The sequence below is a fragment of the Ascaphus truei genome, chromosome 2 (genome assembly GCF_040206685.1).
Source record: "Ascaphus truei isolate aAscTru1 chromosome 2, aAscTru1.hap1, whole genome shotgun sequence".
NCBI lineage: Eukaryota > Metazoa > Chordata > Amphibia > Anura > Ascaphidae > Ascaphus > Ascaphus truei.
This window is the reverse complement of record NC_134484.1, coordinates 262,684,886-262,756,974: the sequence shown is the minus strand read 5'-3', so window position 1 is coordinate 262,756,974 and position 72,089 is coordinate 262,684,886.

Below are 72,089 nucleotides of genomic sequence, written 5' to 3'. Positions count from 1 at the left end.
TGGACACGAGATGCAGGTGTTAAAAGTGGGCGTACTGTGTACTAATCTTGTCAAGTGACGTTGAGGCACATTAAATTAAAGTATAAATACACCATCCATTTTGTGTATTCAATGCACATTCAATACACACAGAATTGCTCTGTGTGTGCTCGCATTTTTTTTCTAACAGCAGCGATGCCAAAGAAAATGATTTCAAAAGATCTCAGCTTAAGAATACAGGATATGTACCAGAATGGACACCGCATTTTACAGATCCAACGCTGGTTACTTGCTTCGGGCTTCGTTTTAGCAAAAAGCACTGTTAGTTATCATGCGCATGGGAAGGCCAAAAACGTCAAAAGAAATCCGACCGTCACTACTAAGTACAGTACTACAGTACAGTAGTACTTCTTGTCCTCCATACTGTAACTCTAACAACGTCTTGTACTGTTCTGTATGCCTGTGTTTGCCTGTGTGTTCTGTATGCCTGTGGTAACTAATAATCCTGCATTTACTGTACACACACCCACAAAGCATCAACAGTACAGTACTGTATGTCACCAGCTTTTATGCCAGTGATTGAGTGGTACAGTAGGAGTGACTGTGTGTGTGACAGTGCAGTCTATTGGGATGCTTAATTTGAGGGAGGGATGCTTAATTTGCCTACTGTAACAAATTGTTCTGTTTTTCTTTACACTGTAGGGCGACAACACTTCTGGTGGACCAAATAAGTGAACAGAATGATGGGACGTGTGCCACAAGGGTAAAGATTGCGCTAGAGGCAATTCATAAAATAAAAGCATCTGTGACCAGCATCAGGCAGATGAGACAGAAATTGGGATGGAAATATGGGCGTGTTAAGTAAGTACTGTACACTACTGTATACCCCCCACTTCCCTCCCTCTCCAGACTTGTGATTTCTTGTTTATCCCTCTATTTTCATGTTAGGCTCCCTCCTAGCCTACTGTACAATCGGGTTGGCCAACTGTACTGTATGTAATATATACTGTATACTGTATTGTTTCTGTTACTGTTAGTTTTCTATACTGTACAGTAGATGTCTTTGTCTTATTTTTTTATTTTTTTGAGTGCTGGGAACCATCATACTGTATCTCCAGTATTTAGTACCTCTAACATTATTCCTTGTCATTAAAGAGCGTATCCTATGATAAGGGAAGCCAACAAAATAGAAAGAGTGGACCAGGCACGTGCATGTATCAAAAGTGGTGAGACTTTCCAGGATGTCATCTTTACTGACGAGACAACTGAAGCGCTTGAGAGATTTGCCCGTTTTGCATTCTACAAAAAAGGACGCCTATCTCTGAAGCCGCGTCCAAGCACCCAGTGAAGATGCATGTGTGGGGTGCCATGTCTAGACAAGGACCAGGATGCATCATTATCTTTGAGGGTAAAAAAATGCACAAATACACATGCTGTGCCTGTGGCCTTGCCTCATGGACTGGACAGCTGTACGTACAGTATTTTGCACCCTAATGTTACTGTACATTTTTCTTTTCTTGTTTCCAGGAATCATGAATAAAGCGTTCATCCAAGATCACATAATTACACATGTTGTCGAATACATTAGGAATGATTTCCCATCTGGTCACCGGTTCTTCCAGGACAATGATCCGAAACACACCGCGTCAACAGCTCACATTCTTGCCAGCGGTATCAACTGGGTTAAGACGCCAGCGGAGTAAGTTGGGTAACCATTTCTCATTGTTTTACACAGTTAGTAATTAACTTTTTATCTCCCCTCCTACTGTATTCCAGATCACCAGATTTTAATCCCATCGAGTTGAAGGATTATATCAGAAAAGTGTGGAACCCGTCAAAAAAGGATGAACTGGAAAAAGGGATACTGCATTTCTGGAACAACATACTCACCGTAGCCAGATGTAATAAATATATCGATCATATTGCGACTGTGTTGCCTATTGTTATACAATGTAATGGCCAGGCCTCGGGAAAGTAATAAGGCACAGGTAAGTATGATACAGGTAAGAATGGCCCTAAAAATAACCATGACTGCATTTATTGTTTCTTTTCATTTTCAGAACTGCAGCAGTGAAAAAAGGAAGGGGGGATGTGTAAGATAATAGTAAGGTGTTCATGTACAAACCAGCCTGTATCTTACACAAACCCCCTCTCCCACCCTCTCTCTGTAGTTACTGTATAGAAATTCGTTTTTGTCCCCCCAAAAAATGTGTGTTTAATTTTTTTTTAAATACTGTATTGTTATTGTTTAATCATTTATTTCAGTTAATCAGGCACAGGAAGGTATGACAGGTACTTTACAGCACTGTAAGTACTGTATGGCACTCAAACTAACCATGTCTGCATTTATTGTTTCTTTTCATTTTCAGAACTAACGCAATGAAAAAAGGAAGGGGGGGGGGGTGCGTAAGATAATAGCATGGTGTTCATATACAAACCAGCCTGTATCTTACAAAAAAAACCTCTCCCACCCTCTCTCAGTAGTTACTGTATAGAAATTCTTTTTTGCCCCCCAAAAATATTGTTTTTAAAATAATTTTTTGAAATACTGTATTTTCAGAGCTGCAGCCCCCTCTCTCCCCGATCTCCCCCCATTTTGCAATGCCATAACAAAGAGAAAGACAAGAGCTACTGTACTGTATTTTTGTACTGTATTAAGCATTAAAAATAAAATCTATTTTTAAACCGACCCCCTCTTGCAGACCTGAAATTCTTACGAACAGTTCAACAAACAAAGAATTGCACTTCACATTAGTTTGGGAAAAAATATATAGAAAAACAAAAACAGTTTTATAAAAAATATTATATTTTTATTGTTTAATCAATCATTTCTGTTAATAATGCTTTAAAATTCTATAGAAAAAAAATACTATTTTCCTGCATTAAGGATTATCCAACATATCTTCTGCCCAGCTCATGATAATTACGCTCTGTTGGAGGGCTCTGTTGTTGTGTTGTTGATAAGCTTTGAACTTCAAGTTGACTTGTTTTGTTACAGAACAATAGCAGTTTTAGAAGGGCTTGCTTTGCTATGCCTGTATCTCACACAACATGTTAATCTTATTACTAGTAGGGGGGAGTGTTGTGTTGAAGAAAAGGCAAGTTAGAAGGGCTTAGCTTATCACACTTGCACATGCGTGGCATGGTTTGTCAGAGGTGTTGATAAGAAGTTGAAATCCTTGAGTCTTGTGTGTGTGCGGGTTGGGGGAGGGGTGCGAGATGTATGAAGCATTACCTGTACTGTAGTTCAAAGACATATTCTCAACAGGTCATCATAATGTTTTGATCCCCACACCCCCAAATAAAAATCACAGTACTACAGTATGCCACCCACCTCAGAAAGAACGTACATGACTAGTGTGGAATTAAAAAGCTACAGTTCTGTTTGATTCTCATAATATCCATAATTGCTATGCAAGCCCATGTCAAGAAAAGAAAAATAAATACTGTAACAAAAAAACAACAACTTTTTTTCAGACTTGAACTTCTACTGGGAAGTCCTACAGTATACGCATGCGCAGGAATGTACTATAAGGCCACGCTCGGAAGATTCAAGCCAGAAAGCCATAGATTACAAATGAATGGTGTGGGAGAGGTGTACTCTAGATAAGAAGTTGAAATCCTTGAGCCTTGTGTGTGTGCGGGGGCGAGAGCGCTATATGATGGATTATCAGTTCAAAATAAATATTTTCAAAAGGTCATCATAATGTTTAATGCGCAGAAATGTGATACTGTGGCACGCCTATGCATTTCACGCTACTCTGCGTACTGTATACTGCACAGTACAGTACACACGCTGCTCTGTGTATAATACAGACATTGAATTGCTATTGGATTTTTATGACAACAACTCGCGATCGCCCACTTGAGTTTCTCGACGGTATTGCAAACAACGCTAAAATGTCCTTTTCTGATCTGGACAAAACGATATACAAGCCGCGTGTTTAAGTCAGCACGATTCAAATAAATTGCGCGCCATCACATGGGTATTCCGATCTACACACAGCGTTAAATGTTCGAATAACGGCCGTCCCATAAGTACATAATCGGTCCCTCTCTCTGTGCATCTTTAACAGATGATCATAATGTTTTGATTTAATTTTAATGACATAGTATTGAAGCAGGTGGTCTCTTGAGCTGAAAAACATTAATTTCAGCACCTGAGCCACCACACCCGCTCAGGATATAACTGCTTCACCTTAAAGAGCAATTACCAGTTCTATAACACAGGATATAACTGCTTCACCTTAAAGAGCAATTACCAGTTCTATAACACTGCCTGTTTCCAACCATTGTGCTCCCCCATCCTTTTTGTATTCAGCACCAGGGACCCCCTGCTTCCTGAAATATAGACTCTGGTATAAGGTGCTGGTATCTCCTGTATGTTTAAATGTTTTCCAGTTGCAGGAGATACCAGCACCAATCACCAGGGCCTGTAACTCGAAAGGCGGGGGGTCCCTAGGTCTGAAATGAAGGTGATTAAGCTCCGGAGACCCCCTTCTTCAATACTATGTAATTAAAACAATAATAAAAGTAGCTTCATTACCTTAGTGGCTATCTGCTAAGATCTCTGCAGTTTTCAAAGCCTCCCTCTGGCAATCAATGGCATATGTGCTGCCTTTCACTGCAGCATCAGCCTTGCGCTCCGTCATTGGAGAATGCTCACACACCTCCCTCCTGTGATTGTCTCTCTGCCCTTTATATACTGTTCCCTCACACTGCTTCCTTGCCGAACATAATCCAACCCTGGATGTCACTGTGTTCTGCTACAAGCCCCTGGCTTGTCCTGTTCCTGGTTCCGGTTCTTTGTTCCCGTTCCAGTGTTTCCTGAGACCTGCTGCTATTCTCCCTTCAGCAGTGGTCTGTTCCTTGTTCCTGTTCCTGGTTCCCATTCAGTGTTTCCTGAGACCTGCTGCTATTCTCCTTTCAGCAGAGCTCTGTTCCTGGTTCCTGTTCCTGGTTTCTGTCCAGTGTTTCCTGAGACCTGCTGCTATTCTCCTTTCAGCAGAAGTCTGTTCCTGGTTCCGGAGACCTGCTGCCTTTTCCCCTAGATGAGGTCTGCCTTCGGATCCTTGAAGCCTGCTGCGCTCTCTCCCACGCTGAGGCCTGTTTGGACTTCTGTGCTTATGCACTGGTTTGCCAGTGCTGCTCTGTGGTGGGCCTTCCGGTCTGCCATCTCCCTTTGCTGCCACTGGTACCATGGGCCGTTCCCGCTCACGCAGAGGTCACTCCCGTACTGTTGCTCCTGTGCTGAAGCGGAGCTCACCTGATTTCCCATTGCCAAAACCCTGCTTGAATTCTGACTACGCTGCCTTCTCCAAACCTGACCCATCTTTGTTTGACTATGAAATCCGCACTCCGGATCAGGCTATGCTGTCTAAGGTTGGTGGCTATGTAACCCCACCTCAGCCACGCGGACCGGTCCCGGTTTGTGGCGAGCATGTCTGTGACAGTGTGGAATGGAACTGGGACAGCTCACTTGTGCAATATTCTTTGATTTTGCAAAGGCTTTTGATACTGTTGATCATGCTATCCTGCTTAACAAACTCCAGTGCTCTGGAATAAGAAGCATATTTAAAACTGGTTTCATTCCTACCGATCAGGTAGACCCCAACATGTGTCTATCTCAGGCTCTAGTTCAGACGAGATGAGGTGGTGCAGCTGCCTTGTGGAAAGGAATCAGACTGGGACTGGATCCCAGGTATGTGCAAGAAGCTTTAGTGACACCTATCAGCCAACAGCTTCTTGCACTTACCTGTGATCCAATCCCGGTATGATTCCTTTCCGCAATGCTGCTGCACCACCTCATCTCGTCTGAACTTCTGCTACTCATCCTGGTAAGAGCACGCCGTTGCTGTCAGTGTCTACATCTTCGCCCAACAGTGAGTTATTTCTGGTATACTGTTCCCACCCATACAAGACTTGCCTCATGCCAGAGGCTATTGGGGGGACCTGACCACTGTTATACATTGTGGCTACGTGGGATATCTGATTACACTGGTTACACTGACAGCTATTGCGTATAAGGATATTACCATTATATGTCTACTCTGTTACTCTGAGAAGCACCACTAGGGGGTATGAGACTCCCTTTCTCTACTTTGTATCTCAGGCTCTAACTCGAACCCCTTGGTTATCACCTGGTGAGTCCCGCAAGGCTTTGTTCTGGGTGCCCTACTCTTATTGGTGTTCATCAAGGATCTTCCTACAGATTGTAAGGGAGCTTCAATACACATGTATGCAGATTACATTTTGAGACTTGAAAATTGGATTTCCCAAAACAAATTGTTTTTAAACACTGAAAAGACCGTAACAATGGTATTTGGGACCAAGGCTACATTTTTAAAGCTTCCAAAGATTGAGCTCCAGATCAGAACCAACGTTAATATCACCCTAACTCCTGTTACTATTTTTAAATACTTGGGCATATGGTTTTACACCCATTTAATATTTGGAAGGCACATTGATACCCTGATATCCAAAACCTATGCTGAACTAGGTGTACTTTATGGGAACAAATCCTTTTTAAGTTTGCTGGTCAGAAAGCGTATCGCACAGCAGATGCTAATGCCAATTATCGACTGTGGTGACATAGTATACGGCTAGGCACCCCAAACTTACCTTAGCAAACTTGATACCCTCTACAATTCAATATGCCATTTTGTTCTCCAAGACAACTACAACAAACATCACTGCAAAATGCTCAAAGAATTAGATTGGTCATCACTTGAGTCAAGGCGCAAAGTTCATCTCTCCTGCCTTGCCTTCAAATACTTTCTGAGCAAGCTTCCCATCTACCTGAACAAGCTCCTCGCCCCTACAACATACAGCACTTATCATCTGAGAGCTGACTCCAAAAGACTGTTCATTGTCCTAAGGTTCAGCAAAGTATCTGGCTGCTCCTACTTCTCTTACCGTACACCGCAAAACTGGAACAACCTACCGGAGACTCTCTCACAGCCACCACCAGTCTAAGTTCTTTCAAAACTAAAGCTGTCTCACATATGTAACTGTTACATACTGTACACCTATAATATAGATTATCTTTAACTGTGCATGCAATGTCTTGTATATAATGTATACCCTGTTCACTTATGTAACTATTTTTAACATGTATAATTTGTCATCATACAGTAACTCTATGCCCAGGACATACAGTACTTGAAAACGAGAGGTAACTCTCAATGTATTACTTCCTGGTAAAACATTTTCAAAATAAATAAATAAACTCTTCAACCTTTATTGTGTCTGTCAGCTACAATGTAAACAGATGCCCATTAGTCTGCTTTCAGCAATCTAAAACATTGACAGACTGACAACTTGATGATAAATGAAAGTCTTCTTATTTGTCCACTGCAAAAAAAAAAAATGATGGTAAAGCCCTGGATGACAGATTTCCTGAGAAAATTAATTCTGTAGTAAAGGTTCCATCCTCAGAGGTCACAAATGATATCTTGCTTCAGTCAGTCGGGAATGAAAATGGAAAACAATGTTGTTGCTAAAAGAATATATGTTTAAACTTAAAATATCCCTAAACGGTTCTAGAAAATTACACTATTTGCAATCTATATTGATTCCAATCTGAATAAAAGCAATAAGCTAACAGTAAATTTAAAATATTGTAGGTAATAAATATAAGATAAAGAAAATGTTGTTGCCTTAAAAGAAAAGTGTTTATTTCTGTTAACGCAAAACTTTACAATGTCAATTTTCTTGTTAAATGATTTAAAGTACAGTAGAAAACTATAGTTCAGGGGGAAATGTTACATTAACCTTCTGTATGTATTATTCTTCATATCTGCAAATATTTAAAAACATAAATAGTTATTTCAATCATCAAAGTACATTGCACATTTTACTAAGAATTCTGAAAACATGATTATTTACGTAACAAGCCCAGATGAACAGCATATTACTGGCCAATAATGCTATGGCTGGAGGGATTTAGGGTCAAAGGCAAAGCCAAGCATAGTTTAAAGCAGCAATTCCAAAAATGTTTAAATATTTGTACTCAAAATCAAGATCTCGGGGACCCAGTGGAACGTTAGAGCTAAATATAGTGCTGTTCATCTCCATTTCCGAGTTACATTAGACATTGTGGATGTACAGTAAGAGATGTATGCAAATGCAGACCGTTTAGGGTGAAATTAACTTGTGGCTTTATTGAGCCTTTCCCTTCTAAAAAGCACAGCAAACAAAAATATACGAAAACAACAAATGCCTATCCCTTTGTAAGTGCTAACTTACTTCCCCCAGTCCCTCTCTTACAAGACTGGGAGGCTAAGCCCCTTTCCAGCCTACCACCACAAAGTCTCAGTTGTACCTTAAAGAAGGGGGCCCTTCATGTCAGTGGTGTCCAGGTGTCTTGGTGTGCTTGAGGGCCCAGCCTCTGGCAGGTTCCTGGGTCCTCTGTGTCCAGGAAAAGAGGTCTGGTCCCCTTGTGTCTTGCTGTCAATACACAGTCCTCCGGTGAAATCAAGACCCTCTCCTCATATCAGCACCATTGTGTTGAGGAAAATCTTGTTCCTGTGTCTCACATGAGGCTTTTTACAGAGTTCTCATTTGTCCAGGTTGAGACTTACTAATTGAGTGGCTGCAATTAACTAGCTCCATGTTGGATTCAGAGGTTTGAGGCAGCTTTATCCAAACAGGGTTAAGTCCCTGTTACAGTGGACATTATTGTGTATCCTTTTTTCCACTCCTGTGGGGGATTGGGAATTCAAGGCAGCAATGGATGCAGGTCATAGGTAGGTAAGTTTAAATCACCTGCTTCAGAAAGGCATGCAGTCTCGTTTTGCTGTGTCTCTGGCACAACCTCAGAGTAAAACATTTAGTCCATCTACATGACAGTCCAGGAATGATCTGTGGAAATGAGATCGTCCGACCATTTTCTAGATTCCTGTCTCAATATGAAATCATAAAGGGAGGCAACCAATCAAAGAGTAGATGCTGCCTACAGGACCAATCAGAGCCTGGATGAGTATTAAAACATCAATAGGGTCATGGGCATCATGCTGTAAAATGGTGTTAAGTTTCAAGTGTGTAACGGACACCTATAATGTGTTAGCAGAACAAAGTGGAGTTTTTAGTTTCTTAACACACAGCATGCCGACTATTTATACCACCTTGTTAGCCATCTGGTGTAAGGAGTCAATTGCAAAATATTGCAACAGACAGAAGCGACAACCTCAATATTAACGAACAATTGGTTAAAGGAGGAAGAAGTGCAAAGGCGGCTTGATAAAATTATGGTTCATAAAGCACCAGGCCCCAATGGCAGGCAGTTATAACCAAACCGTTATATTGAATATTCAAGAACTCCATTTCCACTGTCTCATCATAAATAAATTGGAGTAAAGCAGACGTGGTGCCTATATTTATAAAGGAAGCTAGATCACATTCAGGGAATTAGAAACCTCTAAGCCTGACTTCAATAGTTAGAAAGCTATTTGAAGGTTTATTATACAGTAGTATAATATTCAGGAATTGCTAATGGATTACAAAATGAGTAGGAATAGTAAATATGAATTTATGAACGATAGTGAAGGTCATGCAAAACTAACTTTATTGGTTACTTTGAGGTGGTAACTTGTAATTTAGACCAGGGTAATGCAATTATTTGTTCTGCTTTGGTTTTGCAATGTAAGAGAAAAAAACGAATATGAGCACCAGGAAAGAAAAATATAAAGATGTTGGGTATTGGATGCATATATATGGCGGAGCTTCTGACGGGTTGTGGAGGTAAAGTACAAGGAGTGGTAGATAGAATGAAACACGTTATGGGGTATAGTAAGAACAAATGTGAGCAAACAGGGTACCTGTGTGGTTGAATATCGTGTACCTCCATTTGTTGCTCTTGTCCTGATCATGTGTCTCCAATTGATCCGGTGTGGAGTATCATTACTCACTAGATAGCTCCTGCCATACGTGAATCTGCATGGGTAGTCACTCGGCGGACTCACCTCAGTGTCTCCAAATATTGTCCAGTCGATCAGAATGAACGAAGAAATTGAATGGATCGATGGGACTGCCGCTCCAAAGGATAAACGTGGAAACTCATCAGCATAGAAAAATAAGATCAATTTATTGAACTACATAAAAAAGGAATAGAACAGAACATAAACCCATCCTCCTACGCATTTCACGCTCACTGTTGTGCATTTTCAAGGGGTAAAGAGTATACTCCTTGGAAAAGCGCCACAGTGGACGTGAAACAAGTGGGAGGAGGGGTTTTGGTTCTGTCCTTTTCCTTTTTTATGTAGTTTAATAAATTTATCTTATTTTTCTATGCTGGTGAGTTTCCACCTTTATCCTTTGGAGCGGCAGTCCCATCGATCTACTCACTTTCTTGATTTTGCAGTGGCTTTTCATACTGTTCCATATATGAGCTTAGTGTACAAAATAATGGAAATCGGTCTGGGTACAAAATTATGTACCTGGATTGAAAACTAGTTGAAAGATAGACAATAGAGACTTGTCATAAAGGGGACCTTTTCATCTTGGGCTACATTTATAAGTGGAGTTCCTTAAGGTTCGGTACAGGAGCCACTGCTTTTAAACTTACTTTCACTATAATCCCTACACTCATATATATTTGCAACTCCTCCCTTTGTTGTGGTATGTTTCCCACCTCCTTCATCATGAAGCAGCTATACCTGATGTAGCCAGGTCCCCCCTCGCGCACTCACCCCCTCCTTCCCCGTTGCCGTGCGTGGTTGTAGTTGCGGCCGGTTGCTAAGGAAGCGGTCGGGCCGGTTGCCGGGGACGCGAGCGGGCCGGTTGCCGGGGACGCGATCGGGCCGGTTGCCGAGGCCGCGATCACGTCGTTAGGGTCCCGGCGGCTAGCGGAGCAGGGCGTCGCCATTGACAGTCAGCTCACGCATGCGCAGGAGGCCAGCTAGCGCGAGAGGCCCCCAAACAGCTCGCGCACATGCAAGGCGGGAAGGACAGCCCCCAGGGTGCACAGGGACAGGGACACGTGACGCTAGAGAGCCAATCGGAAGGCCAGGTTCCCCTGCTCCCAGTTAGATACATTTCGCGGGGTTTTGAGTCACGCAGGCAGTCAGGATCCGGACCAGCTAGGGGTAAGAGGTGGATGCAGGGGTCAGTGACCCTCTGCATTAGGCCAGCAGCCCCCAGGCCCCCAGTTAGGTCCTGAGCCACTTAATAGCTTGTGGAGTATAGGGACAGGCCCTAGATAGGGACACTGACCCATTTATTGTTAGCTTAGTCAGGGACACAGTGCTACAGCTGTGCGGCCCTGCGAGGTGGGTTCTGGGCTCAGAACACCATCAAAGACCCTGGGACTAAGGTGATATTATCCGCGCTGGAATTCACCCAACGTGGTGTGGAGGACAACGTCGGATCGGGCGGATCTCCGGTGATATCGCGGTACCCGTGGCTGGAGCCCGGGCAGGTAACCTGCAACTCACGTGCACCAACCAGGCCTATCACCAGACATAGTGGCTGCGCAGTCACACATACACATGCACAGTGGTATTTGACTTTGGGGGTGCGAGACATTTGGGTGGGGGTTACTGGACACAGGGTGGGATCACTCTATGGGAGGTTAGCGTCCGCCGTGACACCAGAGGTGGTAGCGTCCGCCGTGACGCCTAGTGTGATTAGCGTCCGCTGTGACGCCAGAGGTGGTAGCGTCCGCCGTGACGCCCAGAGTGGTTAGCGTCCGCCGTGGCGCATGACGGTTGTGTTGATGTATGTAGATATAGTTGGTTATGCAGTAAAGCCAGTCCTGTTTTACATTCGTTCGCTTTGTGTGGTTGTTTCAAGTGAGGGCCTCCTCCCACTCCGTTGGGATCCCTCCCAGGTGGAGGCGTTGCACCTAGAGATGTATAAGATGTATGTACCCCAGGTTCCCCGTGGCGGAAGCTCAGCCCTCCTGTGAGCCAACAGGTAATGCACCACACCTGAGTAACCTTGCATGTTCCTACACCTCCACAGTATTATCTGCGAGTGGGTGGGGGAAAACCCGTTACATTTGGAGGCGCTGCTGAGATCAAGTACTGGGGTGCCCTGTTCAATTTTTTTTCTAAAATTGCCCGATTCATATTTTTATCATGTCCGTGCCGTCACCGCAGGATGTCCATGCCTGGGCCTTAGCGCACCAAGTATCCCCAAGACGTGCGGTTGCAGTGACCGGGGTAGCAATGGATACAGACTTATCTACAGTGCGCACGCAAGTAAGAAGTTGCCCGGGGTTGGCCACCGCCCGGGTGATAGACTATAAGCTGGATGTTGCTGGCCGGGGGATCACCTGTCTCCTGTTCCCCATGAGTGACATATGCTTCGAAACGCCCCCCCATGTATTAAACCTACCCGAGCCCTCCGCAGAGGACTGCCGCATGATCTACGCTGACTCTCAATTTCCTGAAGAAGCGTCCACTAGTACTGGATTACACCCCAGCCAACGAGTGACCAGTACGCCTGACCGGGTGGACCCCCCTAGGGTCTCTTTCACCCCAAGCGGATTAGGAGGTATCGCCAGCTGGGCAACGAGCCCGCTCATCCCACCCAACCCTGATCAACGGTCTGGCGGGACCTCAACCATGCCTAGCATAGGAACTGGGAGCAGTAGTCAGGCCCTTAGTGGGAATCTTGACGTGAACACGATAGCCTCCCAACTAGTAGAAGCTGTAACCATTTCGACGCAAACACAGAACTACCGGAAACTCAAGGCCTTCTCTGGGATTCTGCCGACGCCCACGGGAGAAGAGGGGATCGAGGCATGGAGGGACCATACGCTTCAAATCATAGAGGAGTGGTCGTGTTCCGAAGCCAGCAAGAGACAAAGACTGGTCGAGTGCCTTCGAGGCCCCGCCGCTCGGTTAGTGCGGGCGCACCGGAGCGTGGAAGGAGAAGTTACTGCCCAGGAACTAGTGGAAATGCTAATTAAATCCTTTGCCAGAAAAGACGACGAAGATGAGCTACTGGCTCAATTCAAAGCCCTCCGACAACGTGAAGGACAAGATTTATCTGCCTTCGTTTGTGACCTACAGCTGTCCCTGGGCACCCTCCTGGACAAGCATATCATTTCCGCGGCCGAAGCGGACCGATACCGGTTCAAACAGCTACTCAAGGGGTCGTTGCCTGACCACAACATAGCTATAATGATGCGGGCCGCCCCGGTCGCGGCAGTATCCCCTAAATACGGGGAACTAATGGATTACATAAGAGACCATGAAGTGCAGCGCCATTTCGATGAATCAAAGAAACCCAAAACTACCCCCAAGAATGACCCTGTGGTCCCCTCGGCCCCAAAGAGTAAGAAACCTTCCACACCAGAGGAGGAAGCGACCCCCAAGTCGTCTGTTCGGGAAAGTCATAGTTCATAGCGGTCCTCATCCACGTATAAGGGTCGTCCGGACCGCCGTGAGGTATCTTGCTACAACTGCGGGAAGAAGGGCCACATCTCGTACTATTGTCCGGAGAAGGAGGACCAACCGGAAGAAAAACCTCCGACAGAAGAAGCACAGCCCGATCGATGGTATGCCGCGCCCAGACCATCGAGCCTGATGTGAACACCCCTCAGGGAACCACGGATTCCCCTGCTGACGCTGGCCCCAGTGAGGACGCCTCACCCGGTGAAGCTTGCAGTCAAGTGGGCCCCGCGGCCATCGTGCCCGTGGTAATAGAAGGGATATACGCCTCGGCCCTATTGGACACCGGGTCACAAGTGACCATAATATATCGCAAGTTCTATGACCAGCACCTTCAACACTGCCCTCTGAGGCCGGTCGAACATATGAAGGTTAGGGGATTGAGTAATGAAGACTACCCCATCGATGGGATTGCAAGGGTCCAGCTGGACATACTCCAACTGAACACCGGCAAGAAGCACCCTATGCAGGTAGCGGCCATGGTATGCCCAGAGCCCCACGACCATTGCAAATACCCCATCATCTTGGGAACCAATGCGGACATAGTGCAAGCTATAATCCGAGCTTACTTGAAAGAGACCAACGAGCTGCCGCTGGCCGATTCGCTCCTAGACCCCGTCTTACGAGAGGAGTGCCATCGGGTATATGCCTTGGAGCGTCATGGGGACCTCTACAATCGTCAACGTGGACTGACGACCATTTCACCAGGGGGAGTGAAGCGCCTGGCCGTCTGGTGCTGTTATCCGGATCGGGAAGAGACCGATCATCTGTTCTCTCTGGAAAGTGACCCTGAGGAAGAGATCCAGAGAGGATATAGGGTAATACCAGAAGTAAGAGAGTGGACGACCCGAATTCCTCTCCGAACCCATGTGTATGTTCACAACATCTCTCCATTTCCAATGGACATCGATGTAGGACAAAGTCTGGGCAGTATATTTCCCGTCAGCCCGGTAGAAACAGCGCCTCAGGTGAACGCCGCTGCCGTAGGTGAGCAGTTAGTCGACCTGGACTTCAACTTCGGAGACTCGACTCTGCCAACTGAGTGGAAGGGTCGACTGACGGCCAAGCTGAGGAAAAGAAGAACAGTATTTTCTACCCGTGAGATGGATGTGGGCCGCAGTCGCAGCGCCCAACACACTATTAGGCTGAGTGATGCCACTCCGTTCCGTGAACGTTCTCGTCGTATCGCCCCCAGGGATGTGGACGACGTAAGGATGTCCTGGAGGAGATGAAGACCGCTGGAATACTGACGGAGTCGCGGAGTCCTTATGCCTCACCCATAGTGGTAGTAAGGAAGAAGAATGGATCTGTAAGATTGTGCGTCGATTATCGAACGCTGAATAATCGTACGGTACCTGACCAATACAATCTCCCTCGTATTGAAGAGATCCTGAATGCTCTGAACGGGAGCCGATGGTTTAGTGTGCTCGATTTGCGATCTGGGTACTACCAGGTGCCCATGAGTGAAGAGGATCAGGAAAAGACTGCCTTCGTCTGTCCCCTGGGCTTCTACCAGTTTACGCGTATGCCCCAAGGTATATGTGGAGCCCCGGCTACCTTCCAGCGGCTGATGGAAAGGACAATAGGGGATATGAACCCTCGGGAGTGTCTGGTTTACCTGGACGACATCATTGTCTTTGGGAGGACCTTAGAAGAACACGAGGAGAGGCTACTGAAGGTGATAGATCGTCTTGGCCAAGAAGGATTGAAGCTATCACTCGACAAGTGTAGGTTTTGTCACACCTCGGTGACCTACGTGGGACACATCGTGTCTGCCCAGGGGATTGCTACTGATCCAGCCAAGGTAGAAGCTGTGGTGAACTGGCCGCGTCCCGATAATGTCACGGAACTGCCGTCCTTCCTCGGGTTCTGTGGGTATTACCGTCGGTTCGTGGAAGGGTACTCTAGTCGAGCTAAAACCCTGAACAATTTGCTGAAGATATACCCTGAAGATACTGGGAGAAAGGCCACTTCGGCCCGTCAACCGTTTGGCGATAAGTGGACGCCTGAGTGTGAACGGGCCTTCCTGAACTTGAAGAAAAGTCTGACTGAAGCACCAGTGCTTGCCTATGCTGACCCAGAACAACCATATGTCCTGCATGTGGATGCCAGTCTCAATGGACTGGGTGCTGTCCTGCATCAGAAGCACCCTGAAGGTCTTCGGCCTGTAGCCTACGTCAGCCGCAGTCTGACACCCAGTGAGCAGAAATATCCGGTACACAAGTTAGAGTTCCTGGCTCTTAAATGGGCGATCACGGAGAAACTTCACGATTATCTCTATGGTGTTACGTTTGAGGTAAGGACCAATAACAATCCCCTCACGTACATAAATTACTTCCGCCAAATTGGATGACGCCGGACATCGATGGCTGGCGACACTATGCAACTACCGGTTCTCCATGAAGTACAAGCCAGGGCCTCTGAACATTGGGGCCGATGCTCTATCACGACGACCAGGATTGAGTGCTACCCCTGATGATGATGAATGGGAAGAGATCCCTGGACCTGGGATGCGAGCAATGTGTAGTATAGCGGCCATCATCAATGATCAAGTCGCATTCTCTGAACTAAGATTTGCCGATTCGTTAGGGTGCCAGTCGCAGGCGATCCCTGCTGCCTACTGCGACCCCGCAGGGATGAACATAACACAGGACAAAGTCATAAGATGGAAAGACTTAGTGGACTATCAATTAAGAGATCCAGTAATCAGCATCATCCGACAAGCCGTTCAGCGAAAGAACCCCGCTCTATTGAAGAGTGCTCCCCGAGATCTGGTCGCGTTACTCATGCGTGAGGTGGACAAGTTCGAGATAGATAATTGTTTGCTCTATAGGGTAGTCCAATATCATAACCACCCTGATTGGCGACAACTAGTTCTACCCCAAAACTTGAGATATATGGTGTTGAAGTCTCTACACGACGAACACGGGCATCTCGGTGTAGAGAAAACTTTTGGACTAGTCCGAGACCGGTTTTTCTGGCCCAAGATGCGGGAAGCGGTGGAACAACACTGCCGCCGTTGTTCCCGGTGCGTTCAACGCAAGACGTTGCCTACCCGAGCAGCTCCCATGGCCCATCTTAAGAGTTCTGGCCCAATGGACCTGGTGTGTATGGACTTCCTGTGTATCGAACCGGATAGTCGAGGAATCGGTAATGTGCTGGTCATCACGGACCATTACACCCGCTATGCACAGGCTTTCCCCACAAAAGACCAGAAGGCTATCACGGTCGCGAAAGTTCTATGGGAAAAGTTCTTCGTTCATTACGGTCTTCCAAACCGACTTCACTCCGACCAAGGGCGAGATTTTGAGAGTACTCTGATCCGAGAATTACTTAAAATGCTGAACATCGCCAAATCCCGGACGACTCCGTACCACCCCGAAGGAGACGCTTTGCCTGAACGATTCAACCGGACCCTGTTGGACATGCTTGGAACTCTGAAGGGAATGCAGAAAGCAGAATGGAGTAGTCACGTAGAAACGTTGGTACACGCGTACAACTGTACTCGCCATGAGTCCACTGGGTTCTCCCCGTACTTCCTCATGTTTGGGCGGGAGGCAAGACTCCCAGTAGATGTGCGTCTTCGAGTATCGACGGATGGGATACCCAATACCACTCATTTCAAGTACGTGCAAAGGTTAAAGGACAGTCTGCAACAAGCTTACCAACAGGCTGAGAAGTCTACAGCCAAACTGAATGCTGGTAACAAGAGACGATATGACAATAAAGTCAAGTATCGAGAGTTACGTCCTGGGGATGCAGTGTTACTTCGTAATTTGGGAATCCCCGGAAAACATAAACTGGCGGACCGGTGGAGAGATGGCGTATATGAGGTAGAGTCACAGATGCCCGGCCTCCCGGTCTATCGCATCAGAGACACCGATGGCAGGGTAAAGGTTTGGCATCGTAATCACCTTCTCCCCATTCCCCAAGTGGGAGACGAAGAAGAGGAACTACAGGCCACACCGCTCAACGGTGAGTTCGATCTTTCAGAGGTGGGTCAAGAGACTGTAACTAATGAGAATCACTCTGAAACTCCGGAAGACCCTATGGAAGGACCCTCTCAAAGGGACCATCCCGCAGAAGGGGCATCTCCCGAAGGAGCTACGGGTAAAGGGCCCCGTAGGCCAATGCCTACTAAGGTGGCACCAACAGGCCAGCCTTTGGATCCACAGAGCCCAAGCTTTGTGCCTAACAGAGACTGTACAGAGACAATTCTCCCCTCAAGGGAAGAGGCCGAGCCTCAGGACTATGTGTACTACTCCCCTGAGGGAGTCGCAGAAGAGCAACTCCGTCGGAGCCAACGAATCCGGTACCCTCCCACTCGGGTCACCTACGATCAAATGGGGGCACCCCATTATGAGACTCAGCAGTGTTCTCGGAGTAAGATACAGTCTGTGATTGTGATGCTCAACGAATTATGCAATCTCGTTTAGAGTTACTGCACCGACACACTTTATTCGAGCAAATACCCGGTATGTACCTGGCAGATACCTGGAATGCGCCACTCCTAACCTCTGACAAGCCCCGTTGCATTTGCCTTCCCAGCCTGGGTTCATGCCTGGCTGATGGGCGGCTGATCTGTTAAATGATAATGATTAGGATTTAATAGGCTGCAATGCTTCGCGTGTCTACCAGATGGCATAAATTCATGAATTGTAATGCAGTTTATATATATATACTGTGCAGTATTGCAGCCAGCGGGAATAAAATGCTTCAATCCCTGCTTGGAAAATAACTCAATGTACTCGGGCAGAAAACAGTCACAAACCTCAATACACCCGGGTATACCCGAATTCGTGGGACTAGCCAAGCTCGAATAAAGTGTGTCGCCAGTGTACCTGTGTTAAGTAATATAGTTACTGCATTTTCATTATATAATTTCTGTACGGTTTGAGTTATTTATCCCAAGCGAGGTCGTTGGGGTTTTTCACCAGGGGGAGGATGTAGCCAGGTCCCCCCTCGCGCACTCACCCCCTCCTTCCCCGTTTCCGCGCGTGGTTGTAGTTGCGGCCGGTTGCTAGGGAAGCGGTCGGGCCGGTTGCCGGGGACGCGAGCGGGCCGGTTGCCGGGGACGCGATCGGGCCGGTTGCCGAGGCCGCGATCACGTCGTTAGGGTCCCGGCGGCTAGCGGAGCAGGGCGCCGCCATTGACAGTCAGCTCGCGCATGCGCAGGAGGCCAGCTAGTGCGAGAGGCCCCCAAACAGCTCGCGCACACGCAAGGCGGGAAGGACAGCCCCCAGGGTGCACAGGGACAGGGACACGTGACGCTAGGGAGCCAATCGGAAGGCCAGGTTCCCCTGCTCCCAGTTAGATACATTTCGCGGGGTTTTGAGTCACGCAGGCAGTCAGGATCCGGACCAGCTAGGGGTAAGAGGTGGATGCAGGGGTCAGTGACCCTCTGCATTAGGACAGCAGCCCCCAGGCCCCCAGTTAGGTCCTGAGCCACTTAATAGCTTGTGGAGTATAGGGACAGGCCCTAGATAGGGACACTGACCCATTTATTGGTAGCTTAGTCAGGGACACAGTGCTATAGCCGTGCGGCCCTGCGAGGTGGGTTCTGGGCTCAGAACACCATCAAAGACCTTGGGACTAAGGTGATATTATCCGCGCTGGAATTCACCCAACGCGGTGTGGAGGACAACGTCGGATTGGGCGGATCTCCGGTGATATCGCGGTACCCGTGGCTGGAGCCCGGGCAGGTAACCTGCAACTCACGTGCACCAACCAGGCCTATCACCAGACATAGTGGCTGCGCAGTCACACATACACATGCACAGTGGTATTTGACTTTGGGGGTGCGAGACATTTGGGTGGGGGTTACTGGACACAGGGTGGGATCACTCTATGGGAGGTTAGCGTCCGCCGTGACGCCAGAGGTGGTAGCGTCCGCCGTGACGCCTTGTGTGATTAGCGTCCGCCGTGACGCCAGAGGTGGTAGCGTCCGCCGTGACGCCCAGAGTGGTTAGCGTCCGCCGTGGCGCATGACGGTTGTGTTGATGTATGTAGATATAGTTGGTTATGCAGTAAAGCCAGTCCTGTTTTACATTCGTTCGCTTTGTGTGGTTGTTTCCTGTGAGGGCCTCCTCCCACTCCGTTGGGATCCCTCCCAGGTGGAGGTGTTGCACCTAGAGATGTATAAGATGTATGTACCCCAGGTTCCCCGTGGCGGAAGCTCAGCCCTCCTGTGAGCCAACAGGTAATGCACCACACCTGAGTAACCTTGCATGTTCCTACACCTCCACAGTATTATCTGCGAGTGGGTGGGGTAAAAACCCGTTACACTTTAATAAAATAAAGCAATCTTAACCCTACCTGTCTCTCTAACTATCGCCCTGTCTCACTCCTGCCTTTTACCTTTACATTCCTTGAATGCCTTGTACTATCCAGATTGCTCCATTTTCTTACCTCCTATTCTATCCAAGATCCTCTAAATCTGGCATCTTTACTGCACTCTCCACAAAAACAGCATAGGAAAGAAAATTCCCAGGTTTTGGTTCCAATGTAATCTTACAGTAGACTCCTCTGAGTCATCATCAATACAAATATGCACATGTGCCAATTACATGTAATACATTCTAGTAAATTAGTTGTGCCTCTACATAGGAAAACATGTAAACTCATGCAGATTCTTGAATTAATTTGGCATTATGATCTAATTAAACACCCTATCTGTGACATGTGCTTTTTGCACTGAACATGTTTCCTTTTGAACTCTGCAACATAATTTTGTGAATGATAGTCAATTATTCTATTGAGCAGTAATTGGGGTTAGGAGTAGTAATTCCAGTCATATTTTTGGTTTAACAACATAAAAAAGTTATAATATAGTGGACATATCTTCCAAGATCTAGTCTCCTAATTGTAGGATGCTTAGGCTGAGTCCCCGCTGGTGCTGAGCTCGCTATGTGCTTGGCGCACTTACCTTCTTCAATGTGGATCAGCACATCCCCTGTCCCGCTTTGCTCGCGTGCTCATGCGCGTGCACACACGCTCTTCCAAGCGTTGTGCTTGTGGGAAGTGAGAGGGCGTGTTTTACTGTCACACACACAACACAAACACTGAATTCAGCAGAGATAAATTGAAAGGAGGAGGAGGGGGGCAAACAGACTGAGAGCGGGGGCAAACGGACTGAGAGTGGGGGCAAACGGACAGAGGGAAATAGAGGGGTAGAGAGAGAGAGCAATAGGGGGAGATGAGATGAGGGGAGGAGGGGAGAGATATATAGAGATATATATATATATAGAGAGAGAGATGTACACAGAAACACCGACAGCCCCTGTACAGCCAATGACACACCTCCTCCCATAACAGCCACTCCCCCTGCTCTTGCTCTAAAAATGTTGCAGGACAGCGATCACTCATGTTTGGTGAGATGGTGACATCACCGCTCTCCAAGCATGAGCGAGCTCAGCGGCAGCGGGGCCGCAGTCTTATAAATCTTGAAATAAGTTACAATTTTCCATGGTTATTTTTTATTATTAACAACAAGGGACTAAAGATAAGCCTTTATTATATAAAATCATTATCGGTACCATGCTGCAATACAAAGAAGATATCTGCAGCAAACCTTCTGACTTTCAGTGTGGAATTCAGAAAAAAACACAGGCACTAATGTGTAGCAGTGGTACCGCTTCATAAAGTAAAACACAGGCAATAATGTGTAGCAGTGGTACCGCTTCATAAAGTAAAATACAGGCACTAATGTGTAGCAGTGGTACCGCTTCATAAAGTAAAATACAGGCACTAATGTGTAGCAGTGGTACCGCTTCATAAAGTAAAATACAGGCACTAATGTGTAGCAGTGGTACCGCTCCATAAAGTAAAACACCTCAGGTTTACACTTTATCAGAAGCTTCTTCCTTAAATCTCAGTTTTCTGGAGATGGTCGCTTATTCGCATAAAGAAATGAATTTCAAACAAATTTGAAGAGTGGAATACAGCTATAAGAAGTAATGATGGGGGAGTTTGAAAAACATTAAATACAATGTTATTGTATATAAAGTAGTTTTAAAAGCTGCTGTGTCTCACACATATGTCACGCCTGACCAGTTTCTGTATTAACTGTGCCATTCGCAAAGGCAAAGAGGAAGTAACTCCATTATATATTTATAGAACAAAGTTAATTACATAATTAGAAACTACAGATATGTTCAGTAACAAATGTCAGTTAATAGTAGAAAAAAGGAAAAAACTGATTGTTGGCTAAATTGAACTGGTGTTGGTAAAGGAGTTGGCATTCATATAGCACAATCTGACCTCCCTGTACAATCTGCTTGAATACTAGTGAATCATTGCCACTTGGTTTAACACGGTTATATTACACCATTGTTGGTTAAAGTGGTTCACATGCACACACAGTACAGTAGCTCCTTCTAACTCTCTCTACTACCTGCTATTATGCTTAGCCAATTCTAACCAGTTAGTTTAACACTGTTACATTACACCAGTGTGGGCTAAGGGGTTTGCATACTGATAGCACCATCAAACCTCTTTCTAATCTCTTCTATTACTGTATAGTAGCCAATAATTGACAGTTGGTTTAAGACAGTCTGACCTCTTTCAACTCACTGCTAGTCGAGTAGCCAATAATTGCTAGTTGGCTTAACATGGTTACATTACAAATGTTTGTTATAGTGTTCTTTTTTATACAGTACAGATTGCACCATCTGATTTCCCTCTGCTCTCTGCTACAGTAGTATACTAGAAAATCATTGTCATTTGATTTAACACTTCCTTACATAAGTACTCTTTACTAGTACTGTATACTATATAATCATTGCTAGATAATTTAACACTGTTACATTACAGCATTGTTTTTTAAAGTGGTTGGCATACAGATTGCACCATCTGAACTCTCTCTACTGGCTGTTAGTATACTAGCTAATACTTTCCAGATGGTTTAAGAATCTGACCTATTTCTACTCTCTGCTAATATAATAGATCACCATTGCCCATTGGTTTAATAATGTTACATTAGATCGTTGTGGGGTAAAGGTGTTTGGCATACAGATAGCCAGTATACTTGCCTATGAGTGCCAGTGGGTTTAAAGCTGCTACACTACATTGTTAGGAATATTAGTTTGTTTAAAACTGCACTTGGTTTGTATACAAATCTTACCTCTCTTTACTCTCTGCTAGTATAGAAGCCAATCAGTGCCAGTTGGTTTAACTTAACATAACACTGTGTCAGTAACATACCTGTACAGTAGTTATTGGTTAAGTTTACATTTGCAGCATTCAAGCTACATTTGATTTCTTTTTTTTTTTTTAAACATTTCTACAGTAAAATGTTGTGTATTTGTTGATAGTTGGAAGCTTATGTCGCACAGCCTGTCCAAGTGCAAAAAATATATATCAATAGTGGCGCTCTAATTCTAAATAAAAACACATGTTAACACTGTAAAAACATTCAAAACCAATTATTATATAAATGTGGTGATACAAACGAGTTCTTTGGATGCTGCTGTGACCCAGTGCAGGATTGCTCTCTCAATCCCAGGTGAGTATGAAGGAGTGATGATCATTGGGAAGCGCAAACATGTGGAAACAAAAAATATATCTAATGGTGCAATATTGTTATATAACAGGTAAGGTGTCTTCTCAAGGTCTAAGGAAAATATACTCACAAAAGTGTGGGTGAATCAGTGTTCGTAATGGTATCTTTAAGTTGTGCCTCTTCAGTTATGAGGAATCAACTTCAGCAATGGTGTACAGATGAGTTCCTTAAATGGTTAAACACAGAGAACCAAACATAGTGCGATCTGGATAAAGCTGTATTACAGTGGTAAGTATGTTACAATAAACTCACATGATGTATGATGTTTTTAGGCATTTAGATACACAATCGATCTCGCCTCCGGTTTCTTTCAACTTTCTGTTTCCCCTCTACTCGCCGTGCGTCTCACAGCTGCGTTCCAGCAGATGCGGATGTGACGTCAGCCAGGCTTGGGGGTTCCGGTTGGCGAAGTAGCTGTGGATCACCTTCACTCTACGCGTTTCACCTTTCTCGGTTTCTTCAGGAGTGCTGATGACATTGTTCTTAGTAATTATATACCTTAAGCTATCCATTGATAGGTTAAAAAGCTAATTGTGTCTTAAAGTGATACCAATAAGGGTATATTCAAAAAGTGACTAGAATAGTGTATATATTATCTCCACATAGGATATCTTTGGAGTTAATATTATACTTGCTATAATGACTGATATATAAACATGTTAACTCCACATTATATATATATCTATATGGAGTTATATAATAGATACTATAAATGACTGATTAGTATGCACACATATTACCTCCATATCAAAACATATATGGAGTTTAAAAAATATAATATAAAGATGTTAATTTAAAAATAGAACTTAGCAAACAATAAAAACATTGTTAGTTTAAAAGTAATTATTTGAACTATAACAAAGTCAATTTAAAATAAGATAAAATGATACAAATTATTCTAAACATATGTTATAAACAATTTATCTGAATGAATATATTATAACCATTTTAAAGACAGTATTATGAGATCTATTGGAGATCTATAGGGAGACAAACGTTTATAGTTAGATACACATTATAAAAATGGTTTTATGTCAAAATCTAAGTTAAGACCCAAAGGGGAAATCGTTTGGAGTTCATACATCCAATACGATTCCCTCTTTATTAAGGCAGAATTTCTGTTTCCCCTCTCCAATGTGGCATTATTTGTTCAATAGCTTTAAAGGTAAGACCTTGGGGGTTGGAGTTGTGAACTAATAAAAAGTGATTTGAAACACTCTGTGTGGTTAATTTCTTTTTAATGTTTCCAATATGCTCTAATATACGGACTTTGAGGGGACGTATAGTTTTTCCTACGTATTCATACCCACAGCTGCACTCCAAGGGATATACTACAAAATTAGATCTGCAGTTGAGGTGTTGTTTGATTTGATAGGATTTATGGGTAGTATGAGAAGTAAATCTATCTCCTATGCTTGAACTAAATTGACACGCTGTACAAATTTTACAATTAAAAAAGCCCTTAGGGAGATTAAGCCAGGTAGAATGAGTTATTTGTTTTTTCTTTAGTGCACTGGGAGCCAATCTGTTTTTAATATTGGGGGCTTTTTTGAATATCATCTGGGCTCTATCTGGTAGGTGTGACCCTAGAATAGGATTGTTTTTTAATATAGACCAGTGGGCATTGAGAATTTTGCCAATTTTTTTTAGCATCTTTATTGTACTGTGTAATAAATGGCACTTTTAGGGCTGTATTGGGAACTCTCTTGAGTGAGGGGGTTAGCAAAGATTCTCTTGGCTCTAAATTAATCCTATCTAATGCTTGTTCAATATTTTTTGTTTTATAGTTTCTATCTGTAAATTTCTTAGTTAAGATGGTGGACTGCTCTGTAAAAACAAGATTATCAGTACAGTTGCGTTTTATTCTACGATATTAACCGTAAGGGATGTTTTCTATCCATTTATCAAGATGGCAACTGGACTGTAATATGAAGTTGTTTGCATCCACATCTTTGAAATAATTTTTTGTTTTAATAGAATTATCCTCTATATAGATAGTTAAATCTAAGAAATTTACAGTAGACTTACTTATATTGGACTTAATTTTAAATTTAGGTCATTATTATCCAAATATAAAAGAAACAGATTCAGATCATCCAATGTGCCCTTCCAAACAAAAATAATATCATCGATGAATCTCCGCCATGAGACCAAGTTCGCGTCCAGACCTTCCCTTGACCATATGTATTGATTTTCCCACATGGCCATGAGTAAATTCGCGTAACTGGGCACGAATTTGGTCCCCTTGGCGGTCCCACACAGTTGCAGGTAGAACACCTCATCAAACCAGAAGAAATTTTTCTGTAATATATATTGTATACACTTTACAAGGAATTCAATTTGTTCTATATGAAAATTGCCACTTTTTTCCAAAAAGGTTTTTACGGCTCTACATCCATCAGAATGTTTAATTGATGTATATAGAGCCGTCACATCTGTAGTGACTAATATATAACCTTCTTGTCATTGTATATCCTGTAATAATAATATTACATCATTTGTGTCTTTCAGATAGGATTTTTGCTCTTTTACTATTTCCTGCAGATAACTATCTATAAATTCTGATAGGTTTGATGTTAATGACCCTATGCCGGATATTATCGGTCTTCCAGGAGGATTTTGTAAATTCTTATGTATCTTTGGTTGGAAATAAAAGATAGGAAATATGGTATCTCCCAAGATTCTATTGGCTTCATTCATATAATAACAGTGATCCATAATTACCACTCCTCCTCCCTTATCTGCCGGTTTTATTACAATGCTCTGATCTGATGAAAGTTCTTCTAGTGCATGTTTTTCCTCTTTAGTTAAGTTTGAATGATATTTGTTCTTGGCATTTGTTAGAGATTCTAAATCCTTCATGATTAATTGAAAAAAGACTTCTAAGTGATTACCCTTTGCAAATGTGGGAAAAAAATGTGACTTTGGTTTAAACCTTGAATGTACAAATGTGGATGATTCTGATTGAGCTATATTCGAATTATCTGTGGAACTGGTTGATGGACCGTTCCAGTTTCTTGTTTCTGCCTCTTTATTAATAAAGAATATTTTTAGAGTAAGTGTTCTTAAAAAATTGTGTGCATCTATATATAGATTAAATTTATTTGGTCCAATAGTAGGAGCAAAAGTTAGTCCCTTACTGATAACTTTTGTTTCATCCTCAGTAAGAATTTTTTTGCTTACATTGAAAATGTTGTTGGCTTTTAAAACATTTTTCTTGTTTTTCCCTTTTCTGCTCCCTCGTCTCCCTCTGACATGCATCTTTTTTGTCTTTGTTTTAATGATACTGTTTGATTTGATAAGGGGTGAAATGGATTCCTGGTTTCCCATGAATTCATACACCCCTTGGGATCTAAAAAAGAAGAAGAGGATTCCTTTTCTGACTTTTCAATTTTTTCAAATTTTGAATTCTCTTTAGTGGATTTCCCTAAAATATCGCTAAGTTCTATATGTTTCGTTTTTTCTTTTGCTTTTCCTCCTGTAGGGAGGGTTTTTGTTTCTACCTTTTTAGTTAGAATCTGTGGTAGAAAACCTGCATGAAGTTTTGGATATTTATCCGTAAATTTCCCTCTATAAGAGGTATCCATGTGAGAAGTAGTTATCGAGCTGTTTTCAGGAGGATTTGGGTCTGTATTTGCCTTTGATTTATTTTTGGAACCTTAATTCCACGTTCTTTCTATACCCTTGGCATAATCATCCTGATCTCTCCTAAATTTTTGTAGCTTAATAGCAATTACATCTTTTTTAAAAGTATCTATGTTTTTTTTGCATTTTAGCATCTCTTTCATTGTAATCCTTAATGTTTTCTAAGGAGACTAAGTCAGTTCTTAAATCTTCTATTTCTTTAATCTAAAACAGTTAAGTTAATTAGATTCACGTTATGGCCCACATTGGCTCTGAGCCTGTCACAGTCCTGGAGGGCACGGCCACAGCTTTCGCGCCACTACCTCCAACAGGGTAGGGTTCTCTCTTTGGCGCCAATCCCGGCCAACTGTCTGCAACTTTTGCATTTGCAGAATTCTCTGCACTCGGCCCACGCGGTCTCCCAGGGAAGCGGGAGCCGCCATCTTGGTTTGCCCGGCCGTTTACAATCACAATTGAGGTAGATCTTTGCATTGGAATCGCCGTCTGTCAGTTAGATTCTTCAATTCCACCACTCACAATCACAATGTCCTCAATACTGTCCTCCAGGGTAGCACCCGCGGTCCTAGGCAGGACCAAAATGGCGTGGCCACAGCTTTGGCACCACTCCACAGCATGCTTGCAAAAGTCCCTTCTGCCGCTTGCTCTTCAGTGGAACGCACGCCACGTGCGCTCCCTCCATCTGCCTCTGTCCGCCATCTTGAACCTTTCGCGCTGCGCGGATCCTCCATTCTTGCGGTCGCCATAGGTGTATTGTATTTGTGATTATTGTACATGGAGCTCCTCTCTGCGGGGCAGCTGCCATACCGGTACAATAAAGATTGCCCGATGCACCACCTTGTGTACCTAATATAGATCTGACTCGTGTTTGCACTACCTCAGGCTAGGCTCACTCTCTCTGTGTATGCTGTGTCTCCTTCCTCTTAGTCTGTGCTCCCTTCAGAAAGTGGTCTGGAATGGACTAGAGTACTCTGGCTCTTCCATGCAGTACTTGGGCGTCTACCTCTCTTGGTCAGCCTAGCGCAGACCTTCTCCAGGATTCCTGACCACGTTAACAGGCTATCCCTTTAGGCATCCTACCAACTAGCACTACCTCAAGGTGACTAGGACAGCTATAGCCCGGCTCCAGACCCCCAACGCCTTTCAGCCCCCTAGGTCGTCCCTGCGAACTGACAAACTCATCAGCCCCCTGACTACCCCTAGGTCCGTCCTAACACAGCACAAAGTGACAGCATACACTCTCCCTGTTTCCAAGTGTGCCTAGCAAAAGCCTGTCCTGTTGACAGGTCTCTCAGCAGCGCCTCCAAATGTAATAGATATTCTGGACCCTTCTGACCAACCCAATCTCACATTGGCCCCTGTGGTCTAACCAGCTCCCATTACATGGTCGTGTCTGGTGGTGCACCTGTTGGCAACAGGACTCCTGAGTCTCCCGCATGATGGTGTATGGGGATTGTCAACCCAGACAGGCAGCTGAGGTAGTGTGCTTGAGTTCTACCTACATACAGTGCAGTGCCTCCACCTCATCAGGATCTCTGCATCCGCAAGGATATGGTTCTGATGAGAACTCCTTCTTGGTGATGCCTTCCACTGGAGAGTAACTTCACACTCACACAGTGGGGTTGACTTTGAACAGGGCATCTTTATTGTTGCTTCGTGGTATGGGCAAGCTGCCCCTCACTGCTAGCAGCTTAGCCGCTCATCTCTCTGCTGCACTCCATCTGGAAGGTTCCTCCTTCTCCTAATGGAGTTGCTTTCCACCTCTCCCCTCAGGGAGATTCACCAGCTTGTCTCTCTTGAGCTGCCCAGACTCACAGCTATTGCATCAGCCTCTGCAACACTGTTGCAGACCTCCACATGACTCTCCTGAACAGAGTCAAAACATCAACTGAACTGAACTCCTAACTTTAGGCAGTGCTGTGTCTTATATCACCTCCAGAAAACAGACACCCTCTGTGTCACTAAGGGTGGACACAAAGCATGTTGTCACTTCCTTTAGGACATATGACACCTCACCAGGGTTTGAGGGCAAACCTCCATGATTGTTGCTGGCAATCCTGCATACTTACCAGGTTTACTGCCAGCATGAGAAAGAGATATGTACACCAATTTTACACATGGCTACATATTGAACAAGCATTAGATAGGATTAATTTAGAGTCTAGAGAATCTTTGCTAACCCCCTCACTCAAGAGAGTTCCCAATACAGCCCTAAAAGTGCCATTTATTACACAGTACAATAAAGATGCTAAAAAAATTGGCAAAATTCTCAATGCCCACTGGTCTATATTAAAAAACGATCCTATTCTAGGGTCACATCTACCAGATAGAGCCCAGATGATATTCAAAAAAGCCCCCAATATTAAAAACAAATTGGCTCCCAGTGCACTAAAGAAAAAACAAATAACTCATTCTACCTGGCTTAATCTCCCTAAGGGCTTTTTTAATTGTAAAATTTGTACAGCGTGTCAATTTAGTTCAAGCATAGGAGATAATTTTACTTCTCATACTACCCATAAATCCTATCAAATCAAACAACACCTCAACTGCAGATCCAATTTTGTAGTATATCTCTTGGAGTGCAGCTGTGGGTATGAATACGTAGGAAAAACTATACGTCCCCTCAAAGTCCGTATATTAGAGCATATTGGAAACATTAAAAAGAAATTAACCACACAGAGTGTTTCAAATCACTTTTTATTAGTTCACAACTCCAACCCCCAAGGTCTTACCTTTAAAGCTATTGAACAAATAATGCCACATTGGAGAGGGGGAAACAGAAATTCTGCCTTAATAAAGAGGGAATCGTATTGGATGTATGAACACCAAACGATTTCCCCTTTGGGTCTTAACTTAGATTTTGACATAAAACCGTTTTTATAATGTGTATCTAACTATAAACTTTTGTCTCCCTATAGATCTCCAATAGATCTCATAATACTGTCTTTAAAATGGTTATAATATATTCATCCAGATAAATTGTTTATAACATATGTTTAGAATAATTTGTATCATTTTATCTTATTTTAAATTGACTTTGTTATAGTTCAAATAATTACTTTTAAACTAACAATGTTTTTATTGTTTGCTAAATTCTATTTTTAAATTAATATCTTTATATTATATTTTTTGAACTCCATATATGTTTTGATATGGAGGTAATATGTGTGCATACTAATCAGTCATTTATAGTATCTATTTTATAACTCCATATATATATACAGTATAATGTGGAGTTAACATGTTTATATATCAGTCATTATAGCAAGTATAATATTAACTCCAAAGATATCCTATGTGGAGATAATATATACACTATTCTAGTCACTTTTTGAATATACCCTTATTGGTATCACTTTAAGACACTAATTAGCTTTTTAACCTATCAATGGATAGCTTAGGGTATATAATTACTAAGAACAATGTCATCAGTACTCCTGAAGAAACCGAGAAATGTGAAACGCGTAGAGTGAAGGTGATCCACAGCCACTTCGCCAACCGGAACCCCCAAGCCTGGCTGACGTCACATCCGCATCTGCTGGAACGCAGCTGTGAGACGCACGGCGAGTAGAGGGGAAAAAGAAAGTTGAAAGAAACCAGAGGCGAGATCGATTGTGTATCTAAATGCTTAAAAACATCATACATCATGTGAGTGTATTGTAATATACTTACCACTGTAATACAGCTTTATCCAGATCGCACTATGTTTGGTTCTCTGTGTTTAACCATTTAAGGGACTCATCTGTACACCATTGCTGAAGTTGATTCCTCATAACTGAAGAGGCACAACTTAAAGATACCATTACGAACACTGATTCATCCTCACTTTTGTGAGTATATTATCCTTAGACCTTGAGAAGACACCTTACCTGTTATTTAACAATATTGCACCATTAGATATATTTTTTGTTTCCACATGTTTGTGCTTCCCATTGATCATCACAGCCTATCCAAGACAGATTCAGACCCTCTCTGTATACCTTCTTGTTCAACTACAATTCCTTTTGACATGGATGATACTCCTAGCATCGGCGGACTGCAGCAGCCGACAACTAAGTCACCTGTGGATGTGGTCAAGGCCGGGCACTCTATAGGGCTTATTCACAAAACTTCGATAAGTTCAGTGCATTGCCAAGCGAGTTTGCACTTTCTTACCGCACTATAAATAAATGTGTGTCAAAATGGTATTCGCTAAGAAAAATCACCATTTTTTTTAAAGGTCGGTAAAAAAATGCCACATTGCACTTCTTTTTTATTTATTTTTTTCCAAGACTTATCTCACAGCTTGTGTTTGCTTAAACTGCAGCCTGGAAAAGCTGCATGGAGAGGGCTGCATCTCCGTTCACGGCTTTTACAGGCTATCGTGCAGTTTTAATGTAAATTTTAATAACAGTGTATTGTAGAAGGGGGTCTCCAGAGCCAAATAGCATTAATTTCAAGTCCAGGGACCCACTGCTTTGGGAGTTACAGACCTCGGTATAGGGTGGTGGTATCTCCTGTGCGTTGAAATGTCCTGGTCACTGGTAGCCTTAGATTAAAAAAATGTAGAGGACTACTGGCACCCCATAACGGGGCCTGTAACTCGGGAAGAACGGGGTCCATGGTGCTGAAATTAACTTGGTTCAGCTCAGGAGACCCCCTGCTACAATACACTGTTATTAAAATTTACATTAAAACTGCACGATCGCCTGTAAAAGCTGTGCATGGAGATGCAGCCCTCTCCGTGCACAGCTTTTCCAGGCTGCAGTTTAAGCAAACACAAGCTGCAGTTTAAGCAAACACAAGCTCTGTTATTAAAGTTTGCATTAAAAACACTTGATTTCCTTAGCGCCTAGCCGCTAAGGAAATGAAGGGGTTAAGCCACAGTACATGGTTCATTGGGGTAGAGGGGGTGGGTGAATGGGAGTTCTTGGCCCAGGGTGGGTGGTTAGGCCTACCGCGAAGATTGTGGGAGCAGTTAACCCCTTCATTACCAACCGCTTCCCACTCGGTATGCCTGACCACCACCATTGGCCAAGTACCCATTCACTCACCCCCTATGCCCTCAATAAACATTAAAATACAACAACCCTACTACCTATCCCCTCTACCCACCCAAAAAACCCGCCCCCCAACCCCTACAGTAGTATAATGGGCAAAATTCCTATAATCCAGATTTGGATTAAATGTACAACATTAGCCAGCAAGCATAAGGTAAATTAAAGTTATTCTTACCCCTGCCAGGATGAAGGCTGCCTCATCCTCATCACCGTCCACCTTGTTCTCCGTGGGCAGCAACATTACAATAAAAAACAAACTACTTGCCATTAACTCCTTAATCACCATAGTAACCGCTTTAGTAATTAAGGGATTAACCCCCTCCCCCACTACCCACCCAGGAGGCCTAACTACTCTCCCCGGGCAGCTACCCCTACTCTTCACCCCCTCTTCCCATTGATTGTCACAGTGGTAAACCATGCCCATAATATGGGCATGGATTGGCACGATGACAATGAATGGGCAACCTATAAAAAACACATAACAAAAAATACAATACATTACAATGAAGTAAAATTAAACATTTGCCTAAAAAAGCATTGCTTGTCACTGTGATTATCTATACCCTGAAAGGGGCATAGATAAACCCATTAGCAAACAATGGACAACCTAAAAGATGATGTGGTATCTCATATATTTCAATGTAACCCACCACTTCTTCCGACAAAAAAATCAGATGAACGTTTATTAACGGTTTAGAGATATATAACAAACACTTTGTAAAATAATACGATCTTCTTCAATCTTGTTACAAAAATGCAATCTTCTTCAACCGGCTATCATCTCACTGTTTCTCACATTCACGGGGACAGTAAGTCTTGCTACATCTGTATACATATGTGATATGGTACAGAACCTGTGAAATAATCATCAGATTCCTTAGGACTGCAAACAGGGAATAGAGGCTGAACTGACTCTTTTATTCTGTATGTTTGCATACGTTTGATGAAATCAACAAACTTTTGTGGTGAAATGGCTAGAAACACCGGGGCTAAATCCTTTGCAAAACTTTTGTGAATATCTGAAAAATTTGTGAAAACCTCTAAAGAGAACAAAATAACTGTAAATACAAATATACTGTGGGATGAGTTGTTCTGTCATCTATATTTAACAAAGGTGGAAAATGGTGGGAAACTTTATATTTGAAACCTCATCTACTACTGTATGTAACGTGAATATCTTGAAAAGGTTGCTATAGATATTAGTAGATTTTAACTATTCAACATGACTCAGTTGACCCTCATTCATCTTTATTTATTATATTCCTGTTTTCATATTTAGTTCATTGCTCTGTACATTTGACATCTGTCACTTCTAAGAAAATTCATATATAGCATTATCTTTTCAGTTTCTATTGCATTGACTTGAATGGCTTTTTCATTCCCTCACACATTCTATTTCTATTACAGTATCTTTAGGTTGTTCAAATCACTTATGATTACATTCTCATCAACGTCAAACAGGTATCTTTTAACTTGGATGCACTCAAATCCCACTGATTCATTTTCTGCTCAGAGCTCTTCCTTTATTGCTTTTTATCTAAAGTGAAAATGCTATATTCTCTCATATTCAGAGTAAAGTAGAAGAGAAAATTCACAGTTACTGAAACATGCTTATGGAATGGTGAGATATTTTTTAGGCTTATGTATTAAACTTTGCAGTATCTAATAGTGAGGGAGAGATGGTGGTGAGGGGATACTATAGGTCACACAAAGAGAGAATGGATTAATGTACATTTTGCACAACTTTGAGTCAAATATTTATTAAGCAATGCTATTCCACAAGACACCTTTCATCGCTGGTAGACACCTCACAGCACATACAATTGAATGGGACATAAGTGATGATATTTATTATTACTAAACAGTACTATAGTACATTATTCCAAAAAAACTTTTTCGACTGCTAGAATGCTCCTTATAGCCAGTTGACTTGAATGAGCTGTAAGGTATCTCCCAGAACCAGAAGATGTCTTGTGACAGAAGACTGCTGAACAAATCGGGCCCTTGTGGCCCATTCATGTCATTCATGTATATTTTCTGGTAGTGGAAATACAGTGGCGGCCGATCTGAGTCTAAGTCGGCTAGATCCGCGGCTTTCAGATTATCCCGGCTAGGTGCGTTTTTTTGTCGTTTTAGCCCGGAGTGAATTGCGTTATTTATAGTGCTCGTGATATTAGCATTTTATTCTCGCTGTCTGCAATACTGCAATGCCGTGTAAAAACTCAGGGGGGCGTTTGCGAGCTGTTGTCTTGGAAGTCTAAAACCTTCGCGGTTCAACCTACATCAGTACACAGTCTGTGTGTGTGCGTGCAGTAATTGCAAATTTGCATATTTAAAGTATACATGCATTTGCAGTGCTGTGCTGCTGTACAGTATGTCTCATTTCAAAATTGTTGAAACGCATAGGCGTGTACTGTACTGTAACAGTGTCACATTTCTGCATATACAGCGCTCTCCCCTCGCTCAGTATAATTAACTGCACTGCAGGGTATTTCAACTTCTTATCTTTTGTGCAATGCAGTACATCTCTCCCACACCATTCCTTTGAACGTGTGTCTGGTTTCAATCACATTCCTGCTTAACAGCAGGAATTTACTGTGCATGCGCCTGTAACTTCGCCCACCACTGCTTGCTTGCCTGAGTGAGTGACCAAAAAAAAATTTTTAATTGTTTTTTTTTTTTTTTTAAATATCTTTTTTTTATTCAGGTGTATACATTTACAAGTCATACAATTAGGTACATGTATTGGTTTTTCCCATCGCGTTACATCCGTATACATACATATTTATTTGTTCAAATCTATACACATATATCTCTCTATATTTATGTACTGCATAACAATGATAAATAGAAGCTGCATGAGTTCTGTTTCATTTGCAGCTATGGACTCTTGCAATGGGCTCTTGACAAGTATTACCTGATTTTTCCATTTTCTTTCTAACTTGGGCTTCTAACGGCCCTTGGCCCTCCTTCAAAACTAGGAGCGCTTAATAAACTCATCGCCAACAGGCGGTAGTTTTAAATGGATCTTCTCTATCTATTTTGTTTAGTAGGATCTGTTTGGTTTCTGTTTTTTGGATTTTAGATTTTAATATGTTTGTTTTTTATTTGTTTCTTTGAGGTGTGGGGGGGAAGGTAGGCTAATTTATGTGAATGTTTTTCTTGTTCTGGTATCTCCTGGAATTTGGTCTGGTCCTTTTTTGGGAAGGATATTATGATTAATTCCCATTTATTTCGGAATTTAATTCCTGAGGTATTCTCTTTTTGGTTTTCGTTTATTTTGTCGATAGTTATGAGCTTAATTAGTAGGGATTTAATTAATTCCATGTTTGGGGCTTCTGGTTCCAGTCATTTCATCATGATCGCCTTTCTAGCAGTTAGGAGGATCATTTCTGTTGGAAGGAGTGCTTTGTTATTTCTATTTATCCTAATTTGCCATGGTTCCGTGTTAGCGAATAGCATGGGTAGCGGATGTTTTTCCCATTCCACGTTTGTCACCGCCTTGATAAATTTTAATATTTGATCCCAAAACCTCGAGATTTTTTTGCATTCCCAGAAGCAATGTTTGAGATTAGCCCTCTCTTGTCTACATTTGGGGCATTTAGTAGTATCTACGTCTATATTTTTCACCTGTCTCATGAAAGGTATATATGCTCGGTGCATGATTTTGAATTGCATCTCTCTCCAGCTTTCAGAGACTATTAATTTACGGGTTCTGGTGTATCCCACCACCAGATCTTCCATGTTCTGCACTTCCTCAAAGTCTTGTTGCAAGGCTTTTCCATTTTTGTTGTTGTTTTTTTCCATTTATTGTCTCTGATTAATTTATATATTTCTTCTAAGGAGTGCTTGGGGGTTTTGTCCTGTAAAAAGTGGCTGTCGAAGGCGTTATATTTTAGAATATGTTTTTTATAGTCGTGTAGGCTTCTGCCATAATTTATCAGTTGGATATATGGATATATTTGATTTTCAGGGAGATCATATTTCATTGCCACTTCTTGATAAGACATGAAATCTTGTTTTTCCTCGTTAATGATATGGCCTAGGCATTTAATCCCCTTTTTATCCCACATATGGAAATTTTTGTTATCTTTCCCTGGTGGGAACTTATTGTTTCATAGGATAGGTAGGAATTTAGAGGACGAGTGAGATAAATTGAATTTTTTCCTAGTTGCTCTCCATGTCATGACTGTGTCTCTGATTAGTACATTTGACCTGATTTCCTGGGGTAATTTGTTCCACTCTATATGGAGGATCTCGGGTAGCGAATATTATCTCCCACGTCTTAGAATACACGCCAGGTTATATTCTCTAATATTTGGGATATTTGTTCCCCCCATTTCCTTTGTCATCGTAGCCTTGTTTAGGGCTATTCTAGTTCTCTTCTCATTCCATATAAATTTATTTATCCCTTTGTTTAATTCTTTGATGTCTTTATGTTTAAGTAGCAGGGGCAGGGTCTGTAATGGGTATAATAGTCTTGCGAAAGATATCATTTTAATAACGCATATTCTTCCGAAGAGGGATAGTGGGAAGACTATCCATGACCTTAGTTCTTCTAAGATTTTTTTAATTACTGGTTTGATGTTATTTTCATATAATTTTGTCAGATCTGCTTCTAATTTTATCCCTAGATATTTTATTGGGGTCGTTGTTATTTTAATCGGTATTTTAGCTGTATCTCTGGTTCCTATTGGTTTATTGATGTATAGGAGTTCAGTTTTGGAGACATTGATTTTGAAGCCCGCAAATGATCCGAATGTTGATAAGGCCTCAAGTATTTTTCCTACCGATTCTTCTGGGTTTGCCAGGAACAGGAGGATGTCATCGGCAAATATTGCTTGTCTCAGGTCTATTTTGCCCATCCTTATACCCTTGAACTGAGTCATCTGTCTCAAATAATGTCCTAGCTGTTCTATTGCTAAGTTAAATAGCAGCGGGGACAGTGGGCATCCCTGTCTCGTCCCTCTGTGGAGCGAGAAGGGCTCGGAAATGCAGCCAGCGGCTATTATCTTGGCTGTTGGTTTGTTATATAGAGTATTTATGACAGAGGTGATATTCCCACTGAAACCAAATTTGTCTAGCATAAAGTGTACGTGGTCCCAGAGTACGTTGTCAAACGCCTTTTCGGCGTCTATAGCGACCACAGCCGCATTTTTTATCTTGTGTTTCTGTGCCCAGAGAATGGCTGAAATGACTTTTCGGATGTTTTTTACTCCAGATCTTCCCTTTATAAAACCCGATTGGTCTGGGTGAATAATAGTTGGAAGTATTTTAGCTAATCTATCTTCTATTATTTTTGTAAATACTGCACCGACACACTTTATTCGAGCAAATACCCAGTATGTACCTGGCAGATACCTGGAATGCGCCGCTCCTCACCTCTGACAAGCCCCGTTGCGTTTGCCTTCCCAGCCTGGGTTCATGCCTGGCTGACGGGCGGCTGATCTGTTAAATGATAATGATTAGGATTTAATAGGCTGCAATGCTTCGCGTGTCTACCAGATGGCATAAATTCATGAATTGTAATGCAGTATATATATATATACTGTGCAGTATTGCAGCCAGCGGGAATAAAATGCTTCAATCCCTGCTTGGAAAATACCTCAATGCACTCGGGCAGAAAACAGTCACAAACCTCAATACACCCGGGTATACCCGAATTCGTGGGACTAGCCGAGCTCGAATAAAGTGTGTCGCCAGTGTATCTTGATGTCTTGGTTTATCAAGGAGATTGGCCTATATGACTCTGGCAGGAGAGGGTCTTTCCCGGGCTTGTGAATGATTTTTATATGGGCCATTTCGCTTGAGGGTAGGGCGCCCTTCCCTTCTAGGAGTAACTGGAACGTGTTTTTCAGTGGGGCGTTTATGTCTTCTTTGAGTATTTTGTAATATTCTCCTGACAGACCGTCTGGTCCAGGAGCCTTAAAAGTCTTTAAATTACTTATAGTGTCTGTAAGTTCTATGGATGTTATAGGGGCGTTGATATTCGCTAGTTGGTCTGCGTTGATTTTTGGGATTTTAAGTTTTTCAAAGAACCTTGTTCTCTTTGCTACACTGATAGTTCCTTTTTCGTATAGTTTTTCATAGTATTTTTTAAAGATAAAGGTTATGTTTTCTGGGTCTGTGGTTATTGCTCCATTTAAATCTTTTATTTTCGTAATAGGTTTTATGTTTTTATATCCTCTCATGAAGTTTCCCAGGAGTCTACCTGATTTGTTCCTGTGATTGAAGGATGTGGTCTCTCTAGCTGTATTTTTCCTAATTTCTTGTTTTTCTAACCAGAGTTCACAAGCTGCTTTTCTCTGCCAGTAGTTTTCTCTGTTATTTTGGGTGTCTTTTATCTTGAGCGTTTTGTAAGCTTGCCCTATTTCCTTGCTTGCCTGGTTAAAGCCTTTATTGGCTTCCCTCTTGAATCTGCTGACATATGAGATGATTTGGCCCCTCATGACTGCTTTTGAGGTTTCCCAGAAAAGTACTGGATCGGTCTTGTGGGCTTTATTATCAATTTCGAATTCTCTCCACTTATTTCGCAGGAATTCTCTGAATTTTTTACTCTGTGCTAGATAGTTTGGGAATCTCCAAGTGTTTGGGCTTCTCATATCTATGTTCATTTCAATTTCGATGAATATGGGGGCATGATCTGAGATTACTATTTCTCCAATGTCTACTTTTGATATCTTATTTATTAGCCCTTCGCTAGTTAGGAAACTATCAATTCTGGAGAAGGTCGCGTGGACACTAGAGTAGAAGGAGTATTCTTTTTCCGTGGGGTTAAAGGTCCTCCATCAACAAGGCCTAGGGTGCTTTTTATTTGCGACATGTTTTTTGTTTGTATATTTGAGGGTGGAGTTCCCTTTTTAGACCTAGATCTGTCCATAAATACATCTTGGACCGCATTCCAGTCTCCTCCCTGTATTTGTGTTAGGTTTCGGAAAAATAATGGATTATGATCGTTGGGGCCGTATATATTGCCTAGGATATATTCTCTTTCGGTCGTTTTAATTTTTGCTATTATCAGTCTGCCTTCTTCGTCTGTCTCTGTCGAAATAATCTCTTTTGGGATATTTTTTTTAATTAGAATGGCGACCCCTGCTTTTTTATGGGTTGCCGGAGAGAATACACATTGTCCCACCCAGTCTCTTTGTAGTTTTGTAGATTCCTTAATGTCTAAGTGTGTTTCTTGCAAAAATGCAATATCTACTTTCTTCTTTTTCAAATAATTCAGTATTTTTTTACGCTTGATGGGGTTGTTTAGTCCCTTGACATTCCAGGAAGCTATTTTTACTGGCATTAATGTATTGTTTCTTGTGTTATCCCAAGTGTTATTTTTTTATTCCATCTGTTAACGTCACCCCATTTGTTTTTATATCTAATTTTTGGTTTTGGGCTTTCCCTATTCTGTTTGGGTACTATAGAGTTTCTCATCTTATAGGAGAGATCCTTAACTTGGAACTTAACATTAACATTTCTGAACTTTGTCAACTTAATCATGTATTGTACTTCACTTTTATCCAGAGAGGATGTTCACACTCCTTCCTCTTGTGTGGCCTCTTATTTTTGTTCATGCTACCGTGCTCCTTAGGAGGCTTAATGACCTTTTTAATTAACATGTTAGACAAAGGGGTTATAAGTATGTTTTTTTTTTTTTTTCCTTTTATACCCATTTTGGAGTGTTGGTATTTGCTTGGGGGTTTCTTTGTGGGGGGGGGGGGGGGTTGGGACAGGAGGTAAAATATAGGGAGGGGGGATGATGGGTGGCAAAAGCGATGGGGGAGTAGGGGAAGAAGGGGAGGGGGTGGGGGAAGAGAGAAGGGGGGGTGAGGTAGGTGTATCGCTAATGTATATGTGTCATTGGGATGGGAAGGGGGAGGGGTGGTGGGGAGGGGAGGTATTGCTGGGTAGGGGGGGGTGATGGGGGTTGTGAAATGGGTAGGGTGGGGGGGTATTTGGGTTGTTATAGATAGAAGTTATCTTCTAGCTCCCTTGGGAACTATTGTGTTCATCTGTATTTCTAAAGCTGTGTCTTGGTTGTAGAGACTTTGGTGCCTTTTCTTTTCTGCTTTCACTTATTCGGAGTGCTATGTTAATGATATTTGTATTATTGGGAGCAATAGGGGGGGTAGGGTGGGGGGGGGAGACAGGAGTAAGGAGATGTTGGCGTATAGTCTCATCTGTCACTGTTTCGTTGGACGTTGTGATCTTCAGCTGGGCCCCCCACGAACAGCTCAGCTTTTTGATAAGAAGTGAAGAATTTTATACCCTCTTCCGTGAAAATCTTTAGCGTGGCCGGGTAAGTGAGAGCGAATTTTCTTTTTTGGTTGTACAGGGTGGTACATACTTTCCCGAACTCTCTTCTTTTCTGGGAGACTAGCATAGAGAAGTCTTGGAATATCATCAGCCGGTTCCCTTCATAGTCTAGTTGTTGTAAGTCCTTGAAGGCTCTAATGACGTTTACTTTGTCGTTGTAGTTCAGAAATTTAGCAATTATGGGTCTTGGTCTGGAGTTTTGGTTCTTCCTTATTTGGCCCATTCTGTGCACTCTCTCGACTTTTAGGCTGTGGTCTTTGCCCGTGAGCTTAAGTTTGTCTGGCAGCCATTTTTCACAGAAGTGAAGGAGATCATTTTGCTTGAGTGATTCAGGGACTCCGATAATCCGCAGATTATTCCTTCTGGAGCGATTTTCGAGATCATCCATTTTTTCCTCGAGTATTCTGTTCTTTTTTTGTAATTCTTCCAAGTTTTTTGTTAAAGAGCCCAGGGTTTCTTCCGTGGCGCTCACTCTGTTTTCTACTTCCTCCACTCTGCCTGCGTGTACTGCGAGATCGCTTCTAAGATCTTTAATGCCTTGCCTAATTTCCGCAGAATTTGCCTCCAATTTAGGTAAAAGTTCTTTCACCACAATCTTGGCTATTGTATTGTAGTCTATTTTTAGAGATTGGGTCTGAGTGGTTGGAGCGTCGCATTCTTTCTCCCTTAGATCAGGTCCCTGATGCTCGTGGCTGTCGGCCATTTTCTGACTCTCTTTCTTTTTCTCCCTCTTGTCAGTTTTTGGGGTTTTTGTAGTCATCTCTTTCGATTTGGATAAATATTTCTCCATATATTATAGTCCGTTTTTTGTCACTGTTCTGGTGGTGAATTTTTGTAGGTAAAATTCCGATTTTCTTAGCAGTTATTTTGTACTTCTCCTCGGGAGCAAACGGAGCTACTCAGGATACTCACTGCTCTGGCGCCATACCGGAAGTCCTAAAATTGTTTTTTTTATTGTAATTTTTTTTTTTTTTTTTTCTCCACAAGCCTGGAAAAACCATCTTACTGTATTACGATATTCAATCTGTGCTGTAGCTTTTGACTGCGACCCTGTGCATTTGACTGCACATGGTTGATTTGTGTGCTTCTTACATACTGTATTTGGCGGTGTATTATTATGATGAACTGCCTTTTGAAATTAAAGTATGTCTTTAGCTTTGAATTTCATGCAGCTGTACATATAGCCCCCTCCCCCACAAACGCTAGCTCAAGGATTTGAAATTCCACAGAGTCGTTAATTTTCTGAATCTTGCCATTGTGTTCTTAATCCGTCCAAAGCCGAGCTACAATGCCTCAGTGTGCCTGCGTGTATTCCTTTTTGAGATGGGAGCTGCTTACTGCGCATGAGTCACCCAACCCCCCCCCTCTCCACAGAGTCGTTAATTTACTGAATCTTGCCATTGTGTTCTGAATCCGTCCATAGTCGAGCTACAAAGCCTCAGTGCGCCTGCGTGTAACAATCTTTGAGATGGGAGTTTTGAGGCTTTGTTTACGGCAATGCTTTGTAAAATCCCTTCTCGAATTTGATTAGCTCAGAGCATCACCTCTCTATGCGCCTGTGTGTAATCCTCTTTCGGATGGGAGCTAGTTTATTCCTGCTCATGCGCCTGTAACTTTTAACTGTTATTTTATCCACAAGCCTGCACAAACAATCTTGATATTACGATATTAAATCTGTGCGTTTGCTTGCACATGGTTGATTTGTGTGCTTTTTATGTACTGTATTTGGGGGGTGTAGGGATCAAATTACAGTATTATGATGAACTGCCTTTTGAAATTACTGTACTCTACAGTACAGTATGTTATTTCTTTGAACTGCTGCACGACTAATCCTTCATCCCTCCCCCTCGCACACACAAACTCTTATCGACAGACACCTCCACAGAGTCATTAATTTTCTGAAGTTAGTTAGTCATTGTGTTTTTAATCCGTCCCTAGCTGAGCGTCAATCATCTCACTGCGCCTGCGTGTACTCTAATCCTTTTAGAGATGGGAGCTTGCTGCTTACTGCGCATGAGTCACCAAACCCCCTCTCTCCACAGAGTCGTTAATTTTCTGAAGTTAGTTAGTCATTGTGTTTTTAATCCGTCCATAGCCGAGCTACAAAGCCTCAGTGCGCCTGCGTCTAATGCTTTTTGAGATGGGAGCTGCTTACTGCGCATGAGTCACCCAACCCCTCCCCTCTCCACAGAGTCATTAATTTACTGAATCCTGCCATTGTGTTCTGAATCCGTCCATAGCCGAGCTACAAAGCCTCAGTGCGCCTGCATGTAATTCTCTTTGAGATGGGAATTTTGAGGCTTTGTTTACGGCAATGCTTTGGAAAATCCCTTCTCGAATTTGATTTGCACAGAGCATCACCTCTCTATGCGCCTGTGTGTAATCCTCTTTCGAATGGGAGCTAGTTTATTCCTGATCATGCGCCTGTAACTTTTAACTGTTATTTTATCCACAAGCCTGCACAAACAATCTTGATATTACGATATTAAATCTGTGCGTTTGCCTGCACATGGTTGATTTGTGTGCTTTTTATGTACTGTATTTGGGGGGTGTAGGGATCAAATTACAGTAATATGATGAACTGCCTTTTGAAATTATTGTACTCTACAGTACAGTATGTTATTTCTTTGAACTGCTGCACGACTAATCCTTCATCCCTCTCCCACGGACATACAAACTCTTATCGACAGACACCTCCACAGAGTCATTAATTTTCTGAAGTTAGTTAGTCATTGTGTTTTTTATCCGTCCCTAGCCGGGCGTCAATCGCCTCACTGCGGCTCCGTGTACTCTAATCCTTTTAGAGATGGGAGCTTGCTGCTTACTGCACATGAGTCACCCAACCCCCTCTCTCCACAGAGTCATTAATTTTCTGAATATTGCCATTGTGTAATCCTCTTTGAGATGGGAGCTAGCTGATTACTGCACATGACTCACCCCCCCCCCAACCCTTTGAGGCTTAGTTTACGGTAACGCTTTGGAAAATCCCTTCTCGATTTTGAAATGTAAATCTGATTTGCACAGCATTGTGAGAATTGAGAGTTAAAAAAACAATTAACTGATTCATGTTGTTTTGTCATTCATTCTTATTCATTGGTGTACTGAAGGGGTGGGGGGGGGTGTTGTGGTTGCTGTCAATTATTATGATTAGCAGGAATGTGAATAAATATTCATTTTATTTTATCAGGAACCAAAAAATACAAATATAAAAATAATCATGAATAATACATAATGCTGTCTTTATTAAGTTCTTCTGGCAGATTGAAATTGGATAAACATTTAGAAAACATTTGTAATACATGGGGAAACATGAATAATGCACATTTATAAGAATATTATTTAATAATATATACTGTAATGTATAATATATATATAGTAATATTATTTTTTCCGTCTTTATCTTGTTCCTCAATCTGTGTACAGTACAGTAGTTCATTGAGAGAGGAGAGGTTTTGTGTACATCATTACTGCTGTTTATATACTGTACATTTGACTGTACAAGCAGATTAGACTGGACACAACACCCCACCTCTCCCCAGGCCACCCTTTTTCCTGAAACGACACGAAAACAAAAAATTAGTGCAGTTATGTGCGTACTGTATTATGGCATTGTGTGATGTGTAGTACTACTGTACATGGCTGGTGCTGCTTTCTCTGGAAAAAAAAATTGAGCAGTTAGTAGGCAGTTACTGTAGTACTGTCAAACTAGTCTACTGTATACTGGAACTACTGTATACTCTGACTACTATTAAATACTATGTACTATAACCTGATGGCTGGTGCTGCTCTCTCTGTAAAGAAAAAACTGTAACTACTGTATACTCTGACTATTGGGAAAGAAAAAATATGTGCCATACTTACCTGTATCATACTGTACTTACAATACTACAGCACAGTACTACTTTCCTATGCTTGCCCATTACGCGCGATCACAATGGGCAACACAGTGGCAATATGGTCTATATATTTATTGCAGCGTTCCACGGTGAGTACATCGTTCCAAAAATTCATTATGCCTTTCAACAACTCGTCCTTTCCGGAGGGTTTCGCCACTTTCCGGACATGGTCCTTCAGCTGATGCCAGACCATTTCGATCGGATTGAAGTCTGGCGATCTGTCATTGGAAAAAAAGGACAATTAGTTTAAGAGATAGAGTACACAGTAAAAACAATGGGTGAAAAAAATGAGACACGGTCTACTGCACTTACTCCGCTGGCGTCTTCACCCAGTTGATACCACGCTCAAGGATATGTGCTGTTGACGCGTTGTGCTTGGGATCGTTGTCCTGGTAGAAGCGGTGACCATTGGGGAACTCACGTGTATTGCACTATCTCAGGGACAATGTTGTCTTGGAAGAAAGCTTTATTCATGATTCCTATAGCAAGAAAAGAAAAGTGCTGAAAAAACTGCACAATAGTACAGTACAGTGCATACAGTAAGGCTACACTAGTAAAGTACAGTGCATAAGGCTACATTATATTTCATATATTTTACCTTCAAAGATGACAATGCATCCTGGTCCACGCCTAGAGATGGCACCCCACACATGCAGCTTCACAGGGTGTTTTGGCCGCGGCTTCAAAGATATGCGGCCTTTTTTGTGGAACGCAAAGCTTGCAAATCTCTCCAGCGACACAGTAGACTCGTCAGTGAAGATGCAATCCTGGAAAGTTTCACCACTGTCGATCCATGCCTGGGCCTGGACCACTCTTTTGATTTTGTTTGCGTCCCTTATCATGGGGTACGCTCTGTAATGACAATAAATAAATAATTTTAGCGGTACAGTACAGTTTCCTAAACAACACTTTTACCTCCTGTACGTCCAGTACTAACCTCACACGTCCATATTTCCATCCAATGCTGCGTCTCATCTTCTTTATGCTGGTCTCGGATACAGTGAGATTGTGATTTTCCTGCAGAGTGTATTTGACCCTTAATGCACTCTTCTCATCATTCTCCTCACTTATTTTGTCCACCAGAAGAGTTGTCTCCCTACAATGTAAAGAAAAACATTCCAGTAAGTAAAAATATTAGAGACAGTAGATCAACAGGATACAATATATTGTTCTATTAATATGCAGCAATATAAAACTGTTGTAATATAAATATAAATATACAAAATATATATACTGTTGTAATATAAATATAAATATACAAAATATATATACTGTTGTAATATAAATATGAATATACAAAATATATATACTGTTGTAATATAAATATAAATATACAAAATATATATACTGTTGTAATATAAATATAAATATACAAAATATATACTGTTGTAATATAAATATAAATATACAAAATATATATACTGTTGTAATATAATATAAATATACAATATATATATACTGTTGTAATATAAATATAAATATACAAAATATATATACTATTGTAATATAAATATGAATATCCAAAATATATATACTGTTGTAATATAAATATAAATATACAAAATATATATACTGTTGTAATATAAATATAAATATACAAAATATATATACTGTTGTAATATAAATCTACAGAAATAACAAAAATATTAGATACAGTACTGTAAATGTACAGTACATTTTTGGATCTAATTTTTTTTTAAAGTGTTTTAAATATACTTACGTGTTAGTTACCATTGGTGCCCTTTTGTGTTCTCTGTTTTTTTCCATGTGCATGATAGCTCACAGTGGTTGCTGGCACAACGAGGCCAGAAGTAGCTAACCAGCGTTGGATAGCAGCAATTCGGTGTCCGCTCATGTACATCTCCTTAATTCGCATGCTGAGATCCTAGGAAATCTTTTTAACAGGCATTGCTGCGAGTAGAAAGAAATACAAACACAAGAATGTATATTCGATGTTTAGTCGATGTGTATTCAATGTGCAATGAATCCACAAAATGGATGGTGTATTTATACGGTAATGACTCACATTAGAGTACGCACACTTTCAACACCTGCACCTGGTCGCCATGCATAAAAGGTTACACACTTTGCCTAGCCCACCACTCGATGATCTGTATCTGAACTTGCCCTTGTCCAGATACTGCATTGTGCCACCTGCTTCCATGGAGCAACCCTGATTCTACGGACGCAGGAACCCACTCGCCTCTGCCGTGCCTGTCATGCAGAAAAAGCGAAAGGCGGTTGCCGTTTCCATGCCAAGGCAAAAGCGACAGGCTAAGGCCAATAAAGAAAACCTTCTGCTGACCTCAAAGGCTAAGGGTTTTCATAGATGTCAGCCTTATTATGTCAAGAAGATATACGGTGATGTACTCTCGACGCAAAAAGATTGGCAGCCAACCCATCGAACCCGCAGACCACTTCCTGACATACGCTTCAACGACTCTGCCGCCGCTGTCCCAGAAAGCTTCAGCCCGTCTTCTCCACCCCTCGTCCTCGACGCTGCCGCCGCCCTCCCAGAAACCCACAGGCCATCTTCTCCGGTTCTATCCGACGACGCTGCCACCTCTGAAATCCACGGGTCACTTTCTCCTTTGATCTTAGACGACTCTGCTTCTCGCCCGGAAATCCAAAGGTCACTTTCTCCATCCCTCTTCGACAACGCTGCTACTTCTCCTCTACTGGATATCCACAGGTCACCTCCTCCACCCTTCATCGACGTTGCTGCCGCTTCTCTCCATGGAACCCCCATCTCATCCTCCGTTGCACCCATCCACCCAGATGTCCACACGCCATGCACAAGAAGCAGCTCGTTAGACCGGATGCTGAATGGGATAAGTGTGGATCTCCCCGGGAACTCTATTGTGCTAGCAAAGATAGATTTGCTTCTGGAGACCCTGTTAAATGTGGAGCAACGAATGCTACATATGGATCAACGGATGGATCGATGGATGGAGAAGATAGAGGCTAACATAGCGGGTATACATCATTTGCTCGGTGTTAATGCCCCTGTTTCCCCAACGCCGGAGCAGGGGGGTGACATGGATGTGATGAATGGGAGCATTGACCCCCTTCCATCACCAAGCGCACCCCTCCACCAGAAGATGTAGTGTACATGTATGCCATTGAGGAGGACATGACAACCCTGTCAAGACCACGCAAGGAGACAACACGGCGACCAAGACCGGAGGAAAGCTTCCTCCCAGACAACCTACCATCGCCCGTCGCCTCAAGCACACCCGCTTGCAGAAGACCTACATTCGCTCGCATCGATACGGTGCCCGACATCACCCTGTGCAATCTGCCACCGACGCTCAGGGAGAAGTATAGGGTGATGAGTGCAGGTGCACCCCACAAGTATGCCTTGTTACTTTTTAAGCACCATGTTCCCTACTCGTTGTACTGCGACTGGGCCTTCAGAGTGAACTACGACGGAAATCGCGTAAAAAAGGCACATCCTGCCAATTTAAGAAAGAACATTCTGGATGAAATGCGGCGCTTTTATCCAATTAGAGATCCTGTAATGAAAGGCGTTCGAGACTGCATTAATGGCGTTTTGTGCCATGCAAGGAATCGGCCATGGACGGACAATGTGGTGGAGAATTTGGAATTACCCAGTATACCGAGGCTGCTAACAGGTAGTGCACACACTTTTTGGCAACTTGATTGAAGAGAGACCCAGCAATGATAAATGAAACAATAAGCCTCCGGTATTGAGAACAGGGAGTTGGGTAATAGTAAGCCGGATAGAGGTACAGGGGGACACCTCCCTAGGGGGCGCCCCCAAGTAAATCACAGCCCGGCACTAACCACCTCAATAATCTCCCTGAAATACCGCGTGGAGGTTAGGAGTACTCACGAAAAAGCCGTCCCTGTTGGTGCAGGGAATTCTGCAGCGGCTTCCTCCTCTAGTGTAGCTGGCGTCAGCGTGCTCCTCCGGAAATGATGACACAGGAAGAAGGGGGTAGGATGGTCCGTGGTTCACAGCAACTTCAGCAGCCAACGCATGGATGTCTAAAAAAACTTTATTGATCGCTAGCAGCAAACATCAGGCAACCACTCTAACATGTTTCGTCCAGGCTATGGACTTTTTCAAAGAGTGCTGATAGTGTATGGCAGCCAAATAGATATAGGGAGTGGTGAGTGTATGCCACCAATAGGAACAGGGAACGTATTTAAACCTCACCTGTGGTAAATTAATCATTAAAGTGGATAACTATCTCCACAACAATCCCCATAGCAATGGCTGCACAACAAGGTATTTACAACATACACATAAGAAATCTTAAAAACAAAACAGAACATATAATGGATAAATTTAAAAACACAACTACTGATGTTTTAAGTTACCAGCATCATTATTATTATATAAAGCTATATCAATTAATGGAAGTATACAGATGTATAACAAAGGATTTCATATATCTAGTACTTATAAAATCTTTTCAGTACTTATAAAGCATTTTCAGTATCAAGATTCACCTTAAAGGGATATAAACATTTTATCAATTTATCCACATAATTCATATCCATGGATACAGTGTCAACCGCATGACAGACGGTAACATCATATGTCACCTCCCAGATCACAATGTAATTGGGTGAACACTATGAACCCACCCCAAAACTTAGCCATTACCCCATCAGGAAGTGTTTCAGTTCCCACTCCTGATTGATGCCGGCCGGATGGAGTGTGTTCAGAGTGTACACCCAATACATTTCCTGTTTATTTAATACCCCCTCTCTATGGCCTCCTCTAGCGTTACAAGGGATATGTTCAATTGCCATATAGGAAAAGTTAGCTATTCCCCCTTTAGGGCATCTGGAGAAGTGTCTGGGGACTGGATGAGATACATCATTCTTTTTAATAAGCCTGACATGCTCGGCAATGCGGGTCTTAACTGGCCGAATGGTTCGTCCCACATACAATTTTTTGCAACCACATCTCAAAAGATAAATGGTATAGGATGTATTACAATTCAAAAATTCTTTAATAAAATATTTTTTTCCATTGATGTCAGTTTGGACAAATTTTGTACTATGAACATATTTACACATGGAACAATTTCCACATGCAAAAAAGCCTTTAGGAATACTACCAATTCTTTTAAGATCAGTTTTAGTTTGAAAGTGACTTGGCGAGAGGTGCGATGCTAGTGTCTTAGCCCTACGGAATGAAAATTTTGGTCCCTTCAAGGTAAACTCAGCAATATCCTTATCAAGGGACAGGGTGTGCCAATGTTTATGCACAATGTCGCATATAAGCTTGGATTGGCGACTATAAGTGGTTATGAATAATGGACTCATATCACTATACTTGCTCTTAGATTGTATGTACCCTTTATGATGTTTGTCTTTTTTCTTTTGATCAAGGATTCCAGGGCGATCCAAAGTCATAGCGTACTCGTATGCTGTCTGGATATCTGTATATTTGTAACCCCTGGCTTGGAATCTCTCAAATAATGCTTGTGACTGCAAAGAGAAATTCTCATCATCAGAACATATCCGTCTCAACCTTACAAATTGGGCTCTCGGAATACTTTTGATTAAAGATTGTGGATGACAACTTTTGGCTGACAGTAGTGTGTTCCGGGAGTTTGGCTTGCGAAATATGTCAGTTTGGATTAGCATGTCATGGTCTATGTAAAGGAGCAGGTCCAGATAGTTAATGCAATTTATATTTTGTTCATAAGTAAATTTAATATTAACATTATTGATATTAAGTGTATTTATAAATGCTACAAGTGATGATTCATCGCCGTCCCATATAATAATGAGATCGTCGATGAATCTTTTATAGTAAATAATTTGTGAGCGATAAGAATTATTACTGTGATATATGTATTGTGCTTCCCATAACCCCATGAATAAGTTTGCATATGATGGTGCAAAACTTGTGCCCATTGCAGTGCCTAATAATTGTAAATAAAAACGTGAATCAAATAAGAAATAATTGTGAGTTAATAAAAATTTAATAGATTCTAATAGAAAAGTGCAAAGTGAAGTGGACAGATGTGATAATTGTAAAAAGTGCGTGATAGCTAATAACCCGTGATCGTGATTAATGATGGAATACAGAGAGATCACGTCAAGGGTGACCCATCTGTATTCCTTTTTCCAGACCAGATCCTTTACATCTACCATGAGGTCCGTGGAATCCTTAATGAATGACGGTAATGCCAGTACCAATGGTTTGAGATAAGAGTCCACATACCGCGATAACCCATCTCCCAAAGATCCAATACCTGCCACTATAGGACGACCAGGAGGGTCGACCAGTGACTTATGGATCTTTGGGAGATGGTGGAATACCGGAATCACGGGATGTGGACTTCTCAAAAATTCAATCTCATGTTTGTCTAATGTACAAAGTATCTTTCCAAATTCAATAATTTCATCTAGTTGACTAATAAAGTCCTGTGTTGGATCCTTTTTAAGAAGTTTATACTGATCCGGATTCCCTAGCTGCCGTAATGCCTCCTGTTTGTATTGTAGGGTGAATAGAACCACAAGGGCTCCACCTTTATCAGCATTTCTAAACATGATGTCTTTGTTATGCTTCAAAGTGTCTAGTTCATGAATCTCTGTGTATGTCAGGTTATTGGCATGCATAGATGAGCAGGAGAAACCTTTAGATAAAATTTGAAGGTCTCTTTCTACCAACCTTTCAAATGCCGTAATGAAAGGCCCCCTATTGGCATTGGGGCAGAAGATAGACTTCTTTTTAAATCCTGAGGAGTGGGTGCCAAAGAAAGGTTGGGAGAAAGCATTGATTTCTTCACCTTGCTGCTCAAGTAATGCGTCCAAGTCTGATAATACACAGGTTTCCTGAAAGGTATCAAGAGAAATATTAGTTAATACATCGTTAGTAACAATATTAGGTAGTACATCATCAGTATTGGGTAATACAACATCATTATCAGAGTCAGACAAGTTATTGGTTTGAAAATGTCCTCTTGATATAAAAAACTTTTTTAAGGATAATTTGCGGGTGAACCTTTGGAGGTCAATCACTGTCTGAAACAAGTGGAAGTCCTGAACCGGGGCAAAACCCAGTCCCTTATTTAGTAGAGATAATTGTGCATGGGAGAGTTCCACTCCTGAGAGATTAATGACGTTATTATCACACTCATCTATGTGTACTTCTTTCTTTTTGGTCTCCCGCGAGTTTCCACGTTTTCTCCGCGATCGTCTGGTTCGCGGCGTGATCGTGTTCCTGTGGATAAAAAAGAAGACGAAGAGGGAGCCTGTTCCTGATTTTTTGATCTGGCCCCATTAGATGTGATAGATGACCTGCTGTCGCTCCTAGATCTCCCATGGTTATCCCGTATACTCTCAGTAGAACCTTCAAAAGATACAGAGGGAGATCTCAATTCGCACTCTGAGTAGTCTGACTCTGCACCTGAGTTGTCAGCTGATCTTCCCTTTAAGATAGACTTATTAGGGTTGCTTTTAGACCATCCTTTGGATTGAGGTTTAAACCCCCTTGCTGTATTACATCCCACATTCTCTCTTGTTTGAGGTTTCTGCCAACAATAAATTTGTCCTTTTATGTAATCTACACGGTCTCGTTCGAACTTGCTGTGTTTTTTGTCACTTATTGTGTCCTCTATGGTCTCAATATTAGTCAGCAGGGTTTTGTCGTTTTTTATAAATTGATCCATTTTAGTAAATGGCTTCAAGTTATTCCTCAAAAGGTTTATTTCCAACATTAATTGCTCCTTTTCTTTTGACTTCTGCTGAATGATTAGTTCCATTAGCTTTAGGGAACATTGGTTTAAAGTATCAGTCCATTCCTGCTCAAATTGCATATTGGTAAAGCCAAATGTTGGTGTCTTTTTTATTCGCAAACCTCGTGGTATTCTTTTACATCTAATATAGTTGTTCAATGAGGTAATGTCCCACCATAGGCGTATATTCAACACCAACAGTCTTTCTAGCTTTACAAAATAATGTGTGAGGTCTGAAGGCTCCTCACATATAACCTCAGTACTTTCATTAAACAAGTGGGCAGCTTTTTTTGAACTTTTGGCATTGTCCCCGCATGCATTGACATATGTATCCACATTTGTATCCTCTGATTCAACATCAATATCTTCCATGGCAACAAACCAATATAATAGTATTGAAAAAATAAAAAATTATTTATTAATACAGTATCTTGTTAAAAACTCTCATGCGTTGGCTGAAGCCTAAGTGCAAAAAACAGTAATCCTTAAATTCTTGAGTAAATAATGTCCTTTATATTTTGGAATTTTCCCGGATAGTCCAAATAAGCATATACAATTTACTTATTCACTTATTCACTTGCCCGTGAGCCATCAGGTAGGAATAGATTGCTAGAGAATTTGGAATTACCCAGTATACCGAGGCTGCTAACATGTAGTGCACACACTTTTTGGCAACTTGATTGAAGAGAGACCCAGCAATGATAAATGAAACAATAAGCCTCCGGTATTGAGAACAGGGAGTTGGGTAATAGTAAGCCGGATAGAGGTACAGGGGGACACCTCCCTAGGGGGCGCCCCCAAGTAAATCACAGCCCGGCACTAACCACCTCAATAATCTCCCTGAAATACCGCGTGGAGGTTAGGAGTACTCACGAAAAAGCCGTCCCTGTTGGTGCAGGGAATTCTGCAGCGGCTTCCTCCTCTAGTGTAGCTGGCGTCAGCGTGCTCCTCCGGAAATGATGACACAGGAAGAAGGGGGTAGGATGGTCCGTGGTTCACAGCAACTTCAGCAGCCAACGCATGGATGTCTAAAAAAACTTTATTGATCGCTAGCAGCAAACATCAGGCAACCACTCTAACATGTTTCGTCCAGGCTATGGACTTTTTCAAAGAGTGCTGATAGTGTATGGCAGCCAAATAGATATAGGGAGTGGTGAGTGTATGCCACCAATAGGAACAGGGAACGTATTTAAACCTCACCTGTGGTAAATTAATCATTAAAGTGGATAACTATCTCCACAACAATCCCCATAGCAATGGCTGCACAACAAGGTATTTACAACATACACATAAGAAATCTTAAAAACAAAACAGAACATATAATGGATAAATTTAAAAACACAACTACTGATGTTTTAAGTTACCAGCATCATTATTATTATATAAAGCTATATCAATTAATGGAAGTATACAGATGTATAACAAAGGATTTCATATATCTAGTACTTATAAAATCTTTTCAGTACTTATAAAGCATTTTCAGTATCAAGATTCACCTTAAAGGGATATAAACATTTTATCAATTTATCCACATAATTCATATCCATGGATACAGTGTCAACCGCATGACAGACGGTAACATCATATGTCACCTCCCAGATCACAATGTAATTGGGTGAACACTATGAACCCACCCCAAAACTTAGCCATTACCCCATCAGGAAGTGTTTCAGTTCCCACTCCTGATTGATGCCGGCCGGATGGAGTGTGTTCAGAGTGTACACCCAATACATTTCCTGTTTATTTAATACCCCCTCTCTATGGCCTCCTCTAGCGTTACAAGGGATATGTTCAATTGCCATATAGGAAAAGTTAGCTATTCCCCCTTTAGGGCATCTGGAGAAGTGCCTGGGGACTGGATGAGATACATCATTCTTTTTAATAAGCCTGACATGCTCGGCAATGCGGGTCTTAACTGGCCGAATGGTTCGTCTCACATACAATTTTTTGCAACCACATCTCAAAAGATAAATGGTATAGGATGTATTACAATTCAAAAATTCTTTAATAAAATATTTTTTTCCATTGATGTCAGTTTGGACAAATTTTGTACTATGAACATATTTACACATGGAACAATTTCCACATGCAAAAAAGCCTTTAGGAATACTACCAATTCTTTTAAGATCAGTTTTAGTTTGAAAGTGACTTGGCGAGAGGTGCGATGCTAGTGTCTTAGCCCTACGGAATGAAAATTTTGGTCCCTTCAAGGTAAACTCAGCAATATCCTTATCAAGGGACAGGGTGTGCCAATGTTTATGCACAATGTCGCATATAAGCTTGGATTGGCGACTATAAGTGGTGATGAATAATGGACTCATATCACTATACTTGCTCTTAGATTGTATGTACCCTTTATGATGTTTGTCTTTTTTCTTTTGATCAAGGATTCCAGGGCGATCCAAAGTCATAGCGTACTCGTATGCTGTCTGGATATCTGTATATTTGTAACCCCTGGCTTGGAATCTCTCAAATAATGCTTGTGACTGCAAAGAGAAATTCTCATCATCAGAACATATCCGTCTCAACCTTACAAATTGGGCTCTCGGAATACTTTTGATTAAAGATTGTGGATGACAACTTTTGGCTGACAGTAGTGTGTTCCGGGAGTTTGGCTTGCGAAATATGTCAGTTTGGATTAGCATGTCATGGTCTATGTAAAGGAGCAGGTCCAGATAGTTAATGCAATTTATATTTTGTTCATAAGTAAATTTAATATTAACATTATTGATATTAAGTGTATTTATAAATGCTACAAGTGATGATTCATCGCCGTCCCATATAATAATGAGATCGTCGATGAATCTTTTATAGTAAATAATTTGTGAGCGATAAGAATTATTACTGTGATATATGTATTGTGCTTCCCATAACCCCATGAATAAGTTTGCATATGATGGTGCAAACCTTGTGCCCATTGCAGTGCCTAATAATTGTAAATAAAAACGTGAATCAAATAAGAAATAATTGTGAGTTAATAAAAATTTAATAGATTCTAATAGAAAAGTGCAAAGTGAAGTGGACAGATGTGATAATTGTAAAAAGTGCGTGATAGCTAATAACCCGTGATCGTGATTAATGATGGAATACAGAGAGATCACGTCAAGGGTGACCCATCTGTATTCCTTTTTCCAGACCAGATCCTTTACATCTACCATGAGGTCCGTGGAATCCTTAATGAATGACGGTAATGCCAGTACCAATGGTTTGAGATAAGAGTCCACATACCGCGATAACCCATCTCCCAAAGATCCAATACCTGCCACTATAGGACGACCAGGAGGGTCGACCAGTGACTTATGGATCTTTGGGAGATGGTGGAATACCGGAATCACGGGATGTGGACTTCTCAAAAATTCAATCTCATGTTTGTCTAATGTACAAAGTATCAAAGTATCAAAGTATCAAAGTATCAAAGGAATACAGATGGGTCACCCTTGATGTGATCTCTCTGTATTCCATCATTAATCACGATCACGGGTTATTAGCTATCATGCACTTTTTACAATTATCACATCTGTCCACTTCACTTTGCACTTTTCTATTAGAATCTATTAAATTTTTATTAACTCACAATTATTTCTTATTTGATTCACGTTTTTATTTATAATTATTAGGCATTGCAATGGGCACAAGTTTTGCACCATCATATGCAAACTTATTCATGGGGTTATGGGAAGCACAATACATATATCACAGTAATAATTCTAATAGCTCACAAATTATTTACTACAGGCATACCCCGCTTTAAGTACACTCACTTTAAGTACACTCGCGAGTAAGTACATATCGCTCAATAGGCAAACGGCAGCTCACGCATGCGCCGGTCATCACATCCTGAACAGCAATACCGGCTCCCTACCTGTACCAAAGCTGTGCGCAAGCAGGGAGACTATAGAGCCTGTTACAAATGCGTTATTTACATCAGTTATGCACGTATATAATGATTGCAGTACAGTACATGCATCGATAAGTGGGAAAAGGTAGTGCTTCACTTTAAGTACATTTTCGCTTTACATACATGCTCCGGTCCCATTGCGTACGTTAATGCGGGGTATGCCTGTATAAAAGATTCATCGACGATCTCATTATTATATGGGACGGCGATGAATCATCACTTGTAGCATTTATAAATACACTTAATATCAATAATGTTAATATTAAATTTACTTATGAACAAAATATAAATTGCATTAACTATCTGGACCTGCTCCTTTACATAGACCATGACATGCTAATCCAAACTGACATATTTCGCAAGCCAAACTCCCGGAACACACTACTGTCAGCCAAAAGTTGTCATCCACAATCTTTAATCAAAAGTATTCCGAGAGCCCAATTTGTAAGGTTGAGACGGATATGTTCTGATGATGAGAATTTCTCTTTGCAGTCACACGCATTATTTGAGAGATTCCAAGCCAGGGGTTACAAATATACAGATATCCAGACAGCATACGAGTACGCTATGACTTTGGATCGCCCTGGAATCCTTGATCAAAAGAAAAAAGACAAACATCATAAAGGGTACATACAATCTAAGAGCAAGTATAGTGATATGAGTCCATTATTCATCACCACTTATAGTCGCCAATCCAAGCTTATATGCGACATTGTGCATAAACATTGGCACACCCTGTCCCTTGATAAGGATATTGCTGAGTTTACCTTGAAGGGACCAAAATTTTCATTCCGTAGGGCTAAGACACTAGCATCGCACCTCTCGCCAAGTCACTTTCAAACTAAAACTGATCTTAAAAGAATTGGTAGTATTCCTAAAGGCTTTTTTGCATGTGGAAATTGTTCCATGTGTAAATATGTTCATAGTACAAAATTTGTCCAAACTGACATCAATGGAAAAAAATATTTTATTAAAGAATTTTTGAATTGTAATACATCCTATACCATTTATCTTTTGAGATGTGGTTGCAAAATATTGTATGTGGGACGAACCATTCGGCCAGTTAAGACCCGCATTGCCGAGCATGTCAGGCTTATTAAAAAGAATGATGTATCTCATCCAGTCCCCAGGCACTTCTCCAGATGCCCTAAAGGGGGAATAGCTAACTTTTCCTATATGGCAATTGAACATATCCCTTGTAACGCTAGAGGAGGCCATAGAGAGGGGGTATTAAATAAACAGGAAATGTATTGGGTGTACACTCTGAACACACTCCATCCGGCCGGCATCAATCAGGAGTGGGAACTGAAACACTTCCTGATGGGGTAATGGCTAAGTTTTGGGGTGGGTTCACAGTGTTCACCCAATTACATTGTGATCTGGGAGGTGACATATGATGTTACCGTCTGTCATGCGGTTGCCACTGTATCCATGGATATGAATTATGTGGATAAATTGATAAAATGTTTATATCCCTTTAAGGTGAATCTTGATACTGAAAATGCTTTATAAGTACTGAAAAGATTTTATAAGTAGTAGATATATGAAATCCTTTGTTATACATCTGTATACTTCCATTAATTGATATAGCTTTATATAATAATAATGATGCTGGTAACTTAAAACATCAGTAGTTGTGTTTTTAAATGTATCCATTATATGTTCTGTTTTGTTTTTAAGATTTCTTATGTGTATGTTGTAAATACCTTGTTGTGCAGCCATTGCTATGGGGATTGTTGTGGAGATAGTTATCCACTTTAATGATTAATTTACCACAGGTGAGGTTTAAATACGTTCCCTGTTCCTATTGGTGGCATACACCCACCACTCCCTATATCTATTTGGCTGCCATACACTATCAGCACTCTTTGAAAAAGTCCATAGCCTGGACGAAACATGTTAGAGTGGTTGCCTGATGTTTGCTGCTAGCGATCAATAAAGTTTTTTTAGACATCCATGCGTTGGCTGCTGAAGTTGCTGTGAACCACGGACCATCCTACCCCCTTTTGACAATGTGGTGGACATTATGATTTAATCACGGGAACTGTAGACCATACTGATGTGCAGAACTGTGCTGTACATGTTTTGACCTGCTGAACTTAAATAAAGGAGATGTTTTGACCTGCTGTACTGTATTTAACTTACTGTTTTAACTTGCTGTACACACACACACAGGACCTGCACAATTCCAGTCCCTGAGGGCCGCAAACAGGCACGGTTTTCAAGGTTGTCCTGAAAACCGGGCCTGTCTGCTGCCCTCGAGGACTGTAGTGGTGCAGGCCTGACTGACTGTTTTGCACACCATCCCACTGTACTGTATACTGTATGTTTATTTAATAAAGGAGATGTTGCGTTTTATATACTGTATTTTATGAATAAAGATTTTTTTTTAATCACAGGTAAGACCATATTGTTGTGCTGAACTGTATTGTACATGTTTTGACATGCTGTACTTAAATAAAGGAGATGTTGTTGTGTGTTTTTTAACTTGTATTTATACAGAAATGTTTTAACTAGCTGTACACACACACAGGACCTGCACAATTCCAGTCCCTGAGGGCCGCAAACAGGCACGGTTTTCAATGTTGTCCTGAAAACCGGGCCTGTCTGCTGCCCTCGAGGACTGTACTGGTGCAGACTGTTTTGCACACCATCCCACTGTATATGTTTTGACTTTAATAAAGGAGATGTTGCGTTTTGTATATTTTATGAATAAAGAATTTGTTTTTAAAACATGTGACTGTAAACCATACTGACTGACTGTAAATGTTTTTACTTTCTATACATAAATGTTTTCACAACTGTAGCAGTAAACCATACACCTGTTGATGTTTTGAATTGCAGTGCACTTAAAATGTTTCTACATTGTACAGTATTTGTAAATAAATGTTTTTGTGCTTACTCCACCAATAAAAGAACATGTTGATTTGTTTTACATTGTTCCATTGGTTCCTTTGCTACTGTAACAAAATACAGTGTTTCTAGAATGTACACTACTGTCCAGGCACACTGTACTGTATACTGTAGGCATGCTCAGTACAAGAGTATTAAAAAAAATAGAAGACACATACAGAACTGTACTGTATGTACTGTCACTGTATAGAAGACACATACTGTACAGTATGTACATTACTGTAATACATGTAGAATAAATGCATAGTTTTTATTTTTTCGGGTTTATTACACAGTATACTGTTAATAAAAAAGTATTGTATACTGTACGGTCGGAAAACATCAGCATACTGTTTCAGGTACAGTATTCTATCCTAATCAATAACAACGGCCACTAAACTGTAGACTCCGGTACGTGGCTTTTTAAATCCGATTCAGCAATGTGCAGGCTTAGTTACACAAAGCGATATTATCCATCGAAATCCCTCCATTAGCCGCTTTCTTTTCTGAGGAAAAACAAAAAGAAAAGTTTTACTGTAATGGTCTAAAGAAGTTCCCAGCCAGTCCCACCAATAATTTTCTCGGGGGCGTCTCCTGTTCACATGCGCATGCGCCTACCGTCGATGTAATGACACGCATATGCGTTTCAAGAATGTTCCAATGCGCATGCGCCTAGCGTTCCACCAATTGTTCAGTATCTGCAGTACAGTACTGTAGAAGCCGCTCAGCCAATGATATTGCTTACAGGAGAATCGCTTGACTTTTGAATCGCACCGAGATTGATACTGTATTGTCAAAATAAAAAAAACACAGAAAATAATACGGCAACAATACTCACCATAGAATTTCCCATTCAGCTGGCGCTGGCGCCAGTCCACTGCCAGTCCAGTGTTCTTGATCATCCACGTCGATAGTTTGCAGCGGGACTAGTCCACCTGTAGTCAGCTGATGAGGCTGGAAATTGCTTAGGTACATGCAAGCTTGACCGAAACTGCACGCGAAATCCGACTCAGGTTTAGGGTTGTCACTGACGGTGGGACCGTTATCGGAAGCCGGTGCCGGTGCATTGCTTGGCAGCGACTGCCGTTTCTTAGTTGGTTTTAACACGACCCTTTGTCTTTTGCCGCCTGCATGATCATAGATACAGGAAATAGCCGGTGATACACACCAATACCCTCTAACAAATTGTGGCTCAATACGATAAAAACAGGGATCGCTACATAACCTTTTCCTTATTGCACGCTTCCATATTGCATGAGGAGCTGGCGAAAATTTGTAAAAGTCATAGTTTTCGATAAAATACTGATAAATTTGAACAACTGTTGCCATCTTATCATCTGTTGCATTAATCGCGCCCATATCAAATACGTGTAACTTCTGTCGGGTTTTTGGAAAACGGGCTGCACTTGAACACTCATGGCGGGCGGCGGGTCTCTGGAGAATACTGTAACCGAAACTGGTCTTTGTCTTTCTTTAATATGAAAAGAATAAATTGATTCATTTTTGCAACCTCTTCCTTCAGTCTCAAGGCCAAGTTACAATAGCACACTGTGGTATCTTTTTTAAACGAAACACCTGCAAGTCGACACATTACTGAAGCGCATGCGCATTACAATTCATGAATATCTGCCATCTGGCGGACACGCGAAGAATTGCAACCTATTAAATCCGAATCATTCTCAATAAACGCATCAACCGCGCGTCTACCGCGCATGACCCGTGGCTGATAACGCAAAATGAATGCGGCATGCTCCAGGTGAAGTGCGTCGCATTCCAGGAAAAAGCCAGGGAAAAACCGGCAATGTGTTAGACTCAGATGAGCCGCAGCAGTATACTATGGATAAGCCACTTATTGTCGCTTTTCGGAATGTTCATAAACTTGTTTAATTCTAGTAGCCGCGAGAAGGTTATCGACGCCTATCGCCGTTCTAGAATGGTGATTTTCTCCCCAAATCCAAATGCCAGAATAAGTTGGCAGGAGGGTTGGGAAAAACATTGATAAGCGGCGAGACAGGCCTTTTTCCTGCATCGGATTGATGTCGGGGTCTCTGGAGCTGATACACATTAATATCACCCCCGGAAACCACCGGCATGAATCCCATGCAATATCAATGCATTTACAGCCCACTTCATTACCTTAGCGTCTAACCGCTAAGGTAATGAAGGGGTTAACCACCTGTGCCATGCTTATTGTGGTTAGAGGGGGTGGATGAAGGTGGTATTTGACACTTGATGGGTGTTTAGGCATTGCGGGTGGATTCCGGGTGGCCTTAACCCCTTCATTACATTAGCGGTTAATATCGCTAAGGTAATGAAGGGGTTAACCCCACTCGCAAGGCCTAAACACCCTTCCTTGGGGCTAATACCCCATTCATCCACCCCGCTACCCACAATAAAACAAAATACTCACAACAGGCCACTACCCACCTCCTACGCCCCCAATAAACATTACAATATCTAATACACAACCCACCCAGCCCCTGTGCCCCCCCCCCCCCCATAAAAACATTTTTTTACACACACGATTAACACCCCAGGCCGGTGGGGGTCCTCTGTGGTCATGACGGGTGTCCACCGGCCCCACAGTGCACCCCGGGTGGTACCCACGGTTGTCTGGGGGTCTCTGGGTGGTCCCCGCTAGGATCTGCGGGCCTCCAGGTGGTCCCCGCGGGTCCCTGAAGGCCCCAATGGAATCCACGGGTGTTCCCCGCAGATATCTGGTGGTCCTGGGGTCATCCCATGGGTGTCTGGGATCCCTCGGGTGTTTCCCATGGGTGTTGGGGGCCCCCAGGTGGTCCCTGCTGGTCCCTGGGGCCCCCACAGCTGTGGGGTCCCCGGTTCGTACCTGCAGGTGTCCCCCGTGGGTCCTCTGGTGGCACCTGAATGCGTCTGGTGGACCTCAGGTGGTACTCGTGGGCGTCCGGGGGTCCACGGGTGGTCCCTGTCGGTCCCCACAGGCCTGCGGTACCATTCCTGTATGTAAAAAAATAAAACATGGCTTACATTTCAATAAATACACCCCCCCACACCAAACACATACAGTACAGTAATGGGCAAAAAAACTATTATCCAGATATGGATAAGGTGCAAGATTTGCCCAAAAAGGCTAACATGTAAGACCTTTAAATCTCACGTTACAGGGACTAACTTTAAAATTTCTAATTTTATCGATTGTCTGTCCACGTATGTAGTGTACATACTGCAGTGCAGTTGTGGACTGCAGTACGTGGGCAGGACAAAGCGAAATTTGAAATTACGCATTATGGAGCACTTACGCAACATAACTCATATTCCAAAACTAGAAGTGACCTCCAAACCTCTTACTCACCTTTTGACCCATTTTAAAGAAGTACACAACTGTAGTACAGTGGGTGTACAATATATGGGAATTGAGATAATAACGAGCAACATGAGGGCAGGAGATAGAGATCTACAAATTGCCAAACGTGAGCAATTTTGGATCTTTACTCTCCAGTCCAAATACCCAGGAGGTCTCAATGATTATATTGAACTCACACCCTTTTTGAGATAAATGGATATTAGGGGTTGCAATAAGACCAATGAGGTTTTTATCCACATCTATGGTTATTGGGATCCATTTCCCCCTCTGTACCTATGGGCCCCCCCCCTTCCCCCCCTTCCCCGCTTTTCTTCTCTGTCTCCCGTCTCTTTTTCCTTCCTTCACCCCCCTTTCCCTTCTGCCACCTCCCTCCCCTCCCCTCCCTTCCTTGATTCTCCAACCCCCTCCCCCCCCCTCTTACCCCACCTTTCTTTCCCCTTCTCTTTTCTTTGTACTTTTTCCATCCCTCTCCCCTCTCATTCACCCGTCCCCTCTTCCACTTCCCATTCTGTCCACCCACCCCCCTCCTTTTTCCCCCCTACCCTCCCCCTCCTTCTCCCCGCCCCCCCCCCCTTTTATTCGTTTGCCTCCCCCCTCCCTCCTCTCCTTCCCCTCCTACCTTTCCCTTTCCCTTCCCTTCTTTTTCCCACCCTCTCTATTTTCCTTCACCCTGGCTTTCTCTCTCCCTTCACCGTTTCCTCCCCCCCCCTTCTTCTTTTTCTTTTTGCTCTTCTTTTTTCTTTTCCTTTCTTTTCTTACGTTCTTTCTTATTCCAACTCAATGTATTTTTATGTATTTATTGTATGTACCATTGTGATTTAAATGTGATCTTGCAATATTATTGTACTTTTGCATGATCAATTATGGGTTCATCACCTACATGGGTGGCTTTTAACAGTAATTTTAATTATTAACTATTTTAATATTGCTAATTAAGATTTAATTCGCTTTTATTAGTGTAAAGGTTTAATGCATATTCTTTGCAATCACCATACCATTCTAGCCTAGCTAGTACATTGCATTTATTATGCATGTTACTTCTATTGGCCAATCCACTACCCTATTGGGATCTTAGTATGACTGTATAAAAGGCCCCCACGTAGGCGTCCAAAATACGCCTGATGAAGCACAACACTGTGTGAAACGCGTTGCGAAAGCCCTACTGTGTAATTGGAAGTCAGCCTACTGGTGTACCAAGCCTCAGCAGTCCCATTAACAACTAGAGACTCTTCGGCACGCCAGAGTTAGTTTCTCTGGGGAACCGGCGTTTGAGGTGGGCTACTATCCACGGGTCCTGCGAGAAGCCGCAACCCGGAAGGAAGAACAACGTGGTGCCGAGCCAGGCAGCCCCAGCGCGCGGGTCTACCTCGTAAGCCTCTGCACCATCTCTCTACGCCCAGGACACCACCAGGACTGTTTCCTCTGCACTATTCTACTGGACGTTCTTACTCCTATATGTAAGTTTTTATTGTTATTATTATTACTCTGTCTTTATTAAATCTTGACCCTTGGTGCGCTTTTGTGTTTTATTTCCTGCTGTTCTATACTAAAACTGAAACATAGGGGAGAAGGGTGAAACCAAGCTGCTTAATAGCAGAAGAGTAACTCACAAATAGTTAGAAAACAGCCCCCTAGTACAGCAATGAAAATGGTTAAAAAGCCTGTGTAATAAAGACAGGTAACAAAGGACTGACCATGGAATAAATTAACTAATGTATGGCATATGAATGTACACTCGCTAATACATAGATGGTACAGACAGAATAATGTCAAGATAGTATAATCAATGTTGCCAAAGTATCAGGGCCCATATAGGGATATACAGCATGCCAAAGAAAAGCTAACAGCAAGATAAATAAATCTCCTGTTAGATGCAAATAAAGAGATACTTCAAGTGAATAACATGCATAAGAGCCCACAAAATGTGTTGAATGGCTCTGGGGCACGGATCAAGTCCGTATCAAGTTATAGCCCCCTAGTTAATATGCATTGTTAACACACAGAGGAAAATAAATGGCATTATAGATACTTTGGTGAGAGTAAAAACATATGCTCACAAAGGGTGGGTTCGCAAGCGTATCCAACACACTGGATGCAATCAGCTGCTATTGAGATACAATGTAGTACACAGGAGAGAATGATTATACATACTCTGTAGCAATCACTTATTTCAGCGATGGTTGCTAAGCTTCTAAAGCCATCGCCACGGCTGAAGAGGCAGTATTTACTAGGGCTGGCTCAGTAAAAGTTAAATAGTGTAAATTACAGCCACTAGTGCAGTGTGTAGCGATCAGATAAACCCAATGTTAGCTCGCAAAAAAACCGGCACGCATCAGTGCCTCTCACCCTCTGCCCGGTATTTAAACATTATGATGTCATGACGTCAGTCCAGTAGCCGCCTCCCACCTGACGCACATTTAGCTGAGGCGCTTTTTCAAAGGTGGTGATGTGGGAAGCTACGAGGAGGTTTTAAATAGTGTGAGTAACCAATGATGCAGTCAGAACAGCTGGGTATAACCACGTGTTTATTTTACAGGTAATCAGCAGCTATGGAGAGAGAGATGACTGAATGCGTGGATGAAGGAGTGAGAAACACAGAAATAAAAATATAAAACAGGCTATGTATGATGGTATTAATTAAGAGCTGTGAAGGATACTAGATGCTAAAACATATAGGTAAACGATGGATATATATATGTACATAGGAGATATTAGAACCAGATGAGAACAAGGTAAGTAATGGTAGTGGATCCAAAATAAATAATCAGAGGAGGCAAGTGGATATATAGAGGGAGAATGATGGTGATCTAAATGAAGGGAGAAAATAGAAAACCTTCATTGATCCCTCTAGGCGCGAGAGTGCCCAAAACATAAATCCATTTAGATTATTTTTGCAGTATGAGACGATTCCAGTCTCCCCCTCTTGGACTGGGGGGGGACGCTCTCTATCCCCATAAGTGAAGGTTGGTAATATCACCATCATGCACATGGTGTATATGGTTGGCTAGGGGGGTGTCTAGATGGTTTCGTATTGCTCCTAAATGTTCCAAAATACGCTGGCGAAACTCTCTTATTGTTTTGCCAACTTATTTTTTGGTGCACTGACAGATAGCTTGGTAGATCACGCCTTTAGTCCTACAGTTGATAAACTGCCTTACTGTGAAAGATTTCGTATTGTTCCAATTATGGAAGGTGTTAGATGGGGAGATATGAGTGCAGGCTTTGCAGCCCTGGCATTTAAAATTCCCAGTGGATCTATTTGTTAACCAGATATTGAGCACAGTCGGTCTGAGATGGCTGTGAACTAATTGATCTTTTAAGTTCAGTGCCCTTCTGCTGACCAAGGTAGGTGTAGATCGCAGAACTTCACTGAGGTCAGGATCTTCAGTGATAATGGGCCAGTGTCTTTTAAGAATGGTATTGATATCAGACCACTGATTGTTGAAAGTTCCTACAAATCTGATGAGTTTGGAATCCTGAACTTGTGTGAATTTTGCTCTCCGATAGGCTTTCGCAATAGACCGGCCGCTGTAGCCTCTCTCCCTAAATCTATCTCTCATTTTCTCTGCTTCACTCTCAAAAGCTAGTAGTGTAGAGCAATTTCTGAGAATCCTAAGAAATTGGCCAACAGGGATACCTTCCTTTAGTTGTTTAGGATTTTGGCTTTCATAACGCAAAAGACTATTTGTAGCTGTCTTTATGCGATGGACAGTTGTTTCCACTTTGTCATCCTAACCTCTTAAAATTCTAAGATCAAGGAAGGTGATCTCTTGTGTGCCAATTTCATAGGTCAGATGAAGGTTAAATTCATTATTATTGAGTACGTTGACGAATTCAATAAATAATGCCTTTGTCCCCTGCCACAGGATCAAGACATCATCGATATAGCGGACCCATAATGAGATATGTGTGGTGAATACCTCTTTGGCTTCATGAAAAACTACCTCCGCTTCCCACCATCCGAGATAAAGATTCGCATAGGTGGGGGCGCATGTGGTCCCCATTGCCGTACCTCTGAGTTGGTGATAGATAATATCATTAAAGGTAAAATAATTGTGGGTCAGTATAAATCTCAATAGGTCTAGTACAAGTTGGTTATGTTTAACATATTCGCAACTCCTGCTTTTGAGGAAGTAGGATACAGCTTCTATTCCTATCTGATGTACAATGGAAGTATATAGAGACTCCACATCGAGGCTGATTAACAGGGTGTCCTCATCTAGGACAATGTCGTTAAGTCGATTAAGAGCATCTTTGGTATCTCTCAGAAACGATGGTAAAGTGTCGACAAAAGGTCGTAATATTTTGTCAATATATTTACTACTCTGTTCTGTTAAATTTGAAATACCGGACACAATGGGTCTACCGGGGGGGAGGGGGGGCAAGGTGCCCTTACAGTATGTATCTTGGGTAGACAGTAAAAAGTGGACAGGACTGGTGCAGGTGTTAACAGTTGATCATATTCTTTTTTGGAAATGATCCTAGATTCTAAGCCCATTGTTACTGTCGCGGACGAGTTTATTCTTACCTTTACCCGGTCTCGGCCGCGACAGTAACCGGGCGCGCACCGGGTTGTCCCGTGCGCGCGCCGAAGCCTCGGAAGAGCGGTCCTCCGATCGGGGCTTCCCTCTCTCCTCTCCGGGTCCGCCGGGTCCCCCGGAACCCCCCACCGCCGTCCCCCACATCGCGGGACACCAGGGCTCCCTCGGGGAGCCCTGGGCACGCGTACATGGGGCGCAGGCACCCGATGAAGCGTGACCGCGCATCAGTGACGCACGGCACGCCGAGGGGATTTGGCTAGCAAGCCGGGACATCTCCCGGCTTGCGGAACTAGCCAGCTATCAATAAAACGTGTCGCCAGTGTAAGATATCTTTCAGTTCTTTTTTTAAGTATATGGTTGGACTCTTCTTCAGTATCTTATAACAACTGGGGTCAGATAGGAGTCGGGTACATTCTTTTACATAGTCAATGGTGTTCATGATCACTGTGTTGCCCCCTTTATCAGAGGGTTTCACAATGACCGTGACATCATTCTGTAAGTCTTTAAGCCCTTGGTGTTCAGAGGGAGATAGATTGTCATGTTTATTACAGGGGATCAGACTTTCCAGGTCTCTAGTGACAAGTCTCACAAACATTTCAACATTGGGACTGGTCACCAGAGGTGGATTAAATTTGGACTTAGATCTTAAGTCAGAGAACGGGCCTTCTCCTTCTGTTCTATTAGATTCTTCGAGGAGTGCGGTAAGGTCCCGCATGTTGTCGATATGCAACTGATCAAGATGAATCAGGCCTTCATTCTTAAGTTGAAACATTTCACGTCGCTTAAAGAATTTGTGTAATAGGAGTTTTCTCCCAAACAGGTTGGTGTCTTTAACCCAATCAAAGATCTTAAAATTCTCTGATGGAGAGAATGAAAGGCCTTTGTTCAGTGCAGTAATCTGATCAGTAGTCAAAATTTTGTCAGAAAGATTAATCACCTGGTTGGTGTTTAATGTATTTAATATGGTAGAATCTATCTGCGTCTCCTGTAACGTCGTCTCGGTCTGCCCCTGTAGGCCCAGACGCTTCTGTCTCTTAGCCCATCCTTTTTGACCTCTCCTGGTTTTCCCTTTTCATAGAACAGAGGATAGCTCGGGCCCTGCTCTAAAAAATGCATCCTATCCATGTCAGATCTATTGGCTGGTCTTTCACTACTGTCTCCCTCGTCATTTGAGGTATCCCAGTCAGTTGACGAGTCATTGTGATTGGGTCTAGTTCTTTTCTCAGTGAAGTGATGTCTGTAAATGTTGCCACCCTCATAGTCCCTTGTGTCCTTTTGAATTTTTTTTCATTTCCGTTCTTTCAGCTCTTTAATAAATTTGTCAATATTCACTTGTAATTTGATTTCAGATTCAATAAACTCTGTTTTGTCTCTCCATTGATCTAAATGATCTAAATGTGTTCTTAAATGTGTTTTCACGGTGATAAGTTTCTCACTCTGGTATTCAATCAATAACTTCAAAAGTGAGACTGAGCATTTGCCCAGGATGGTGTCTCAGCTATTGATGAATCCCTCATCCTGAAACATATGAGATGGAGCAATGTTTGCTCGAAGTCCTCGTGGGATGCGTTCAGTTCTCAAATAATTTTCTAGACTAGTGATTTCCCACCATAGTCTTGCACGTTGTTTAAACAATGTTTCAAGTTTAGTAAAAAAGGACAGTAAATCATCACTGGGAGCTGAGACACCATCAGTTTCACCCGAAAACAGATTTGTGGCCTCATTTTGCCAGACTGCAAAGTCTAGTTGTGTGGAAAGAAATCAAGACATAGTGAATACTGGGTGGCAAGCTGAGAGTAGAGATGAACAATGGTTCACAAATCGTAATCATACAAATAGGGAAGGGGGCGGGGAAAGTGACTCTCGCATCAGCCTATAATGTAATAGTGAAATGTAGTAACAACGGTGCAAAAGGGGAAAAGGGGAAGTTGAGAACTAGGAGACAAGAACACCTTTTGACAGCACTCGTTGTAATTGAAATGTAATGATGAATTAATTAATACATAATGCTTTATTATTCTCAAATAAAATAAATGGTGAAATGTTAAAGTGATAAACAACTAACATTGGTCACGCAACATATAAGACAGACTAAAGTGTTCTATACTAAAACTGAAACATAGGGGAGAAGGATGAAACCAAGCTGCTTAATAGCAGAAGAGTAACTCACAAATAGTGAGAAAACAGCCCCCTAGTACAGCAATGAAAATGGTTAAAAAGCCTGTGTAATAAAGACAGGTAACAAAGGACTGACCATGGAATAAATTAACTAATGTATGGCATATGAATGTAAACTCGCTAATACACAGATGGTACAGACAGAATAAAAGTTGCAGGCGCAGGCACTGATATATGAAATTAGGGAGGCCCCTCACCTTTGCTAACTACTTACAATATTTGTGTAGTCAGCATACACCAATTGGTATCTTTAGGGACTGGTACTCTGGTAACCTCCGATCTTTCCTTCATATGTACTTCTCCCAGCGCGAGATATCTTGGTCACTGATGAAACCAACGTTTCTGGTCTCTGCTGATGTACCTCGCAAAGTAATGGTAAAAACACCATGTGCGGTACCAAATACAAATTTATTATAAAAACAACAAATAAAACCCCAACCAATGCACTCACATGATGTGGGGAATGAAGGCGCGTCTTACAAAGTGCCGTCCGCAGCTTGAATGAAGGAGAGGGGAGAAGGAATGGGGGACAACCCTCGGTGCAATAGAGTGTATAGGATCTGGAACTCTCTACACATTTGCACTACTACGTTCAAAGTCCCGTACTGATGACCTCACTCATGCGCCAATCTCCTTACTTCCATACCGCCGTCAGACTGCAGAGACACTTGGTTGCACGTCACTAAGCTCCACCCTATGCGTTTCGTGACTGCTACGTCACTTCTTCAGGGGTGTGGAGCTTGTGGTGATGTGTAAATATATATGCCTATTCGAAATGGCCCCTCCTTGTCTGTGGCCAATCAGGGAGGCATTTAGCAACCTTGCATAATGAGCCCAAAGCGGTGCCCAAAAATAAACCTATAGCAAACTATATTAACCCCTTAAGGTGATGTACGGTTCTCTCAATAGGTCAACTTTAAAATACATTAAAAATGGATCACTCTTGTGGTCAATAATGATAATACAATCACCACCATGACTCTACATTCAGAATTCATACAAATGACAATTAGACTTTTAAAATATAAAAAATAACTTAAAATAACAGTGAATAAGCGGTTACTACCATCTGACTTCTTTAGGCATTTTTAAGGAACGATGCAAGATCAAAGTCAAAGTTTAACCCTGAAGGTGCTAGTGTGCGAAGGGTGTAGATCCAGTAGCTCTCACACTTAGAAATCCTGTTGATTCTATCACCCCCTTCCAACTGAATTTTGGACAATCTATACCCCTGCACAATAGCCCCTCAGGGTTTTGGTTGTGTTTAATCTTAAAGTGGTTGGAGACACTACGTGTCTCCAAACCACGTTTAATATTGTATACATGTTCTGCCAATCTTCTCTTCAATGGTCTACCTGTTCGGCCTATATATTGCAAGCCGCATGGACATTCTAACAGGTAGACCATGAAGGTACTTTTGCAGTTTATAAATGAATTTATAGCAAAGGTTTTGCCTGTAGTGTTAGATTTAAAGTCCTTGCATTTAACACTATATTTACACCCTATATATTGATTACACGTAAAATAACCATTGTGTGCTTTAAGCCATGTGTTATTTTTCTCTTTGGCTGCACTAATAGGGCAGCTGGGTGCTAACTGAATTTTAAAATTCCTAGATTTTTTGAAAATAATTTTAGGCCTAGAGGGTAAAATGATGCAAAGAGTTTTGTCTCCCTGTAATATCCCCAATGTTAATTAATAATCTTCTTAATGGTTCGAGCCATACCGTTATACGTGGTAATAAACAGTATCAGCTCAGGTCCTATTTCTTTTTTGTTTTTATCTTTATCCGTACTCATGGAAATTAGATCCTGTCTTTGAACCATTTTAACTGTGTCAAGTGCTTTTGATACCTTATATGGATTATATTCACGCTCAATGAATTTCTGATACAATCCCATTGCTTGTTCCTCAAATACTTCTCTTTTTGAACAGTTACGCTTTGTTCTGAGGAACTGTCCTTGTGGTATGTTTTGAATCCATTTAGGATCATGGTGGCTTGAAGCCAGAAGGTATGTATTGTCAGAAGGTATGTATTCGCATCCACTGGTTTATAATAGGTCTTAGGTCTTAGTCTCTATCTTGTCTCCTTCTATATATAAAGTGAGATCTAGGAAGTTGATGGCCACCTTGCTGGTCTCAAAAGTGAACCCAAGATTCCACGTATTGGTATCAAGGAATTTTTGGAACTCCATCAATTCCTCTTCACTGCCCCCACCCCCCAGATGCGCAGCACATCATCAATATAGCATTTCCATAACCCATTCGGTGCGAGCCTGGTGCTATGGAAACGCTATATTGATGATGTGCTGTGCATCCGGTGGAAGACCCCGCCGACGAACAGAATGACCAAGAAAAGAATCACAGGAGCACACCAAGGTAAGGAAATTTTGTTAATGTATTAAACAATAAGGCAATAAAATAACTTACATGTAAGTAAGGATAAATGCATGTCCGAGTCTACGAAATGTTCAACAGATTGGCATCATTATCAGTCAGACAGGGGGACAACTTCAGTTCCGTTCATGTGGAGATCCCGCGCGCTGAGACTCACTCTATTGCACTTGCTGCAGGAATCGCCTTCGCATGTATGCGGGTAGTGGCGTGGTATCCAAAGCTAATGCGCATGTGTGGAAGGAAGGCCCCCTGTAGGTGTCTGTGGATGCCGGTTGCGATGGAAAATCGTGACCGGAAAGGTACACAACAGTGTAAACTAGCCCCCAAGGATGGAATAGGGAAGCTAGTTGCACAGTTCACTCGCGACACATTTCGTATAATCAATATACTTCATCAGGCATTGATTTTATAAATGTAAAAATTGATAAAATATTTACAAAATGCATAACATTATGTTTTCTTAAAATCACTCATTTATTAAGCCCTAGTCGAGAAATAAATAAAAAATAAATAAAAAGATATGCCTTTTTGTTCCTTCTTTTTTCTGATTTGCAATTAACATTAGCAGTAAAATCATTCTTGAGAAATCACAATGCAGGACTTTATTTATTTATTTAGTTATTAATATTTATTTTTGGGGTATCTTATCCGAATGAATTACACATGCAAAGTCTGATTACTGTATACTGCAAAATGCAACATCATTGATGAAATAAAACAGTAACATACAGTAGTGTTTTCCATTAACAAGGAAATGGATACTGTAAAAGCAAAAAACATCTCGTTCTGAAATTTTAGTGCAGGCTATGGCAGGCCTGTACAACACGTGGCCCGCGGGCCGCATGCGGCCTGCCGGCACTCACTGTGCGGCCTGCACAACACATGGCTTTCCCCCTCCTCCTCCCTCCCGAGTCTGCTCTACCTCCCCCGAGTCCGCTCTCCCTCCCCGAGTCTGCTCTCCCTCCCCCGAGTCCGCTCTCCCTCCCCCGAGTCCGCTCTCCCTCTCTGCCACCCGCCGCGACCCGAGCCCGCTCTCCTCCTCCTCCCCCCAGCCCGCTCTCAAGACTGCACGCTCTAGCAGTGCGACACTTCCGGTGCCCGCTGCTTGCGAGCACACACAGTCCTCCTGCTCTGCCGCCGTGATCTGAGGTGCAGGGGGGTGAGGGGAGGTGTAGGGGAGGTGCAGGGGCTGATGTGAGGTGAGGAGGAGAAGGGGGATGATGTGAGGTGAGGAGGTGCAGGGAGTGATGTGAGGTGCAGGGGTTGATGTGAGGTGCAGGGGATATGTGAGGTG